Here is a 72,089-nt window from a genome sequence, read left to right on the forward strand (position 1 = left end):
AAAATTTGCGCTCAGTTGGAACAATGAACTGTGTCATGATTATCTGAATAATCTTGAGCTAGGAGACGAGGACATTTATCAGTTTGTTCGCTGGTTGCACAAAACGGGAAGACTTAACAATTCGGTCTTTATCTTTCTTAGCGATCACGGGTATCTAATGAATGAACTTCAAAATACGTTTGTCGGCCGGTTCGAGGCCCGTATGCCTCTGTTTGCTCTCTCAATCCCTCCTGGCATCAAAACAAGATACCCTCATTTACATAGGAATTTACTACGGAATTCTAAACGTCTTATCACGGTTTATGACATTCACGAAATGTTAACGGATATTCTACATGCAAATTTTTCACCGAAAAGAAATGAATTGTCAAATGTTCATCTTCGAGGAATAAGCTTATTCGATGAGATTCCTAAATCGAGATCCTGTAAAGATGCTGAAATTCCGGAACACTTCTGTCCTTGTTATTCGTCGGACACGGTGTCTCCGGAGGACGGCGAAGTTCAGAAGATTGCAACCCACGTCACTGCGAGATTAAACAAGAGGCTGCGTCATCTTCGATCGCGCTGCGCGGAATTAAAACTGCACAAAGTCAACAGTGCTTCCGTTGTTGACCCTAATCTAGTCCAAACACAGTCTAGATTCACTATACGCAATCTTATTCATCAATCCGATATCGGAAGTAGGCTTAAAAAAAGGTTCATTGTAACCATGACAACAATTCCGGGACATGCGCAGTTTGAATCGACTGTGGAGCTGGACAAGGTTGGTCAGATGACTATTTTAAATGACGTCATTGCGAGAACTAATAGGTACAAAAACCAATCAGCTTGTATATCAGAGAGATTATTGAAGCCCTTTTGTTTTTGTTCTCGGCAAAATGAATAAGGTCAAATCAAGTTTGTTTACTGCATACAGAACAAAAATAAGAGAGAGAGAGAGAGAGAGAGAGAGAGAGAGAGAGAGAGAGAGAGAGAGAGAGAGAGAGATTGGTGCATTATAATAATAATTCATCGAAAGGTGCTTTGTTACCATAATGTCAATACAAGGTTGTTGGTGCTGTTGTCGGGGGTGGGGGGGGGGGTCGTGTATGATTATGCAATTTTTTATTTTTGTTTCTAAATGACATGTTGATGCAGTTTTGTGGGGGGTTTTCTTTACTTTATTAGAATTATGTTCGATAAATGTTTATAAATATGCATGAGTGATGTCATGAGTTGGATGCACAAGCAATGCAAGTTTGTTTTCATTTGGTTTCAATCAATGCAGAGAACAATAAACAATGCAATTTTTTGTGTTTATATTTGATCTCATATACTAGCTCATGTAAGTTGGCATATACCCTTGTATTTATACTAAAATGTATTTAAACTATTGTGATAAAATCTTCATATATTTTTTTGAAAATGTGTCTTTAATACAATCATGTATGTAAATGTATAGTTATGGTATCTGTAAAGCGGGTCGATATTCTATGTCTTCATTAGGGAATCAATATGATTCGCGGTTTCTTATTTTCGTGGAGTTCCTGCCCGTCCGCCCTCTTTACAAACAAAAACACATCTTGAACAAATTACAATACAAAGTATGAATTCATCAGTGGCACAGGTTAATCCCCATAACAATGCTCTTTGGTGCCTGGGACAATCCACGAAAATTGGCGTTAGTGTACGAAATTATATAAAAGAAAAAATAATTTTGTTATCAAAGCACGCTTTTGGTAACACATGTAGATGCATGCATAAGCTATGCTGTGATTTGTGAGATTTTCCATCACAGAGTTTTGACTGGGCCAATAGGAATAAGGCATGAATTATTATTCATGAGAATGAGAAAGTTACAATTAGTCGTCCCATGATTAAGCATTGTTAGAAATCAATCTAATACGGAATTTTTGGTGTAGCTTACATTTAATAGCCGGATTTAGGATTTTTAAATTTTCATTTCCCTAAGAATTACTGGTATGTAGCATGACGACATATGCCTTACTTATTTTTAAAATGACCAGTTTATGAGTTAATAGCATGCTGTGTTTTTCCCCAGGGTTTTTAAGTAAATTAGAGCGCGAAACATTAACTGGTAAGATTGGAAACATACAGCTTACGTACATTTCACCTGTTTCAGTCAAAACATTTGAAATGGGCGGGGACAAATTGATACAGACGTCTGAGAAAGCGTAGGATTTGATACTTTTGTTATAGGAATTGTATTTTCATCCACTTAGCGTTTCTAACTTGCTATATTAAAGAGATCGAAAACCAATTGATTTGGTACCAGCAAAGCGATTGAATAACATTTTATTTCATCAATAAGTATATAATCAGCAAATATGAGAAGACCCCGGGAGAGATTACAAGCAAGGCAAAACTTTGTCCGATGACGTCAGAGAATCAATCGTCACAAGTCTGAAATCAAGTGGGGCCATTGTTGAAACGGGGTTTATTCCCAAAGGAGAATAATTCAAATTCTTAATTGATAAATTAGAATTATACCAAGATAAAAAATTTCTTTTGTTCGCTAAGTTTATGTTTACGAATAGATATGCGCGTTCATTGGTTATCTAGCTACACACTAACAAAAAAATCACTTATATCGACTTGTTGAAGATTTCTGAAGTATGTGAATATTTATAACAAATTCCATTACTGATATTAAAACCAAGGAACATTAGATACATTAATTTTGTAGTTTTTAAAGTTATTTTAACTCAACTTTAATAATAATAAATATACAAATGTATTCTAGTATAATAATAAGTGAAATATAATTATTCCCCAAGAACAGCTCTCAAGAAAATTATTGGTGTAGTACTATTACCTTTAGCTGGACGACCGAAAGTTTTAAGAAAATTCCTCAACATTGCACAACTATCTAATGTTTTCAAAAATTATATCGGAATTTCTATTACTTTCATGTATTCGGTTCTTTATTACAGTTTCAATCCAATGGGTTTTTTTTAATGATAATGACAATTTCTTTATTCTCTTAACTGCATAAATTACATTGTTGAGAGGGATCAAATGAACAATAATACATATATAATACATTGCATGCATTGGAGAGTGACAATGCAAAACTGTATAAAAAAAAAAAAAAAAAAAAAAAAAAAGTTAGTTAGCAGTTAACATAGAGAACTAACTCTCTCAAATATATGTCTTCAGTATAGTTGTTGAAAGTAAACATTTGGTTGTGTGTTGAAATATGGAGGTATGTATAACTCTCTTATCTTTAATATTCATATCTTTAAAATTATGAAATAAATAATGAAATTCATCTCATTACAGTTACATTTATTATACTTTCATGTTAAATACTGAAATCTGATTGGTTAATTTTAAAAGACACAGTTGATAATCCGTTCTATTATACCCTCAGCGTAAGCATCACACTTGGCAACGGGTAACACAACGAATTGTTACATGCGCGTAAATTATGGGCGTACGGATCGCCATAGAATTCAGTTATTCCGTAAAGTTTTCTTTAGAATTAAGACATTCAGTATAATAAAACAAATAGTGCCTGTTTGGGAGGTTAAGAGCTGAAATTGACATCCCTCGAAAACCATTGTCAACCTCCGTGTCGCGTCGGTTGACAATAGCTTTCTCAGGTGTCAATTTCAACTCTTACCGCCCCAAACAGGCTCTATTTATATAATGGTACATTATGTACTTATACGGTTTTCAGGAAGTATATAATACCATCTATCTCGTTTTATTGGCAATTTAGCAGTCAATTCAGACGCGTGAATTTGTCCCCCGCCCATTTCAAATGTTTTGACTGTGACAGGTGAAATACTGACGTAAGCTGTATATTTCCAATCTTGCCAGTTAATGTTCCGCAGTCTACCTGTATCTTGTAAAGTTTGCATCAAATCTTGGCCATAGAATTACAACTTAAGTTTATAAAAGAGATAAAATGCAATAACCTGCAATTCTTTTGATATCGAAAATTATAATTAACTTCTATAAAATGCGTGACCCTCCCCACCCCACCCCATCCCCTCCCTCAAACCCCTTTAATTTGTTTCCAAAGTACGTTAAAATTACAACTTAGGACGGCTCATTTAGGACGAAAATTAGCATAATGTAGATTACATGTAGTCATAAAAAAAACATTTTGCTTTTTACTCCATTAGCTTTGAATTTTATTGATTGCCAAGTTTTTCTTTTAACTGGAAAAACCAGAAAAAAATTCCCCGATCAAAAAATTAATAATAAACGAGTGTCTTTTATGCAATTCAGTATATCAATTATTTTTTCTATTAAAAAAGGGACAGGGAATTTAATAAATTGGTAGGGGCTGTCATACCTTATATGTTTACCGTGATTATGTAAGAGGAGCCTTAATACACCTGACATACTTAATCCAAGTATTTTCCCACGTTGGCGTATAATAAGACAGAGAGAGGCCATATTGTCTGGTTTGAAAGCCAGAGAGAGAGAGAGGGGGGGGGCGCAGGGGTCTATTTACTCCTGATATATAACATGCACCTGTTCTTTTCTATCCTACTATTCTAACAAGGCTATACATCTAAATAATTCGGTGATGTCTACTTGTGAAGAAGAAAATTATTACTAAAATTTATTCCACAGGCACGTAGCATCGTTTTTGAAAGTGTGTGTGTGTGGGGGGGGGGGGGGGGGGGAAGCAGACTCATCCAAAATATCTTGACATGGAAATAGAAAAAAAAAGCAACTTCCTAATTCATGAAAATCCTAATCCGGGGGGGTGGGGGGATGGGGAGGAGGGTGGCGTGTTCATTTTCTTGTCTTTACTTTTCAGTTTTTAACTTGGTTTCAAAAAAGTGGGGGGGGGGTGGCAACTCCTTGATAAATCACTTTTTTCTTTTTTATATGTGAATTCGAGAAATATCTTTGCTGCGATAAAAAGGGGGGAGGGGCAAGCCCCGTCTGCCCCCCCCCCTCCCCCTCCCGATGCTATGTGCCTGTTCCAAGAGGGGGTTCGAACACCATCCTATATAGATCGGCGCATGAATCTATTAATATCCCACTTACAGAGAAAACAAAAGAAAGGAGACCATGGCATTAGACTCCCTATGTAAGGAACAATATTCTATCGAGAATAAGGTACCACGAAGCGAAATCTGGTACCCATTTATACAGCAGTTTGACTGAAGTGCCTTGTCCAGTGAAACAACGTACAAACAGCTGGTGCCAACGGCAGAATTCAAATTTCAACCATGCAGCAACCATTTGCTTACACTGACCAAATGATGAGGTTTGTAACTGACGATAGATATAGGCTGATATACACAATCTCCAAAGATGTTATTGCCTTTGAACAGAAAGAACCATTTTAACAAGACCTTGGACTTTCGGTGGGATGTAACTATTTCTTGCATCAAAACAAGTGTAAAATGACGCTGGTTTCAAGTGAAATATACACAGATTGCATGTTCTTGGCGCAAAAGCCAGACAAATCGTGTTGATTTCAAAGAACCTTGGCTGAGTGGCCAGCAAAGAAATAGACAGTCCTACGTCACAATGCTATTTGACAAAACTACCCAAAGTCCAAGCTCTTGTTAAAATGGTTCTAATTATACACCAAGACTTGTATTTCACTAAATTTCTACAGCTCAATATACTTTTTTATAACTTCTCTGTTTGTTTAAATAAGTGATTTTGTCCACACCCCCGCCCCCCCCCCCCCCAAAAATGCAATAGAGCAAATGTTACGTCAAATATGACGTCAGATACTTTGCATCACTGTAAGATCCACGTATATACGTCACAAGTCCGTAAAGATAACCAGTATAAATTTTTAGAGGATTCGATGATCGTGGCTATATTTAGACTGTTTTGATTTTTTGATCTCCTGAAGTAAAAGATCTCTATACAAAAATAATGGAAAATACTCAAATTTATAAAGATAAAATGTATGGATTTTTTCTTTACTAAATGATAGCTTATAGCTAAATAAATCATATCTTTAAAAAACAAATGCGTACGTAGATCTGATGGTTAATTTGTTGACTATCAAGCCTCCTTAATTTGTGACTTATCGCACACATGCACACAATTTTCTTATTTCCATATTTCTCTGCGTGAGAGAGGTTGGTAAATTTACACCGGCGCATATAGCTGATCGCATTCCAGTTTTTTTTTTGTTATAGTAGTTACCGACCTGTAACAATTTTTTCTATGTACATGTATACCGTATCCAACAAGCCTGTCGAATCCGTAGAGTATTAAAAGGCAGGTATAAACATCCACTTGACAAAATGTTAAAAAAACAATGAAATTTTAGAATGATCTGGTCGGTGTTAAATGCATGAGTGAAGTTATATATACGACAGAGTTAATGGTTATCCCGTCATAAAGCTGATGACTATCAAAACGCAAGGTCGTCAGATTTTAACTTATAAAGAACTACAGCAGTGGATCGGATTTCATGTTTGAGTTTGCTGCAGTGAAAAGGAATGTGAATCATTTATATCAAGAGGGCTATAGCCGATTGTTGCCATTTGTATAAAAGAATATACATTTTTTTTAAAATCTTTTTTTTATGCGACTGACGAAAACTGCAGATTCCCCTGATTGAATGCAATGCCGTGTGTTGTTGGGTTTTCTTCTTAAAATAATACTGTATCATGAAATAAAAGGCAGGCCTCATTAATTAACTGTATCTCGATTTCTATTATATCATAGAGAGCACAACGTAATAAAAAAGGTACTAGTATTTTTTTATATCTGGCTATAAATCTAATAAGTAAGGCGCTATTTAAACGATGCTTAAAATGGTAGATGCGATATATTATAATATTTTTTACTTTCTGTTTATTAACTCGATTACATCATAGAATATTGTTGCCAATATTCGTTGATTTGTTTTGAATATTTTAAAATATGGGATATTATTTTTACGAGTTGGTATTAACAGGTCAGTTAAAAAGAAATCAGTATTACAAATGGATTTTTCTGGTGACGACAAAAACACTTTTAAGAAATCTTCCTAAATTTCACATTTTTTTTTTTCATACATTTTTTGATGATAATAGTTGGATTGATTTAAAGACAGGACATAGGGTTTGTTGTAGTAAAACCTCTAAAGATACTCTTCTTTTTAAATGACAATAAAAGGGACATTTCAGTACAAAATAATATTCATATTTATTTTTTTTGTATTCAAACTTTCATGTACAATTTATTCACATCTTCTTATATATTTAGTTTACAGTGCATACACATCACATATATATTCACTTCATTTGAGATTTAGAATATAAGTAAAATAGAGACGTCGACACAGTCACATACCGAAGATAAAAGCACATGTACAGACAAGTGTATACACCGACAGACAGACATATTTATGCACAAACAATCTCGAAAACTTGCTTTTATCACCCATGAAAGTTTGAGTATTTTTAGTTATGAGGTGGGGGAGGGGTGAAAGAGGGTGGAGAAAGAGAGGGGAACACTATCTATCAAAAACTCATACAAATGCAAGAGGATACATAAAAGTAGACTTATATTTTTTTGCCATTATTTGCTTACAATTTCCTTGCAGCTATTATAAACACATTTTATAACAAATCGCAAATAGTTTACCAATACTTTTCATACTCAGCAAATTTTCAATTCTTCAACAACAGTAGTTTCTCAATATGTATTCTATCAGTGACAGTTCGTTTTAACATGAGCGTTGAGAGGTTTGGGACATTCTTATATTGATAATATTCATCTTAATAGATTCCATAGGCATCAGAATCGGGGGGGGGGGGGGGGGGGTTATATCTCTGAAGAACATATTAGCGTCTTTCTATTAATGGAACATTTTTTTATCTACCAGTTTTATTTATATTGTAAGTTTTTTTTTTACTGTGTAGGAATTCTTTTCTTTGTTGAATAATTTCCTGTCACGGTCAATTTGATTAAATTTAAGATAACTGCATGTCAACTCATTCAGAAGGAAACATCCGGTGTCAAATGTACGAGTCACGAAAATATTGGAACATCGTTTATTTTGCCTTGACCTTTATCTTGTTCCACCATTTCTATCTCCTCGCAACAAAAGAGTATGAAGTTATTCTATGTGTTAACGTGGACGATTTTGTCCCATACGGCGTTTTCTTGGGACACGGATGACTTAGAGTTGTTTGATTTGGTAGAAGATGTGAACAAAAATTTCTACGATGTGTTAGGGGTACCATCGGTAAGTAATCTGCTTTCCATAACTGCCATATGTCAGAGAGATTATAATCACCATCATCCCTACAGTCAGTCCAAGGATCGTACATGTATATACGTCCCTGGTCTCTCCTTCCAATTTTCGGCCCACTCTGCTTCTACCATATTGGATTGAAATCCCTTAATGCTTTCTTTAAAAGAATTCATGATGTAAAAACAAGTTAAAACTTATTTTACTTGAACATCATTCTCTTTTGAGAAGTGGACAGGCATAGCATACGTGGATGTAGGCTATGCCTGTCCACTTCTCAAAAGAGAATACTTGAACATCCGCATGCTGACATCTTTAGATCAGCACTGCATAAACATGATTGAATGGTGGGTATTCGTCTATGAACGCTTTTCATTTCTGAGCATTTCTTCTTCAGACAGCTACATCCGCTGAAATTCGAAAAGCCTACCGTCGATTGTCCCTTGTGCTTCATCCGGACAAGAGCAAGGAAGAAGATGCAGAGGCCCAGTTTAGACAGGTACACGTTATACACATGCTGCTAAATTTTAAATTCAACATTTTCTTTTAAGAGAGCTGGATCCTCATGGCCATTTTTAAGCTATATTTGTCTTCTTAAAATGAAGAGCTCTGTATGAAAATATAGGAATTTCAAAATATTCAAATTTAAAGCTAAAATATTTGAATTTGTTTCTTTTACAACTAAATAATAGTTATGGCCTAAAATATCATATTTAAAAGTTTAAAGCCGATCTGATTGTTAAGTTGTTGACAATCCAGCCTCCTTAAAGCATTCAGGTATATAACATTCTTCTTTTAAATTGATTTTATTCTAGCTTTCTTAATTTGTAAAAAATTTTAAGAAAATAATATGGCATTACACTATATATTTGTATACTTACATTTAATTTAATTATTTAAAAATAATCATTTGTCAGATTATGTGTACAATAGTACATTTTGATTTTGCCTTTTATGATAAACATTGATTTATCTAACTTTAGCTGGTTGGAATATATGAAGTTCTTAAAGATGAGGAAAAGAGAAAAAGGTTTGTTCACATTAATCTCCATAACTAATAACAGTTACATAAAAATGTGGAGGGAAATACAAAATCAAATGAATGATGAACAAAAAGTTGACCATATTGTGTTGATGATTTTCAATTTCATTATTGTATGAAAGTTATGTGTAAAATTCTTTGCATTATAAAATTCCAGCTATTTTTGTGACTGTGTTACAGTTTGTGATGTCTCCTCACTCATTTTGAATTTTTTCACGTCTATTCATATTTTGTTTTTACTTGATCATATGGACCTTTCCGAACAGCAGAAATTAAATCACCATAATTATGGTGAATCTCCATTTGCCATTTCTTAATCACTAAAATTTTACTGTATTAAAAATATTTCTGTCTGCATGAAAACATATATGACCTGCATGTAATAGTAATGTACGCCCCGTTAGTAAAGATTGGCCTATGTCTTTTGCAGGTATCACTTAGTTTTAGAGAATGGACTGCCTGACTGGCGACAGCCTATTTATTACTACCGCCGTGTTCGTAAGATGGGACTTGCCGAGTTCTTCGCCGTGATATTTGTCATAACTACAATAGGACAGTACATTGTCATGTGGGCCGCCTTTGCAGAAAAGAAGTTTACACTGGTATAGAAATAATTATCTACAAGTTATTTAAGCTTTTAGTGTGACAAAACCGTATATCTGGTAATTTCCATGATAATTTAATTTTCTTTTTTTTGGCGATCTCTTTCATATTGCAAAATATTGCATACACAAAAATTATATCTTGTATAATTTTCTATGAGAAACATTTTAAATCACAAAAATTGACTGACGCAAACTAGAAATGCTACATATTATGATATTTTCCACTTTTTTCTAAAATTTTGTGAAACATGAAATAAAACAGATACACAGTTGTTTTTTTTTCTTTTGAAATTAATCATGTATAGTATCATTTATCTTGACACATCCTTGATGTATTAATTTTTCTTAATATAGAATTATTTTCTTTTGTACCAGTTTATGAATAACAATTTTTTTAGATATTGCAGAGAGCAGTCAATTTTTTTGAGAAGGGGAAATTCTGTTGTACACATAATTTTATTAAACATACATCTGGCTGTTTTCTTTAAAATATTTGTTATATAAAAATGCATGACTGTTATATTCTGTATGCAAAGTTAAAGGCCTTAAAAGTATTGATTTTTAACTGGGTTTTCCAATGAAAAAATCCGGTTATTAAAATGGTGAAAATGGTGGGCGGGTGGGTGGGCGGGCGGCTGCCAAAAGGGAACCCTTATTGTACGGATAACTCCTCCTACAGTTTTAAAGATAGGAAGTTGTTCTTTTGCAGATCAATTGTACATATATCAGAGGTGTGCATATTGCTAGGATTTTGATTTCTGATATTTTATGGGGAAAAAACCCAGCTTTTGAACTTAGTCATTTTTTTTTATCAAAAAATTGCATATAGGGTCCTCCATTTCACTGGATATGGTTTGTAGTGTTTATCAATTCAGGGTTGACATGGATTATGGATACAGTTCACATAAAAGAAAACCAGGTTTGCTGTCACATTGACAGCTTTTCACTTGTTATCATATGCTATTATGTTGCCTTGTTTGTTTTTATTTGATATCATCTTCTTTAAAAAAATGTGTTACTATCAGAAATAACCAAGAATGTAATGTAATAAAGGCCAGAAAAGTTTTATTTTTCTTGTGATGTAATGATCTCCTGCTTGGTATTACAGTCAGAAAACTTTGGCGAAATGAGAGAGAGGGCAAGAAGTAAAAATCGTAAAGCTCGGCAGCAGCTGGAGGAACAGATTGACACACTCTTAGAGGCAGAGATGGAGGCGGTACCTCGGCCCCGCCTCTCCAAGCTGTGGCCAATCCAATTGGTCATTTTCCTTGTGATGAGTGTCCTCAATGCTCCTCAGAATATAAGGAGGAGGATGGAAGAAAAGGAGGAGATGAGGAGACAGGAAGAGGAGGAACAGAAGAGGATGGAAGAGGAAGAGAGTAAAGATTTTTTATCTTATGATATGTGATCAATTTATTATTTTTATTTATTATTTCCACCAGAGACCTGAGCATAATGTCTTCTGTATTCAGTTATTACCAAATTATTATCAAATGCTCTGAAATCTAAATTCCTAGTACATTTCTCTGGGATCGTTTTTAATAGTTACATGTATAATAATTACTTATGAGAATATCAATTAACACACAAGATAGGGATCAGCATTGTTCAATTTTTGATTTTAGTCCAAGCAAAGGAAGAGAGGTCCAAACCTCGTTGTGATGTTGCCTTGAATCCCACAACCATCAAAATGGCCGAGGCTGAGGCAGTGGTGTATGCTAATTCAGTCAAACACTCAGGTGATGAGGAGTATAAACAGATCAAGGTTGGTGACAAGCTTTGTCATTGCTTAAGTTGTGATACGTGTACATGATTTTGTAGCTTAGTGGTTGAGTGATTCTGTAAACCTAGCTTTACTGGCATAATTTCTAGAATTATTCTTTTTTTTTTTTTGGGGGGGGGGGTGGGGGGTGTCACCAAATACATTCATGTACATCATTTAAACTGCAATCACCTACATATGCTGAAAATGTTGCTTTATGTTGATGATGGAAACCAAAAAAAAATTCATTTCTCAGTATTTTTGTTTATTAATTCCTTCAACCTTAGAGAATTGCAGTCTATTTTATTATTCATAAACTTTAAGATAAGATAAATAAATTGCAAAAGAATGAAAATATACATTACAAAAACACTTTTTTCCCTTTGAAATTCACACTATGCAGCATAAAACATCAAATACTATCATTACGTATCCTTTTTCTGCCCCTTAGAAAGGGGAATGGACTGATGAGGAAATAGCAAAATTGGCGAAGGCGGCCAACAAATTTCCCGGTGGAACCCCCAACAGGTGGCAAAAAATAGCCGACATGGTTGGCCGAACCACAGATGAAGTGAGTAAACTTTTAAAATTAAAGTTCAAATATTTCCATCTTCATCAAAATATCTGTTTGAAATCAAAACATTTATTAGTTATGAAAGGGGTCGAGCAAAATAATTTAAATTTTATGATATAAAGAAAAAGACATGTATAGTGAACAAAATGATATGTTACGTTGTTCTGATTTCTAAAAATAAAAAATATTAAGGCAAGCAGCAAACCTTATCTTAAGGTCAGATGACACGTTCCTCGAGCATTTTTTTTGTATCTCCTCGTAATAAAGAGTTCCAATAAAAAATATTAATTTTATAATTATTTTTAAAATGATTAAAATTTACTTGTGCACGGTTATATGCCTAAATGGCTGAGTGGTTAGAGTCGTTGCCGCTCACTGCCAGAAGTGTATAGGTTCTAGAGGTCATGAGTTCAAAGCCCTGCCCCGGCCAAGTATATATATAATATAGTGAATTTCGCTGTTCTGTATGTTTATTTTTATATTGATCAGCAATTCAAGTGTATTTTCAAGAAGATTATATACTAGGGAATTGTATACTCTTGTATTTTGTAAGGTACCATATTGTCAAAATAGTAGTCAATCATTAACAAATTCCTGGAAAAAAGTTATATAAAATTGAGGAACTTGTCGTATGACCTAAATAACTTTCAGATTGCTACCATGCTGCAGGCTTCTTGCTGTTCAATACTTTTCATTCTTTGATTTAAATTTAAGTTTAAAATATAAAAATTGAGTGATTTCCCTTTACAAACCTTGGTATAAAATTATAAAATGAACTACCTGTCTGCCATACATTACATTTTGAAATTTTTTTTTAGATTGAAAGGGTACTTAAGTTTATAAAAGTAAAAATAAATCACTTTATATAATTTTAAAAAAAAACATGTGCAAAAAATATGTTGGTTGTGTGCTGTATGCATGTGTACACATAGAATTTGTGGAGTGCTCTCTGTATTTTTCTAGACAAAGTCCTCCTTTTCTATTCTAAAGGACTACATTGCATGTGCAGAATTATGCATTTCTTGCCCCCTCCCCCCTTATTTTAAAGTTTTCTAAAGAGCTTTAAAAATATGATGGAATATAGTTGAAAGCGTATTGAAAACAAATGTGTAATCGGTTATCACCACAGTGACATTACAATGTAGAAATGACATCATGAAGATTGTCTTATTTTGAATAATTGATGTTTTGTATCAAAATATTGGGGTTTTCCTATGGTTTTGATCTATTTCATAAACTGCTGCACGGGTTTTAATACCAATTTTATGTAAGAATCAATGATTTATATAAGCTAGGGTCTGGCCATGCATAGTAACCAATTTTCTTTATATTTCATACAAGAACACACCTAGGTGTAAATCGCAAAAATACACTAAAAGTTGGTTGCATAGGGTAATCAGTGCCATGGTAACCAAGGCTAAAAATGGAAAAAAAAGCACAACTTACCGACGTTGAAGCCATATTAAAAGGTTTTGCCCACTAATGTAAACTATCAAAAACATAAAACAACCTTTCTCCTATATATATAAATGCCAATGCCAATTCTTATTTTGAAGAAGAGAATTGATGGGAAAAGAATACTTTTAAAATGTTACCAATTCAAACCATTAAAAATTTTTGAAATACCGGTAGTTTTTTTGGCCTTTTTTTTATCAAGCTGAAATGGGACACCTTACAAAGTCCATGCAATAAATATTTTATATATAAAAATCGACACCCGTTGCTATGGTAACAAGGCCAATAAATCGGAACAACTGAAAAATTGAAGATGATTTTGATCAGCTGTAATTCACGATTTTAGAAATTTTTAGCAATTGTTTTTGTTTGAATGTTTACAAAAATGCCTAAATTCTTTTTATATATCACAAAAGGCTTTGTTATTCAAAACAAAAGTACTGTACCACTGCAATGGACATACTTGTGGATATTTTCTCACCACTTGATATTATATATTTTAACTTAATATGTGAATTACAACCATTAAAAAATTACTCAAAATATTAGAATTTACATTTTTTTTCCCCTTGTTACCGTGGCAATGGCTCTCAATTTTTATTTTTAAATTTTTAATTGTACATTCATAATAGTGTGTATAAAAAAAAATCAAGATTTGCATTTATGATTCAAATTTAATGAAGAAATCATATTTTGAAATTTTTGTTTAGTTACCATGGTAACACTTTCAAAATATGCGTTTTTCCATTAATGTTTTTCTTTCATTTTAAAAATGACAATTTTTTCAATGATATATTCAACCCTGGGAATCATAAGTTGTGCACATTACTTACTGTAACAAATTGTTCTCAAATTATCATTGAAATGCCATTTTGACTTCTTTACTCTCTGTTACCATGGCAACGGAACCACCTAGCAACAAATAAATGGTGTTAGGCTTTTTCTTACTTATCAAAGTTTGTCAAATTGTAAAGTATGAAGAAAATCTGCATGGCCATAAAACTTTGATTCTTATGTAGAATTTATCTTAAAATGTAAACTCCCCCAAACCATTTTATGTTGTAAAAACTTATAAATATTTGAATTCATTCCTTAAATAAACCATTAACTAATGATTATTGGTCTGGATGAAAAATGACATCAGTTAACTTATGGTTTGGGGGGGGGGGAGCATAAAGAAATACTGGTTTAATGATTAACGTTTGAACCCCATTTATCTCTGCCAGGTGATAGCCCGGTGTCAGCAGATGAAGGATAGCCACACGATGACCCTGTCAGCATCTGTACAAGGTAATAGCAAGGGTATATTCCCTCCAGTATTAATGCATGCAATATTTTTTTTTTTCATGAAATTAATGTTTTGAATTTATGTAGTGCAGTTTCTCATTGGGACTAGGAGTCTGAATTTGATTTGCTTATTATACCCCCGCAAACGAAGTTTAGGGGGGTATATTGGTTTCACCCTGTCCGTCTGTCCGTCTGTCCGTCTGTCCGTCTGTCTGTAGACGCAACTTTGTCCCCCCTATAGAATTTTTTATTACTGCATGGAACAGTTTGAAAATTTGTACATATGTTGAACACCATCTGAAGATGTGCACCTGCAATTTTTTTTAAGATCAGACAAGATTTAATGATTTTATGACAGTATTCATTTTCCTTATTCTATATATTGTACACTAATGTTGAAAAGTAAGGGAGGTAATCCTTACAGATTTTATTAATTAATTAATAGAAAACACTCTAAAATATATTTATATAAATACATCCAGATGGAGTTTTTTGTCTTTATGTCTTAATTAATAAAAAAATAATTATTTTTTATAAGTATTCTATCAACTGACAATGCAAAGTTTTTGTTTGTCAATGATAAATTCTTAGGAGCTAATGAGAACATCAAAGACAAGTTTGGCTGAATTCATTTGTCCCAAGGGAGCCATTATCTGAGCCATGGCTCAGATGGAGCATGTGTTTAGGGGAAATTGATAATCTGTAAAATGGGTGATGGTTTTGGGGCTATTTTAAAACTGTTTCATGTAAACCAAAAGGTCTATCATTATAAGGAAATAAATAATATAATTATTAATAAAGAAGTTAAACTATTTTTAGAGGTTGTTTAAATTTATTTACAGTGAAATTCTGACAATTTTGATTTTAATTTTTCTTTGTTAACTATTTTTTTTTTTTTTACAATTCTAGAATTTTTTTTTTTGTATGTGTTCCAAACCTTAATTATTATTCAATTCAATTATTTGTCCCATTTGAAATTAGCCTAGCGGGGGTATTAGTCCCATTAGGACAGTTCTAGTTGTATTTGGTAATATTTCCATTCAAATTGATAATATTTCTTTCTAAACTCTTTCATTTCATCTTTGACTGTAAGTTAGTATCTATCACTTCTGCGTTTGTGACAAAAATTGTCTTTACTTAATATCATGTTGAACAAGATGCTGTTCATTATAATATTATTGATTTTTTGAGGGAAGGGATTTGAGGGTTGGGTTGAGAGAGTTGAACCTGCATTTTGTGTTCATTAATATAATTTCTGAATGACAGGTGAGAATCAAGAGGGGATGGGTCAAGGACCCCATTGAAAATTCAGACTTGAAAAGTTACCAAAAACCGGCTTCCGACACCTCCACTTACTGTCTTGGAAATTTTTTTTATTGATCTTACATTCTGTATGACATAAATAAACTTTATACAGGGTTAATTTTGCCCTGTGTTATTTTTGCCCTTCTTTCCTTGCAAATAGTTTTGCCTTGTCTTGAATTCGCCCAGACATGGGTGTGTTTAAAGAGATATAATTTAAGACATTGTAAATTGCCCAGTCTTAAATCTGCCCACTGGCAACGAATGCGAAAGGGGTGAAAATAAAAAGGGGGTGAATATCTCCCTGTATACAGTACCAATGTCATAATATGCATGTATTAGTATGAGTTGGAAGGGAAGGAAAATTTCACAAAAGTTTGATTAATTTTAATGATCATCCTTGTAGGTGGAATAGGAAAAGCAAAAAAGTCTCAGGTAATATCAGACGAAATCATATCTCAAAAGACTGTAGAAAATGGCATCAGCCAGTCTTCCGACAGTGATTCCCAGCTCAGGAAGAGGAACAGAAATGTGAAAAAGACTGCTGATCAAACACTAATGATCTCAGATGTACAAACGCTGAAGAGTTCTCCAAAGGGAGACAATCTCACCTCTGAAGAGGAGAGTGCCTGTAATAATGCTCAAGATGGTGTTAAGATAACGGACGACTCCGAGGACTGGAACAAGAACCAACAGACGATCCTAGAGTGGGCTCTCCGACAGTATCCCAAGGGAACCGAACAGAGGTGGGAGAAAATAGCAGAACATCTACCAGGAAAATCAAAGGTATTATATAGTCCTTTTATAACTTTGGTAAAATAGTGGTAAGTGCTATGTGAGAAGTATAGTTATACTGTTAAAATTCTGTACAATCTTGTATACCATGGATATATGTCAATTTAAAGTGATATGGCAGTCCCAACCCCTTATTCCTAATTATCATTTTTAACCTCGATATCTCAAATCCCAGGGTATCTCTAAAAAATTCTGGATCCAATATGAAGTAATGAGATTTATTAACACTGTATTTTTTTTTGTTAGAACCATTTTAACAAGACCTTGGACTGTAGGATGTAACTATCTTTTTCTTGCATCAAAAAAGTTAAATATGAGGCTGGTTTTAAGTAACATATACACAGAGTGCATAGTTTCAGCTCAAAAGCTTGACAAATCTTGTTGATTTCAAAGAGTCATGGCTGAGTGGCCAGCAATGAAATAGACAGGCCTAGGTTAAATTGATGTTTGACACAACTACCCAAAGTCCAAGCTCCTGTTAAAATGGTTCTATTTTATGTCATCTTTGCATAATTTGTCTATTTTCTCCTCTTCCCTTTTTTCCTATCTCATCCACCCACCCACATCCTTTTTCCTGAATAAAGACAGCTGTTTATTCTTGAAAACTAAGCTCTGCTTGAAAACATGTTTACTATTTACTAAAGGTTTCGGATATCTGTTAATATTTACATTTCAGGATATCATGAGTGATCTAATATTATCCCAAATTGTGTTTATCATGCATGTAATAAGAATTTCCTGGTTTAGCCATTAGGGTTAAGTGTGAGTGCCATTTGATACCAATTGTGAAAAGGTGTTTAAGAATGATTGTATTTACAGAAATGTGAATCATATTTCACTAGTAATATATACTCTCTCTCTCTCTCTCTCTCTCTCTCTCTCTCTCTCTCTCTTTCTCTCTCTCTGTTAGCAATGGTATTTATAGTGAATATACCAATGATTTTTCATTGTGTATTATTTACAGGAGGACTGTGTGGCCAGATATAAGTATCTAGTAGAACTGGTGAAGAAAAAGAAAGAACAAACCACCAAAAAGGATTAACAACGTCAATTTATATAGAAAAATTACTTATTCTGAAGATCAAATATTATCAGCAAAATGTTACAGATTCTATAAAAAAAAAATTTACACCTTTTTTAAAGACTATAATTATTTTTTAAAAGAATAAATTGCATTAACTGAGAAGTTAACAAATCACTAAAAAGATCAACAATGTCACTAGGAAAACTTCTACCTGTGACTGAAAGATCTAGAAACTACAAAGTAACTGAAACTGCAACAGTCCATCAAAGAAAAAAAAACCAAAGGACCAACGGACCAAAGGATTAACGATGACTCCTCATGTTAAAATCCTAGAAATAGTTCAAAATGTCTCACATTGCAGATACACCACAATTATTTATGCTTCTAATTTTTGAAAATTTATAGCTGGTGTTAAAGTTCGTTAAATGCTATTATTGCTTAAGTAAGGAGATATGGGACACCTTACTATAATTTTAACATTTGTTTTAAAATTTCATAAAAAAATCTGTTACAACTTTACACTTTCTCTCTTCCTTCGTACAGTGTATACCCTGATGCGTAGCTTAGCAAAGGGTATAACGGGTCAGTTACTGACCGGAAAGTCATGAGTTCAAATCCATCTGGGGCATTATCATTCTTACCTCTCTGGGAATTTTTAAAATGCGTTTTTTTTGTCTGGTGTTGGCCAATTAGAAAACTTTAAATATTGATTATATTTATTATGATGTACTGTCATATACATTGATGCACTTGTACATATGTATCTAAAGGTGTCCCATATCACCTTGAATCGATCTCTGTTTTCGTGGATTTACTATACATGTACTTTTTAAGTGTGTGGTTTTTTTGTCTTTAATAGTCATATCAGGTGCTGAATAAATTGCAAATAAATGTTGAAGAAGTTTGCAAAATGTTGTTTCTTATGAAGTATTTAAATCATTTTACAGCATCATTTTCTAAATTGTCACAAACCATCGGCCGATACATGTACGATACTCTCTGGAGATCGAGATAAGCCAATCTGATTAAAATCAGATCCTCGATCCGCTCCTTGTTTTTCTCTTTAGAAAAACAAGGAGCGGATGTAGGATCTTATTTTAATCAGATTGGAGATAAGCGGATTCGGACCTTGCTTGAGACGATACATATTCTTTGACATTACCGGGAAAAACGGACTAAAGTAAATTACCACGTTTAATTTTGATGTCTTATCACGATTTAAAAAAAGGGAAATTACTTTGTAATGGAGTTATGGACATCAAAACAACATGATTTCAGTACAAATTCAGCATCTATGGCTAACTGATATTCATCTGATCTTTTGTGTGACATAAATGGCTTGTTGTTTCTTGAAATTATACTTATATCTGCAATGAAGGATACAACAGAGGTTGTTGACTGAAATTGCATTTGGCAACATTTGTTTTCAAAGTTGTTTACTAGGTGGGTGAGTGGAGTGGGCGGGGCATAAGGCGGGTATCTTTTATTATACATTTTAGGTGGAATAACACATCTGGAAAAAGTCACTCAAATTAACTGAATTTTTTTTTAAAATTAAAGATTATAATTATAAATAAACTGTACAAATGTCAAATAATCGAAAAATTTGCAGTTTAGGGATAAAAAATGAATATCTAAAATAATTATTTCAGTAAGTAACAACAAAAACCCCTGCGGGATTCGAACTCGGGATATACGGATCACAAGTCCGACACTTTATCCACTCGATTGGCTATGGAGTAAGTTACATGTTTCAGTCCATAAAATCGTTTTAATAAAACGTTTCGATCAGCGGTCAGCCATTTTGTGATGATGTCTTATTCCACCTTAAACAATGAAATGCTTTCTCGTGATTCATGCGGGGTATAAAGGTGGCGACATTGCAGAAAAAATACGTAAAGTTTCTGTAAGAAATAGAGAGAATCATACTCTGTAGATGTAAATATACGTGTTTTTCCAAAGACACGAAGGTATCGGTATTTCATTTTTTTTTTAGAACAAAAGCATGAAATACGCAGACCTAGAGGTTAAGGGGTTGGGTGTTAATAAATTCAGACAAAGTTAAAATTAAGCTGACTACTATTTAGGCATAGTACATGCACAACACAACACTATTGTTATTATTATGCCGACTGTTGAATATACTGACGTGCTTTGCTATAATAGTAGCTGTGACGTTCGAGTGTTGACAAGTCCCTAAAAATAATCACCGGAAAAGCAAGCGTTTGTTTTTTTATTCAAATTAATCAGACAATTGATTTGATTGTTTATTCAATCAACAAGTTGTTGTACAATGAAAAGTTAACAAAGGTTTATGTTCTTTTCAAGAAATGAGAGACGTTTTACCTTACCGAGAAAACTCGAAATGTTTAGCAGACGAAATCTCATTGAATTTTTTTTCTTGTACATTCTTTATCAAGCGTCATTTAAAAAAGCGTTTTTGTGATTCTCATGTAGAATTTCTTTGTAAAATGTTCAATCAGTTTGTTCAAAAGTTGATAAGAAACTTTAACTTTAAAATTACCGTCAATAATGAAGTGTTTTTGGAAAAATGAATAAATTTAATTGCTTGATGTTAGTCGTACATATCTACGTTTTATATATATAAATATCGTTAATTTAAATATCGGATAACGTAACCTAGCGGTAACGCGTTGGGCTTCAAGCTGGTATGATTTTAGCGTCATGAGTACGAATCCCGCTGTCAGCGCTTGAAAGATTTTCGTTGGAAACATTTGCCGTGCTCTATTTCGGCATAGTTTGCTTACGCTATGTAAATCCTTTGATACTATGCGAAAATAGATGGATATTGAATATATAGAGACAAACTGACAGAAGGCATAACAATAGTTAATATTTCGTGTGATTGCAATTTTACAAAAATGTAGATTTCTCCTGATTGAATGTACTAAATGCAAAAGCAACATTTTTATACGAATGTAGATAAGGGTGTGGAATCTGAAAAAAAATTGCAATTACAAAAGTTCAGCAGCCAAGAAATCAAGACAGTGATGGCCACAATTTCAAATCCCATATCGAGGTCAACTGGTCAGCTTTGGACTATGGGATATTGTTTTTCAATTGATTTGGCCACGAGATGTGATGCAGATGTCACGTAAGGACGCAGGCTCTGGGTTTCATGTACTCTCGTCGACAGGCATTAATAACGATGTCACACTTTTAAAGGTGGATTATGATCCCCCAGGGGAAGAAACTGAGGTAGTTAGAAGGGGGAGGGGTAACCAAATCGTGTAACATGCTTACCCGAAAGTTGAACCCCGGTGATTTCTTAGTACAGTTTCTAAAAGTGATGTTTTCCCCGTTGCATACTGACTATCGAATTTGATTACATGTATCTGATTTTTTAAAGAATAGAGAAAAAATCGATAGAATATAGGATGAAGAATCAGCGATCGACATAATTTACACGAGCCGCATAGAATGCACAAATCATGCAATCTACAAACCATACAAAGTGAGTTTTTACATATACATGTATATATAAATGTACTTAAAATTGGCAAACAATGGATCATTTTGATTAATTACAACTCCAATGTGTGATCCAGAAATTTTCCCCTTTGAGGGAGAGTTTTGTTTTCCAGAGTTTTCCAGGGGGCGGGGTAAGGGGTGGGTGAGGATCCAGATCCGATCCGCGCACGACCTCCTCACGCCAAAATGTACTACTAGTATATTATTAAGAAAAGTATCGTTCAATGATAGTTAACGATAAAGGTGAGAAAAAAGGCTAGCTACCTATAGCAAACGAATTACCTGAGTTTTATTTTAAAACTATAGGAAAAACACCCCCCCCCCTCCAAAAAGGATTAAGTTATCAAAATAAACAAAGTTTGCTCAATTGAATTTCAGTTGCTAACAGTTTAACTGAATTTGAGAACACAAATTTTAACACTGGGCATATGTTCATGTATATGTATTATTAACATTTCAATGTGCATGCTCATTTAATCAATCATTTGAATTCGAAACCTTTATAATATTGAATGGTTAGTAAACCCAAAACTACATGTACTATTTCATATATCATACATGTAATTAAGTCACAAGTTTAATCGATGTCGAGGCATTAAACCATTTACATAACGATCCTCTCTCTCTCTCTCTCTCTCTCTCTCTCTCTCTCTCTCTCTCTCTCTCTCTCTCTCTCTCTCTGCTTTACAGAATTCTTTCGCTTTATCTCACATACGTATGCATGTAGAAACTCATCTTATACACCGTACAACTGAGTGGGTGCCTTTCATCCATCGTTAAGTGCTAGTTATCTTTGATGAAGATATAATCAATTTAATTAAAATTAATTGAAAAAAACCGCTTGAAATTATTACATATTCTTGCACCTTGAAATGAAACTTTTTTCGAGACGAGTAACACAGTTTTCTTAGAAATGGAATGCAAGGTTCTGGTATGCAACCGTCTATTAGATTTTCATCTATTTCATTATTTTGCAAGAAGTTATACATATAGGACTTGCACGCCTTTCTTTTTAACTTCAGCCAAGAAAAATAAATACCTAATTTTATTGTAATTATCTTAAATAAAAAGAAAGACGTGTACCAAATAAACCACTTAAAAATGGGTGTCTTGTCTTAAGAAATGTCAAATTGATATTGTTTATTTTCACGGAAATCCACACTTCCGAAATTATTTACATGATGAAGACATCTAGAATCTATAATTCTGCATGAGTTTATTTTACAGATATTTCATTCGAACACAGAGAGTAAATAGTTTTTTTTCGCAAAAGCAATTTATGTTTGTAGTATGAAAAAAAGGTGTACAGTCAAACTCGGTTATACTGAAGTCATATAGGGACCAGTAGATCTGATTCGCGATATCCGAAATTACGAATTCGTAATAACAAGTGTAACGAATTTGATACAGAATACTGCCGTGAGCCACACGAATGTTCGCTATATCCGTGGTTTCGCATTCAATATCTTTGTTCGTAATAAATGTTTTGCATGTACTATTGTTAATTATTAAGACTAGTTGTTGTAAAACTATCAGAAACTGGCAAATCTAAATCATAATGTGTCCTCTGTATATGTTATAAAATAATGTAACAAGTATCATTGCAGAGAACCTTTCAATGTGTTTTACTGTTATTCAAGTTTATGCGTATTTTACTTGAATCTTGATTTAAAAAAAAAACATGAGTTTTTGCTTATAAATATTTTTGGACATACTTAGTAAGTATATTTACACCCGGCCCCATTTATTTACCACTAGTCGGCCACACCCTCTACCCACACACACCCACCCACCCACTCCTCTACCTTGATAGAGGATATGCTACCTCATCTAATTCAACAGTGAATGTCTTCGATATAAATGTTGCTAATATAAGATTAAATGATAAAACATTTGTCGAGGAAATTAAACGTAAACAGCAGCTAGGACCCTCTGCATACAGGAGGCCTCTCTCTCTCACAGGCGATCAGCTGTTTTGCATTGATTTTGATTGACCGCGCGATTTCGTTTTTCCGTTAAACAGCTGTACCACTGTGAACAAATACGGCATCCACTAAACGCCGGGACAACTGCTTGAACGAACTTGACATCATTTTGCTGATCTTTCATTTACATTCTTTGTGAATTCTGAAGAGCTGTTGTTTCCTTTTTTAAAAAAAACATGAAACTTGGAGTTTTCTTTATCTTAGTTTGGATATGGAGTTTATTTTCTTTGCTGAAGGCAAATGGTAAGTTGATTTTGGTCTTTTATTTTTTTAATAGATTGTGCATATATGGTACTAGAGAAGTGCTTCATCATACTGCAATGAAAATGATAAGTATTGAAAATTTCAAAAAATCAACATAATGAATATTTCGATTCTGAATTCATTTTTTTATCGAGCAAAAATGCATTATAACTGATAATAGCTGAAATAAAATAAACTTGTAGTTATGTCGCAAAGTTAAATTTCTGTATATTCATTTAAATCGACACTTGACAGAAATTGTTAAAAAGATACGTATGCAAGAATTTGTGTCTGAGAGCTTTAAATCATAAAACTTTCAGTGTTAATTACTGCATTTAATTGTACATTGCACTTGACAAAATTTTACCATTGAAAAATCCAAAACTGATAGAAATTCAACTCTGCTTTGGTTATTTTGAAAGTTGATCTATAATGTCGTTCAATATCGCATTTAAAGACGCCAAAAAGTCGTACATCAAATATCAATATATTTTATACAGTAATCTTTTTTAAGTGCATGTACATTTATCTTAACAGAAAAGTACATAAACAAAACCTATAGTGACACGTTCACAATGCATTGTTTGTAACCGTATTACAGAAAATAAAATTGATAATCCTTTATTTTGATGATGAAAACCATTAGAACAGTAGACTGAATATAGCGATTTTAAAGTTTGAACAAGATGGAAAAAAAGAAAGTAAGTTCGTGTAAAGACCCCTGTTTTCGGCCGTGACTGAGTCTTGTGAAATTGCGATGCTTCGAAGAGAGGATGAAACTAATGTATCCGGTTTCTTTTGATTCGGTGTCAGTCGAACGACCATTAAAGTCAACTGTTCCAGAGATTTAAAAGCTTTTGCTGTTGGAATAGCACTTAAAACTGCAACATCGGATTGTTTTATAATTTTTGTTTTTAGCCACATAAGTCAACTTCCTATGCACACTAGGTCTTCGTTTAACGATTTCTGAATGTTCTAACAATAAAGAACATACTTATACATAAATCTCGCCTTAAACGCCTGTAATTTACTAATGGTAAACAATCGCCTTTCTTCTTTTATCTCTTGTTTGTTCACTTCTTTCGTTATTGTTAGCTCTCTTAAATTCCTTTCAGTTTTTATACGAGCGTCTGTCCATCTTTTTGTCTGTTCGTCTGTCCCTTTGTTTGTCTGTCCGGTTGTCGGTCCGTTTGTTTGTCCGTCCGTTTGTTAGTCCGTTTGTTTGTTTGTCCGTCCGTTTGTTCTTTTGTCTGTCCGTTTTGTTGTTCAAATACAAATACATTGTAGGAAAAATACGACAATACAGTTTATAGGTGAATGAGATAGAATATAGATATTTTGTATAAAAAGTTTATTACATTTAAAAAATATTAAGAGCAATATTTTCTTCCGAAGTAGTTTTATACTAGTGCATGTTTGTCTCGTCTGCGTAATTTATATATATATATTTTTTTTTTTTTGGGGGGGGGGGGGAGGAGGGTAGTGTTTTGGGGAGGTAATTGTCGAGGACAATATATTGGGGTTTTTTTTTAATAAAAAGAGAGATACTTTATAATACTTTATTAACTTTTAAATAATTATAGAAACCAATCGACACAATCATTTGAAATTCCAATAAGGTTAAACATTTCCTGATCCACTTTTTCGATCCACTACACTCCCCAGAAACCGAAAACCCCTTAACTAGCGAAGATGCAATATAGCAGCTTAATTAATCATGATGTTTGTACCATGTTAATGCATGAATCAAATCCAAGCGTTATTTCGTATAATAAAGTGTTAATTAATTACTTTTATTATCAATCAAGAAGTACTTCATTTGAGTCGCAATCGGCTTTGACGAAGATTTTCACGAAGTTACATACTCGAGCACGTGCGTGAAGCCTGACTTTCTCCGACCTAGGGAACACATAAATTCGAAAAATTTACTCCTAGTTTGCCGACCATTGAAGTCAAGTTGACACTATTTCCTGAGAGGGTGACATATTTGTAAGGCGATTGAAAACCTCCTCGAAGCGAATTGAAATAAATGTGGCATTAAATTCCCGTAACTTCATCATTATTGCGTAATTTTGGAGATTTTTTTTAAAACAGGAAGACAGGATTTCTGCTTGAATCTCTCGAGTGGCATTCACGCAATATCTCGGCATGTCATTTCCAACGACAATAAAAAAAAATAGCCATGGACAAGATTGAATCTAAAACGAATTATTTTACTTTAATTCAATTGAAATGTATACAAAGAATTCCCTTCACAATTTAAGGCCTGCTCTAGTTTCCTGCCTTGTATTAATATGTGGTTGTATAAACCACATTATAAAATTCATTTCCTAACTTTGTTTTAGGTGAATTCACTTTAAAAAAATAATGTATTCAGTGACACAAAAATTTGCGCCTAAAACGCTCAGATATAAAACTGATATAATTAGAAAAGCCAGCTTTTTTAGAATAATATCTAGTCGTTAAAACCACATGACTACCAATGAATTAATCATAGATGATTTCTATACTGAGCTTCTCAACGTGTACGTTCGATGTGTAAATGACGACTGGAAAATACCCATGGGAAAGATCAACAATTTACGCTATATTAATCGGGACATCATCTTTTTTATTTCTCTAAAGTTACACATTAACTGTGTCACATGTTCTCATCATGTATAAGGTCAATGATCACTTGTTATGAATGCATGCCTTTGCGTATTTAATGGCGCAGGTCGTTAAAATTCCATAGCTATAATTTTGCTGAAGCACCAATTCTCGGTATACTGTGTTTTTCATCTCATGCAAAATGCAGATCTGACTACTCGGGATGGTTTGGTTTGATTTGATAGGATAAAATGTCCCTAAATTAGCTGGTTATTGAATTCACTCCATCGCTGTACGGTCATCAATGATTCATCATAAAGAGTATCACTGCAGCTTGCTATTATGACGTCACTGACAGGGGATCACAAGGTCTTAGTGTAGAAACTCAGGACCACTGTTCAAAGCGCCGCTAAGTGCATGTTACTTTTATTACATGTATAATATTTTTGTGACTAAAAATTTGGATATTGTTTCAATCAATCTTCAGTTACGTTGTGTTTTGTTGTTTTGTGTCTACCATGTTGTAAATTTTGAATTTACTGGATGGGTGTAAATTTTGAATTTACTGGTTGAGTGTATATTTTGAATTTACTGGGTGATGTTACATTAAAAATTTAAACTTCATCAAGTTATATAGATAAGTTTAACTTGATAAAGTCTAAACTTTTAATAAATACAAAATTTACATCTTGTCATGTTGTAAATTTTTGTATAATTTACGCCCACGCAGTTAATTCAAAATTAACAACATGACGTTATAATGCCCGAATTCATTAATAGGACATTCAATGCTCAAGAATGAATGAAGGTTTGAGAAATTGTAATAATTCTTGATTTTCACCTTGTCAATCTTCGTGGGATGCCGCCAGATTTGTCAACAATTTCGTTTAGCAGTAATTTATCCGATGATTTTTTTTAAATGAATGAAAATTCAGCTTTAGAAATCATTAAGATGATATATCATTTGTGATAAGTTCCTACAAAATCGACGAAAACTAATCAAACACTCAAAATCTCGCGAAATCTCGCGTTGTTTCGGTAGAACTGGCGAGATCATGCAATATCATGCATATGCTACCTGTAACTCTCCTCGTTTTTTGTTTTTTGGGGGGTTTTTTTCATGTTTTTTTTTATTATTATTAAATATAGCCCATAAAATACTAGTACCTACCTGTTTAACTGACAAAAACATTTTTTTCTCAATTACATAGAATAACCGCAACATGGAACGTAAAATCAAATAAAAATCAGTTTCAAAAGTATATATTCATTCTCTGTATGTGGCGAAGACAGTTTGCTTTGGAGCATCGTTGGCAATTTGATTAACCATCTATTTTGATACAAACTGTTAGAATGTCTCGACAATCGGTCAATTGAGGAATCAATCTCACGCTGAGAGTCTGACCCACAATGTAGCAGGCAGCTATTCGGAGTGACCACGAGGAAATTCTATTGTGTTTTTTCTTAGATTTCTTATACTTTTCGCTAGCTGCGTTTGGAAGCTCTTTACATTAATGATTGCATGAATAAACGCATCTGACATTACTAAAAAATGACGGATGTAGTATTCTGTAATAATAAAAAAAAAACCCTGATGTAAGCACAAAGCGCAAGGGAGTTAATTCGGAATGCAACCATTATAAAACTTCATCGCATTCGATAAAAGTTGTGCTCAAAGATATCGCAGATCTAGAATTTTTTTTTAATCAAGCCCATGGGAAATTTATACACTGTACTTCTTAAATAGCTAAAATAGACAGGTAGTTCTTCAAAGTAAATGCATGTATGCCTGCATAACTGTCGCAGAGTCACATATACATGTACATGTAATTATTAACGGTAAAAATCGCAAACCACTGTATATATATATTTTTAATTTTTGTTTTACATTTTTCGATATTTTTTAACTATTTAAAATTCTGATGGAAGTCATTTCGTTAAAGGACTTCTTATCATCATGTTCAATGTTAAGGTACGAAACACTGATTTATAGGACTATGGTTTCAGTTGAGAATTTCACTTTTTGTGACCATTAATAATTGAAATTATTAATATATTATGCATGTGAACACTAAATATTTTAAGCATGAATAAATCGTATAATCATACTGTATGTATGCGGTTATTCCGAGGTGATCTTTTTTTTCCCTTAATAACGATCTTTTTCAAAACACAGATACGTGTACTCGTGTAATACAGTACATTAAGTATTTTTTACAACCATTAAGTAAAGTTAAAAATGTGTTAAAGATTAACACAGAATTATGACTGCTTGAATCTATCTATCGGGGGGGGGGGGGGGGGGGGGCTTGGAAAATTGAAATTTCTTAAATTTACAAAGTAAATTATCAAAAATATGCCTAGGATATCGCCTCCGGCAAATTTAAATAACCCTCGGATCCCCCGCCCAAGGGAAAAAATTACTAGATCCGCACATGATAATCATTATGGATTTTTGCATGATCCATTGTACCACTTCCAAAGTATTTAATTACTTCTTAGAGTCGGTTAGGCCTAAGTAAAACATACAATAAATATGCCTAGGACATCGCCTCCGGCAAATTTAAATAACCCTCGGATCCCCCGCCCAAGGGAAAAAATTACTAGATCCGCACATGATAATCATTATGGATTTTTGCATGATCCATTGTACCACTTCCAAAGTATTTAATTACTTCTTAGAGTCGGTTAGGCCTAAGTAAAACATACAATAAATATGCCTAGGACATCGCCTCCGGCAAATTTAAATAACCCTTGGATTCCCCGCCCGAGGGAAAAAATAACTGGATCCGCACATGATTATGGATTTTTTCATGATCTATTGTACCACTTCCAAAGTATTTAATTACTTCATAGAGTCGGTTAGGCCCAAGTAAAACGTACAATTAATTATCAATATTGCAACAGCCGTGAATCGTATGGGCTCAATAAAACACCCATTGATTGACAAATTGGCAAGTTGTCGCGTGCATTCTTGGGACAAATCGACAGATTATACAGATCAAATGAAATAATATCAAAGTACAGCCTTGGGTAGTCATCACAGCGATGGTGAGAGAGAGAGAGAGAGAGAGAGAGAGAGAGAGAGAGAGAGAGAGAGAGAGAGAGACGAACAGACAGAGAGGGACAGGGAGATAGTGGGCATGTATTTATGTGTGTTAGGTTATGGTGTGTCAAAAAATGATTTAAATACATGTATGATGTGTGTGTGTTTATAATGTTTTATATATACGTACATAAATTAATTTTAGAAAGCATGAAGTTAGATTTAATCTGCATGAACAGTGGCGTTGAGTTAGCATTTTGATACCTTTATACTGAACCTCGAATTTTTATCATACAGTATTTTTATGCTGTTGATACATGTATACATATCACTTAGATAAAAACGCATTAAATACCCCAAGAATGAATTGTATGAAAATTTGTACCTTATTTTTTTAAAAAAATGGAAATAAATATCATACCCAAATAGTAACAATAATTCAATGTAAAAAACGCATGACGTGATTTTTCTATTTCGTGATAAAGTTTGGAGAAACGATTGTGGTTGATGACTATATTAATCGATTGGGCTGCAATACATCCTGGAAATGAATGCCTCGCAGAGGAATCCATTGTTATATAATGCACGATGATGGGGGTTTTAAAAAATAAAACCGTAATACTTAATTACATGAGTTACACATCAGATAAAAATCAGCCATCTCTATTTAGCTAAGATGGGTGGGCTTTGGGATCTCTCAGCTATTGTGTTACGCAATATTCATGTTTAGAGCCTGAAGATTTTGGAATTTACAGAGAGAGAGAGAAAAAAAATTATGTTGGATCAGTTATTAATAATTATATTGCTTCACAAAAACAAATTGGAATCCCTGTTGCGTCCATGTGTTTTCCATCTTCGCAAAGTTCAATGTATATTTCTGGTGCACAGGCGGACGAATTTTGTACGGGGCTTCAAGTAAATTAGAATGTACGTTATTTCAATATTGTAATATAAACCATCTCGTGCCAACTCTCGTCGTTTTGTTTAAAAAAAAAATATAGATATTCATGAGAAAGAAGAAAAAATTGTCTCAAGCAACAGTGTTACATACAGTATATATGAATATAGTGACATCTCCGATAAATAGCGAAGGCTTAAAGACGCCATGACGACATCTTAAACAAATCCTAGACAGATTTAAGGTTTTAACGAGTTTACGGATATAGCTAACTGATTTTGAGGTGGACGTAGAGGTGAAAAATAAAGACATTCAAAACTTTTATAACAAAATTCTTTTTAGCTTCAAAAGTGAGCAATACCAATTGACATTATAAGGACGTTATAACCGAGTTTTACTTTATTTTATTCTTAACCAAATAGCACATGGTTATAACGATAGACTCCCTCTGTTTATATGTTGTGGCAAACGGTACTTTTTTTAATCAGAAATCATCTCTCTCTCTCTCTCTCTCTCTCTCTCTCTCTCTCTCTCTCTCTCTCTCTCTCTCTCTCTCTCTCTCTCTCTCTCTCTCATTTCAAATAAATGTACCCATAACTCTATTTCTTTATGGTTTTTTTAGCTTGCTAAAACGACAAAATTTTAAGACAAACAGACGAAAAAGACAAAAAAGAGGACACAACCATTCCTCTTTTTGACACCAGTTCTAGTTTTGTTTGTGTTTGTAATCATATTTGTTTTTAATGGGTTGATATTCGGGACGCATTATTCTGTAAATTGTAGTATGCCAAGTGAGAGGTCAATATATGGATGGTGTCAAAACAACAGGTTTTTTGGGGTGTAGCATCGAGATTACTTTACACATTTCTCTTGCACGAGGTGTTTTTTTCCAAATAGTTTATTAATATAAGACAAATCAAGTCGCAGATTAAAATACATAAGAATCTAATAATCAACTTTAGATGATGTACCTTTTTTTAAACGAATAATATTATTACTTTGCAAACACAATATACAAATAATTATGTTATGCACACCATCATCTGTGAAATTAATCCAATTGATGTAAATGTAAATGTATTAAATTTACAGGATTGAATTCGCTGCGGGATTGGAAAAATAAACTACAGTTATAATTATACATGTACCTGTACCTTTTCATCTACCTGAGCCATTCCAACTGCTATTATTGTTTTATATTTATACCGTATTTCTGCGATTAGATTAGAAATGTATAGGAACATTGACTTTTTACAATATTTTCATGGTGACTCAAATTTCGAATTGCGATAATATGAAAAAATGTTCTAGTAAATTTAATATAAAGTTCGAAATGTTTGTGTCTCATATGATGTCAATAGAACCATTTTAAAAAGAGCCTGGACTTTGGTTAGTTGTGTCAATCAGCAATGTGAGGTAGGCCTGTCTATGTCACTGCTGGCCACTCGGCCATAGCTCTTTTAAATCAACACGATTTGTCTGGCTTTTGAGCTAAGACTACGCAATCGGTGCATATTTCGCTCGAAAGAGCGTCAGTTTTAACTTGTTTTGACGCAAGAAATAGATAGCTACGTCCCACCGAAATTCCAAGGTCTTGCTAAAATGGTTCTATTATCAAGCCCAAGTCCTATTTCTTGTGTTTTTAATTTCAGGTATCCGCCGCGAAGAAACAAACGAACAGCGACTTGTCAAAGATCTTCTGAACGGATATGACAAGAGAGTTCGTCCCGTCATGCCAAGCAACACGTCACTTCCGCTCAACGTGACATTCGGTCTGGCTCTTTCGCAGATTATTGATGTAGTAAGTACATGTATAGACCAGTCCAAGAATCTCACCCCATAACGCATCCTGCTGACGATTCGTCTCTGTTGTTAGCGTTTAATGTGTTAAAATACTTTACACTCGGTAGACGGTGTAAGAAATTATAGGACGTAGACACTGTAAATCTGGAAACCATTTGAACGAGTCGAGACAATGACACTTTGGGGAATAGGTCTATACATATATATGCATAAAATCATATTGTCTGTTCGTTTATTTCATGTGTCGTGGGGACATAATCATGATGTAGAGATAATGAAAAAATGCTATCAAGGTAAAGTACGATGCTCAAAAACTTATCAATATTTTTAACAAAGAAGAGAAAGGTATTCCTCATTTTGGTGCGAACACAAGAACTATCAAATGATATTGGTTTGATTGCTTTTTTTTCAATTTTTAATTTTTTTTTTTCAGTTTTACTGTCATATTCTTTTTCATTTTTTTAGAAGATGGGTCTGTCCAACATAAAAAAAAATCATTCACTCTCAATTTTTTAGTGAACTTACACGTTTGCTTAAACTGATTTTTAAAAATTCAAAAGAATTTGATGGAAAGTCAACGTTTTATATTTCTCGAAAGCATTACACCAACATTCAAAAATTACCTTAAAAATAAAAGGAGTAAAAACCCTATTACTCATATCATTTCTCATATCTTGTGGAATCATAAGAATTCACGATTGTTCATTTTTCTTGGCATTCTTGGATAGCATTACTCCACAAATTTACGTCTTCGCCGAATTTTGAAAGAGTTATTTTATTTTACTGAAATAGAAAACGGACGCACCCAAGAAATAAAATCCCCATAAATAAGCTCAAAATATCTACAAAATTTGCCCCCACGAATTTAAATGATTCCATTGAACTTCATTATCATGACATTCCTTTTTCTAAATCCAAATGGGAATATGCCATAGAAATACATGAAAAGCGACCACGATATCGACAATGTTAAGAGCATTGTTATATGTAGTACGGAATTCTTTATATTTAAGTGACATTTAGCACATCAAAAGATTATTGACATTCAATTTACTTTACAGCAAAGAATATTTCGCCTTGAGCAATCATTATTGTTTCGTACCTTCGGGATTAAACATGATGAATGTTGCCCTCAATTTCAGACACCGTTTGTAAATATTCGGTAACATTGTGGATCGAGCTCAAAACAGACACAGACATCGGTAGCAAGGAGAAATGGATGCGGTGTGGCAACGCACTTTGAAAAAATTACGCACTTGAAATTTTTTGTCAAAGTGCGTTAAATTTTTTACCAAATTAACGCACCTTGAAAAAATTTTTCAAAGTGCGTTATTTTTCAAAGTGCGTTGTAACAATTCGGTCATGACCGGTTTTTTTTTTCACTACAATAACCTCCTTTAGAAGAAAAGCTGTGTAAATGGGCATTGAAAGCTATTCACATGTTAAAGTAAAAAATATTTGGAATTGAAATTAATTAATCATAATTTTTTTAGCTTAAATAATCATACCAAGAATTTTAAGGTAGATCTGAGGGTAATCTGTAGACCACCCTTCCTACTTATGGATGAACCATTAACAACGAATGGGGGGGGGGGGGGGGGGCGTAACATAGGAAAAAAATTCACAACCCCCCCCCCCCCCCAATCTTTTTATTACTAGTATTTGTAGAAAGTCACGGAAAATGGTTTAACCGATTGCTCCCATTTTTCTTATTCGATAGATCACGTCACCGCGTAAAATGAAAACATAATTAATTTGAATCATTTGTCAATGATGGTGCCACACTCGTTAATGCATTAGGGGGGAAAAATGTTGGAGCGATAAATTGCAAAGTTTCGTGTGACTGTCGAAACATTGAGGGAACAGGAGCTTTTACCCTCCCTCTCTTTGAATCAATACTACACGCTTCAAAAAAGTCAAAATGGTCACGCTTTAAGGATTTTATGGCATGTTAAATCATCTGTTTTCAGCCAAAAAATAAATGTTTAACATCTGTATTAAGCTATTGCCACACAGTAATTCGGAGGGAAATTAGAACATTATTCTGTATTCATTCAAACAAACAATTAATTGCAGGTTAGGAATCCAACTGCTTTTAATATATTTCGAGCTCTTGCTGGTCATCATTGTTATACCGTGCAATATCTAAAATCTAAAATAAAGCGCTTAATAAAAATATAGATTTTTTTAAATTGATAATTAGGGGATTTTCTTTAATTGATAAATAATTTATGTCCAAATAATATGTTTAAAAATAGGGTACAGCTGATTGCTAAATTGTTTACCATCCAGTCTCTTGAAAAAAAGTTGTATTTATTTTTGAAATGACCTATCCGAATTGGTAATCGTGCGTCTTTTCAAAGTTTATACATGTAAGTATGGTAATGAATATATGAAAATTGTCTTCAATTTTTTAAGAAAAGAAGTATGACATTTTAGCATTATTAGCATTTCTTTCTGTCTGTGTTGAATTAACGCTAAATACTAAAATTGTATACAGTATATAGTGTGAGGCCAGTTTGAGAAGAAAACTGTATAATTTCTGTTATACATGTACGAATCTTTTTTCGTGAGTACATTAAAAATTCACTCTTTACCCCATTCGGACCCCTTATCTCGTTGTCAAGCCGCTCTACAATTCGTCATCGTATTTTCATCGAAGTATAAAATTAAATTGATATTTAATGTTAAAGATATGACTTTTGTCCACAAACTTAAACGCATCCTTTAACCTGTGAATTATTTTACTTCATCAGCGAAAGTTGATGCCCTCCAATATTACTCAAATCACAGCATAAATGAATTTTTATAGCCCTTGTACTCTCTAAATGACCCCAAAACCACAGATGCCTCTTGAGCTTTTGGGTTTGAAATGCTGAGAATCTACATAAACATTTCACTGTAATGCTGAATATTTTCCAGGGTAACTGTCTTGTCTATTTATGTCCGACTGCACATCCGAAATAGCTGTATAATATTTACAAAGAATTTAACCTGATACATTTAAGGGGGATCTAGTCCATGAATCTCCTACGCAATGTCGATATCGTTTTTTCATAGCTCTACTTCTCCCAGACATAACTTGAATTGTGATACAATTATACGATGCAAAAACTGGTTCACATGAAGTCATCAGTTTAATAATCTGGACCATTTGCATTCTGAAAAGAAGAGTGATGTTAACCTTAAACGTCACCCATTTTTGCGAAACCATACATCACAGTGCATAACCAAATCATTTTATGAAATATGAAGTATACATCACCGCTTTATTGAAAGAAAACGGGGTCAACGCAATGAGTGCGAAGGCATAATGCCTGTTTAATGGTGAACTATATCTTAATTATAGACAAATGAATTGCCGCCTGACTTTTGTGAAATCAAGAAAAAATGGTAATGGGCCAAAGTTTGTTAAATAAAACACTTTATTGATGTGCTACAAGGTTAGTTGGGTTCTTTTTCCTTTGAGTGTTTTGGTTAAGTATGTGAGTGGGTTATTAATAAAACGCTTTTTAAGTGTGCTACTAGGTTGGCTGGATTCTTGTTCATTTGGGTGTATTGGTCGTTAAGTGTGCGCTAGGGCTACAAAAGTTGTGCCAAATCCCATTGTAATTATATAATGATTAAATAAGTTAAAACCATCTACAGTCTATAGTTCTAGGCTTAAAAGTATATTCAGTCGGATAAATGCGTCACCTTCGATTTGCAATATAGGCGAGGTCCTGAGTTTAAAGTCATTGTAATAAGTTACAAAGGATTGGATGGCTGTGACCATATATAGACTACATTTATCTCCTTGGAAAGAAGAATTCTGTATAAAGATAAATGAAGGCACTGTAAAACAACCATTATTCGTGAGGACTTTATTTCGCGATTTACCTGAAATGCAGTGCTTAATTTTCACGACAAGGATTATCAACATGCACCTGTTTTTTTAATACAACTATATGGCAAATACTGGTCCGCGAGGAAAAATATTCGCGACAATGAGGCTCTCGCGATCCTCACGAAAATTTCTATCACGAATCAAAGTTGGTTTACAGTTTACAAGATTAAATTCAAAATATTTGGATTTGTTCTTTACCTAAGATTAGTTTATGGTTAAAAACCTCAAACCTAAAATTCTAAATTTAAGGTAGATTTGATGGGTAATGCGTCGACTTTTCAGCATCCTTATGTCTAGTGCATTTCATAGAAATATCAACCCGAATTTTGTCGATATTAATTATGAAATAAATACATGTATGTAAGCAGGAAGTAATCACTAAGCAAAACATAAACGGCTTTGGGATGCAATTGTACATAAAAATAAAATGCTTAGTGATTCCTAATGCAATTGTTTTTCCCCGATGGTAATTGCAATCTGTCTCTGATAAACATATATATCCGCTGATTAATTGCATACTTAATTGCGTTGCCTAGTCTTTTATCATGAAAAAAAAAATCTTACCGTTTTGTATATCAATTACAGAATGAATTACTTGCAAATTGATATGTATAAACTTACATACAGTGAATTTATATTAAATTATATCATAAGAGATACAAGCTTTCTGCATTTAATCTTCTAGAATTGATGTACAAATAGGGGAATCTTCAGGGAGATTGGGTTTATAAATGTTTCTATATATATATTGCTAGCAAAGTAATTAAGACATGCAACAATTATGTAATAGATCTATTATGATGGACAGCTTAAAAAACTTAAACTGTCCAGACAACTAATCAAGATATTAATACAACTGACTCTATTGTACGAAATAGGGAGACTGTATTTCTACATTTTCGTGTTTTTTTGGATTTCATTTCAGCATTTGTCTACATGAATTTAGATTAAGAACTTTTTTCGTGTTTTCTTATTACAGTATTGGGGTCCTGTCCTGTGGGCGCCATATGCATTTAGTGATCAGTTTGTCTGTTCGTCTTTCCGAGATCACTTGTCCGGGCTTCAGGATCATGAAGCAATCTTAGACTTAAGTCAAAAACTGTACGCTGTCTTAACGCCTCTAGATTGAAAACACTGACAAAATTGAAATGCTACTAAAATTGTCTTGATATAGATTTGTTAATTACAAATTTTAATCGGTATTTTATGATGAACAATAATATTATGACTGCCTGAAATGTTGACTGAAGTCTGAAATTCCTTCATGATCCTGAGGCCTGGAGCATTTCTTTTCTCCCCATGACCAAATGTGGCTCATACTTTATCTACATGCAGCTAGGTGCCTTTGTGTAAAGGGCGTGTAGTGACATATATCTTTTCTTGTCCACATCACTTTTAGACTTAATTGATCAGGTATGCATGTTTAATATTAAAGTTTCATCTGAATGTATTATTAAAAAATTGATTTTTACCCTTTTTATTTCACTCCCAATTGACATGTTTAATGCTAAGCGAATTTTTATCCCGGGACGAATTAAAGAGTTTAAACAGGGTAAAATACCAAGCAATTATCGTGAATAAGTGGAAAAAGTTTCAAATATACAGTATTTTATAGATACAATAACATTTATGAAAAACCCTAAAGCTGGTCTCTGTTAATGTAAATACTTGTAATTAAATGTGACATCAATTGCTTTTTTTAAGGATGAGAAAAATCAGATCCTGACGACAAACTGTTGGTTGAATCAGGTGAGTGGCACTTTAAGGTACATTAACCATCTCTCAAGAGTAATACACGTGTAACTCTCACTAGAAAATTGGCAAATTGGCATCATAAAATATACTATAAACTGTATTCTGCTGTAGAGTAAATATTAAATAAAAACTAGATCTCGTTACGAGTAACGAGTAGGTCTTCCGTCCGATTTTGTTTTCATATGATACGATGAAATATCGATATTCTCTGCCAAATTTGCGATCTTGGTGAATCTAGGTTTTTTTGTCTCGAGACCGAAAACGGACGAACAAAAGAGGTTTATGAAAGTAAAAGCTAGGTTTTTTTTTAAACATTTGTTTAGTGTACACTACTGTTAATCATGGAAGATGAAACACCAAAGATAATCAGTTAAACTTGTGAAAAAAATGAATTGTTTGAACTCTTCTGGTGAGTACCGGAAGTGACGGTTGACAAAAGAAAACCCGTTAAATATATCTTCAATCGATTGTCTATCATTTATAAAAGTTTGTGTCTCAATCACTTACAGTGACTAAAATCTCGCTGGTATCAATTTTGTAAAAAGGCTAAGTACCAAAGATATTTGAAATCTTGATTGTTTTTAAGTTATCTGTAATATAGTTTACGAGTGTCTTGGCCCCTCATTTAAGGGGCCAGCCCCTTTTTCTTGAGTTCAATCGAAAGTTCTCACGAATACTAACATTTTTTGTTCTTACACCCATATAAAATTGTTGTTCATTTTTGAGATACAAATGATTGAATATTTTAGGGGACAGCCCTATAGATCCTTAATGGGGACAGACTTTAGAATTTTGATTAGTGGAATCGATTAGAATCATCAATGCAAACATTTTCTTTTCTACATTGCCTAACAAAATATGTCTCCTTCTCTAGATATATTGCATCAAAGTTTCAGTACTTTGGCCCCTTAAAATCCCTAGTTACGTCATAAATGGGTGTGAAAATGATTTTGCCTGATAAATATTGCTACAATCAACAACTTTGCTTCTATATTGCATTACAAAATTTTGATCGTTTTTAAGTCATTTGTAATAGAGTTTACGAGTGTCTTGGTCCCTAATTTAAGGGGCCAGCCCCTTTTTCTTGATTTGGTTGGAAAGAACGTTTAATTAAGGTCTTCCGTTTCCAACGGAAGACCTTATTGTTTTCGTACTGTTTATTATTATTTTTTTTTTCCAAATTTTGTGCACGCGATTTCTCGAAAACTACTCAACCGATCTGAACAATTTTATCACAGATTGTGGGAAATTATCTGAATTTTATATGTTTTTGAATTTTTTGTCGTCGTCACTTCCGGTCTGGATTTACGGTCGATTTTGTAATTTTTACGACCAATTTTGTGCAGAGTTGATCTCAGAAACTATAAGAGATATGACTTTGAAATTTTCAGGATAGGTAGAGCATGGTTTGAAGTTGTGCACTATTTAGTTGTTTTGCACCAGTGGCGCTATTCCTTGGAGCTCGCTTAGGCACAAAAATGGGTTACAGATTTCGAATCAAAATTTCAATATGTTTTGATCAGTATCTTTTTATCAGTTGATATTTTGACAAGACATATAGAACAAAAGTAGTAGAGAATCAAAAGTTCTATCCAATAAAATCAAGAAAAAGGGGCTGGCCCCTTTAATTAGGGACCAAGAGACTCGTAAATTCTATTACGAATAACTTGAAAACGATAAATATTTTGTTATGCATTATAAAAATCAAAGTTGTTGATCTCTACATTATCGGTTTGAAAGAGTCATCGTCAGGCCCATGTCTGACGTAATTAGGGTTTTTATTCTTTATCTTCAAATTTTTATTTTTTTTTTTGGGGGGGGGGGTAATTTTGAAATTGTATCGATATATCATGGTATCATTTTATCTAAAAAAAAAAATCGGACGGAAGACCTACTCGTTACTCGTAACGAGGTCGTATCTAGTTATCTACTACTTTTGTTATATATGTCTTAACAAAATATCAACTGATAAAAAGATACAGATGAAAAAGTATGAAAATTTTGAATGAAAATTCGTACCCAATTTTCGTGCCTAGGCGAGCTCCAAGAAATGGCGCCACTGGCGTAAAACAAAATAATAGTGCACAACTTCAGACGATAGACTACCTATCCTGAAAATTTCATAGTCATATCTCTGATAGTTTCTGAGATCAGCTCTGCACAAAATAGGTCGTAAAAATGTACAAAATGGCCAATAAATCGGTACCGGAAGTGCCGACAGGAAAAATCTCAAAAACGTATGAAGTTTACATCAAGACTCATCTTCTCTGAAAAAAATGGTTGAAATCGGTCGAATAGTTTTTGAGAAATCTCGTGCACAAAATTTGTGGAAAAAAATAATAATAATAATAACTAGATACGATCTCGTTACGAGTAACGAGTAGGTCTTCCGTTCAATTTTTTAAACGATTCGATTAAAATATCAATGAAATTTCAGAATTCCCTTCAACCACCTCCTTTTAGATAATGTATACGATTGTCAATATCCTTTAAAATGTTTAACAAAGAGTTTTGCTTTTTAACATACAGCACATTAAAGATTTAAGATTATAGTCCCCTAAAATCTCTAATTACGTCATCAATGGGTTTGGTAATGAGTTTTACAAACAGATATTGCTGCTATCAACAACTTTGCTTCTATAATGCATTACAACATCTTGATCATTTTTAAGGTATGAGTAATAGAGTTTAGGAGTCTATTGGCCCCTAATTTAAGGGGCCATCCCCTTTTTCTTGATATTTTTTATTCTTACATCCATCTAAAATTGTTGATCACTTTTGAGATATAAATGATTGAATATTTTAGGGGCCAGCCCTCTAGATCCTTAATGGGGACAGAAGTTCGTGTTTTGATAAGTGGAATCACTTTAAATCATTTATTCAAACATTTTCTCTTCTATGATGTCTAACAAAATTTGTATACTTCTCTAGTTATTTTTCGTCAAAGTTTAAGTACTTTGGCCCCTAAAAATCCCTAATTACGTAATAAATGGGCGTGGCAATAATTTTTTCTAATAGATATTGGTACGATCAACAACTTTGCTTCTATAATGCATTACAAAATCTTTATCGTTTTTAAGTTACTTGTAATAGAGTTTACGAGTGCCTTGGCCCCTAAATAAAGGGGCTAACCCCTTTTTCTTGATTTCTTTGAAAAGGTCTTAAGAATACAAATAGTTTTTGTTCTTACACCCATGTAAAATTGTTGATCATTTTTGAGATACAAATGATTGAATATTTAAGGGGCCAGCCCTCTAGATCCTTAAAGGGGACAGAAATTCGTGTTTTGATAAGTGGAATCACTTTAAATCATTTATTCAAACATTTTCTCTCCTATGATGTCTAACAAAATATGTATACTTCTCTAGTTATTTTTCGTCAAAGTTTAAGTACTTTGGCCCCTAAAAATCCCTAATTACGTAATAAATGGGCGTGGCAATAATTTTTTCTAATAGATATTGGTACGATCAACAACTTTGCTTCAATAATGCATTACAAAATCTTTATCGTTTTAAAGTTACTTGTAATAGAGTTTACGAGTGCCTTGGCCCCTAAATAAAGGGGCTAACCCCTTTTTCTTGATTTCTTTGAAAAGGTCTTAAGAATACAAATAGTTTTTGTTCTTACACCCATGTAAAATTGTTGATCATTTTTGAGATACAAATGATTGAATATTTAAGGGGCCAGCCCTCTAGATCCTTAATGGGGACAGAAGTTCGTGTTTTGATAAGTGGAATCACTTTAAATCATTTATTCAAACATTTTCTCTCCTATGATGTCTAACAAAATATGTATACTTCTCTAGTTATTTTTCGTCAAAGTTTAAGTACTTTGGCCCCTAAAAATCCCTAATTACGTAATAAATGGGCGTGGCAATAATTTTTTCTAATAGATATTGGTACGATCAACAACTTTGCTTCAATAATGCATTACAAAATCTTTATCGTTTTTAAGTTATTTGTAATAGAGTTTAAGAGTGCCTTGGCCCCTAAATAAAGGGGCCAGCCCCTTTTTCTTGATTTTGTTGGAAAGAACTTGTGATTCTCTACCACTTTTGTTATATATATCTTAACAAAATATCAACTGATAAAAAGATATAAATCAAAACGTGTGAAAATTTTGAATAGAAATTCCTACCCAATTTTCGTGCCCAGGCGAGCTCCAAGAAATAGCGCCACTGGCGTAAAACAACATAATAGTGCACAACTTCAAACTATAGACTACCTATCCTGAAAATTTCATAGTCATATCTCTGATAGTTTCTGAGATCAGCTCTGCACAAAATAGGTCGTAAAAATGTACAAAATGGCCGATAAATCGGTACCGGAAGTGACGACTGGAAAAATCTCAAAAATGTATGAAGTTTACATCAAGTCCCGTCTTCTGTGAAAAAATGGTTGAAATCGGTTGAATAGTTTTCGAGAAATCTCGTGCACAAAATTTGGAAAAAAAAAATAATAAGAAACAGTACGAAAACTATAAGGTCTTCCGTTGGAAACGGAAGACCTTAATAATAAGAAATCGTACGAAAACTATAAGGTCTTCCGTTGGAAACGGAAGACCTTAATAAATCGACTTTTGTCAATTTTTACTAAAACAAGGTTTGCTGAAATTGCGTATGTAAATTTCAATCAAAGTAAAGATTTGTTTTAAAAATTAATACAAACTACTACAGCAATGTCTAATATCTATGTAAGCAACGACTTTATTTCACGATCTATGTAAGCGTTCCGCGCTTTGAGCATTGCTAGAAATCAAAGTACTGAAAGTACTACTATACAGAATTGATGGTGTTGCGTTACGTGTGTACCAGCAAACGAATATTTCAAAAATAACATTAAAAAATTCAGATTGTTGAACTTTTTTTCAGAACTAAAAAATTATTTTCACGAAAAAACAAAACAAAACTACAAAAAAAAATTTATTTCTCATATTAAATTTGCAGTGTACGTGTCATTTTACTTATAACAAGTTAAGGTACATGGTATATCTATATGCCTTAAATTATTTAACCTTACAGATGTGGACTGATTATGGTTTGCGATGGGATCCGAAGGAATATGGAGATATTAAAGTAGTTAGGCTCCCTTATGACCAGATATGGAGACCTGACATATTTCTATATAATAAGTAACTGGTTTTTTTCATTATCGTGATATTTTTAAAATCATTATAAATGAATCTTTCATATTTATTCCGAGGTCTTTTAATCATTTGAGACTAAAATGATGGGGATTTTTTTTTGCAGTGCTGACGTGTCAACCTACTTTTCGTCCATAAGTTCCAACGTCATCGTGACGTCACAAGGCAACGTCACCTGGCTTTCCATGGTGATTTTTAAGAGTTCTTGCTCCATTAACGTACGCTATTTTCCGTTTGACGAGCAGAACTGTTCGATGACATTCGCCTCTTGGACGTATGACGGCTTCCACATTAATCTGATTCTCAACACCCTCGAAGGAGACATTTCAAACTACATTCCTAACAGTGAATGGCACTTACACAAACTCTACGTAGACCGGAAGGTGGTATATTACTCCTGCTGCGCAGAACCGTATCCGGATATTACGTTTTACATCCACATTTTGCGGCGACCTTTGTTCTACGTCTTTAACATGGTAATGCCGTGTATTATGATCACGTTGGTGGCCCTCCTCGGATTCTACATACCATCGGATTCGGGTAATGAGGCTTATACTTATTCTTTACGATTTTCAATTACTTACTGTGGTGTCATTAATTTTCAAGGGTATCAATTTTCGTGGATAAAGTGAAAATCACAGTTTCAAGGATACGTAAATTCGTGGCCAATGACCCTATCAATAGAAAATGTTAATAGAAATTACACTTCAATGAACATTAAATTTCGTGGATCAACTTTAACAACGAAATCCACGAAAATTGGTATTCAACGAATATTGATGAAACCACAGTACATGTTGTAATTTATTGTGATGGCGTGTATATTAAAGGCTCAGTACTGCCCACCTACTAGCACTAACAAGTGGATTAATCCTAAACTAGCTCAGTCGATAGAGCGTTTGTTTTTAAACTGAACGGTCCTGGGTTCAATTGATAATTTGGCAGCTTTATCAAAGTTATACACATTATCCTAAAAACTTCTCCGTTTGATCCAAATATGATAGGGTTTCAAGAGATAGTTTCTAACAGCTCTTTATATGATTTCAATCTTGGATTATCGATTAATTAGATATTAACGGAGTTAAGAACCATAAACCCGCTAAAAACAGAGAACATAAAATATCCTGATATACACATAAACAATGTTGTATTATGTTTATGGAAAAACGTTAAAGTCTGCTTTACAGAGACCGGTGATAAAATAAAGTAAGAAGAGGGAATAACACAAGAGATCGTAATTCAATTATAATGGCGTATATCGAATCTTAAGGCTATACGTAGATTTAGAAAGGGGGTATTAACTGAACTTAATGCACTGACGGTCGCTACGGTAATTATTGAATTAATGATCGTGTAAATACGGTTAGAGTTGTAGAGATTGACATAAAGATATGATAATAAACATCTTTTGTGGCCATCAGAACTAATTTTGTCCAAACACGATATATTATATGGTATCCTTAAGGTCGAAAAACGTTTTGATAAGGAATCTCTTGGAAAAAAGATAATCTATGAGAGCTAGACTATTCCTGTCTTGTTTTTATGTTTTTAATGTTATTAAAATGACCAGAGAAGCTTCTGGCGATAAACATTGGTGTAAATCTCGTCTTGGGAGGGAAGAAAAGATTTGGCGAGTCGAGATTATTATTTGCGATGTGTGCATGCAATACGCTGTTAAGAAGACTGCATGAGACTTTAGCACGGAAAGTCCTTCTCTGTACCCCTAATACAGCAAAAGTATTTAATAGAGCTTTCATACATATTTCAGTGACTTTCGTTCTGCTCTTTTAGCTTATTCAATAAGTTCAGATTAACCATTGCAAAAATTGGCTTCATAGCTTTTAAGAGAAACAGTTATGCATAGCTCTAAACTATCAAACAGATATAATTATCTGAATTGCAGTTCTTTTAAAAGGTCTTTAAATGCACATAAATATATATAGCAACTTTTGGATATAAAAGAGATTATTCCCCAAACCAACAGAGTTGCGGAAAAAACTGTTTACCAGAATATAATACTTTTGTGTATTCAAATGAAAATTTACGTATTTTTCCAGAGAGACAAAAATCGAAAAGCTGATGGATTTTCTAGACTATGGTTGTTCTAATGTTTCTCGCACGGTGGAATGAGAATTTCGAATTTCCGTAACATTTGGATGAAATGACGTCAGGCTATCAAATAACCGAACAGATTTCAGTTTGTCATAATTATAATGCGATGTAGCAGATTATTTCTTCCATGCGTACATAGGTCTGCAGTTTCCCTCCTTCCGATGCTCGGGATTGTCTTACCAATTATACCATTAACTACACCAAACCGCTTTGTTACCAAAAATTAATAGACCGTTATTAGATCAGGAGCCTCTATATCGTGCCGCGGGGCTTCCACTTCCGCTAGTGAAAGGTACTCACTAACGCGCATCGCCGATGTAGATAAGTCTGATGAAAACCAATCTGACGGCACGGAACAACATGGGATGATATTGAAGAAAACGCATTAGAGTATCTGGTGTTTTGCAATTTTTGCAATCACTGCAGTCGGCAAAACTACTTGATAGTGTAGCATGATGCATTAAAGGGGCCTTGACATGATTTGAGCTCAAAATTTTCAAAATTGTATTCTTTTCCATTTCCATTGTGTAGAATGATTAATATTGGTATTTTTAATGCTTCGTCAAAATTGGAAGGTAAAATATTAAGTTACAAGCAAGATACAGAGTTCAAAATTGCTTGTTTAGAATATTCGCGACGACAAGGCTCTTACGAACTTCGTGGAATTTTCTCGCACGCGAATAAAAGTATGTTAAAAGTATATGGTCATCAAGTTTCAAGCTTTGTCATTCCTTTTATTGATATACCCTACAAGTATATCACATATTTGTTATTCAGAGGGGCCAACTGATTTTTTTTTTCATGTTAACGCGGTCATTTTTTCTGTATTTCAGGAGAGAAGGTGACGATGGGTATCACCACCCTCCTCTCCATGACGGTGTTTATGATGCTGGTGGCCGAGAACATGCCCCCCACCTCCGATGTACTTCCTCTCATAGGTAATTACCACCAGTAATATTCTGTCCTATAGTCCAATAAATACTTACGTGTAAAAGTGGTTACTGCATACAGAGAAATATTCGCCCTCGTTTTATTTTTGCCCCCTTTGCCCTGGTTGTCAGCGAGCGAATTTTAAGACTGGGCGAATTTCAGTGTCTCAGTTTATCTCTCTTTAAAAACAAATTCAAAGGCGGGCAAAAATTTTTGCAGGTGTACAGCTGTAGAAGGGGAAAAGTAAACGGGGCGATAATAACCCTGCATATTACAATATTTACGCGCGGAATAAAATTCACTTTATAGTTTCACGGTAAACTAGAAATGCCCCCGCGCGTATGGTAAAAATTTCTAAATTTTAATGTAGTAAACCAAGCATCCGCGTATTTAATACTCACGCGCATTGTTTGGCCATAGAAAATGTGTACTCTACCACTAGCAAAGAACCACTTTTCTAGTAATAACGAGGCTTATTTTTCGTTTTGAGATTCAGTTGCCCTATATTGATGTTTGTACTTGTATATGACCTGACTTTCAAAGTCGTGTCGATGGACAGTTATAAACTTCAGTCAACAGGAATATACATGTACATGTATATAATTACATACCCAAACCAATGCTCGAAGAATTAATTCCGCATCAGACAAGGGAAGTGTTCGAGAATTGACTCGACTTACCTGTACTTACCTGTATGTTTGTAGGTATATACTACGGCCTGACCATCATCATCGTGTCCCTAGCCACAGGAATGACCGTCTTCACTCTCAACATCCACCACAAGGGCCAAAGGGGCCACCCCGTCTCGCCCATCATCCGGAAAATTTTCTTTGGTGTTTTCGCTAGAGTCATGTGCGTCAAAATGGACGGAGATTACAATAGAAACTCTTCTAAAGTAATGGTAAATTTCTCAAACTCGTATATTGTTTTTCTGTGAAGTTAAAATATGTGAAACAACTTTTATTCGCGTGTGAAAACAAATTCGCCAAAAACTTCACAGTCTTGAAAATATTTCTCGCTGTGAGAGTTCTATACCTATTTCTTTATAAATAAAGAATTTATAATTGCAAAAATTTGTCGGTGCGGAGGCAGTCAATCAGTATTTAATCGCGAAATGAAATCAACGCGAATATATGTTGGTTCACAGTAATTTGGTGTGATACAAACAAAATTTACACGTTTGCACTTGTGTTATGATGCTATAGTAATCTGTAAATTTATGAAGATTTGTGAATTTTACAGTACACCCCAGACTTTGCCAGCAACGTCACCAATAATTACACCTCGGTATCAAAAGGATCCGAAGTAGAAAGGACCAAGCTATTGGAGGTCAAGTATTTCTTTATCAAAAACTAAAAAGGTAGTTCAAAATTCATGACCCGTCACCAAACTACCCGCGGCCATGGAAGGGTTGCAGTTTTGCTAAAAAAAAAAATCAAAATGAATGTCATATATTTTGAGTGTTGAGTATGTTCATATGAGTAAATGCAATTGATATTCAGTCCCCCCCCCCCCTCCTCCATCAAAAAAAAAACAATATATGAAAAACTCTAAATATTGCCTAAATAGAATAAGCATTAATTTACTAGTCTAAGATGAATCATTTATTAATATTGGATTATTTGAAGCTTGTATTGTTCACATTCTTAATTAACTTTTGAGAAATACGTTCTAAACAGTGTTTTCTTCTTAATAGGACGGCGTTAGGTCTTGTTGCTGCAACCTTGACAGACAAGCCATGAACCACGCGTACGAAATGAAGCCGGAAAACAATGTCCGCAAAAACCATCTTCCGGAACAACATCAGAACAACCAGCCAATTTTCGCCGCCCCAAACAACGAGACAACGAGTACACTGGAACACAACTTCACCAAAGTTCTCTCCAAGGTCTGCCACACGATCGAAAACAACGAGTCTCGCCAACGAGAACAGGACATGCGAGAATCCGTGAGATTTGAGTGGCAGCAGTTGGCGCTTGTCGTTGACCGGATGTTGTTGACAGTTTTTGTGCTCATAACCTTGATCATGACCTCCGCCATCTTAATGCAAGGGCCACTTTCGCAAAGCGATAACCCCTGAAGCCATCAGACTGCGGTAGATTTGAAGGGGTTTGTGTGTCCTGCTGGTGTTGGAACACTTTCAGAAGATTTGGTTTTCTCCTGATGGCTGCCGTCGTAAGATGTCCTCATTAAACACAGCTACATTGAGGAGCTGAATGGATTGTTATAGAGTAGTGTGTACATACCCAGCACATAACAACATTCTTCAGCTGACTTGAAATGCATACAACAAAGACTGGAGGTTACTGTATGTGGAAGAAAGATGTACACATTTTGGAAGAGTGAGACATTTGATATACACATTCGTATCACATGCTTCTTGGAGATTTGAAAAGGATAAAATATTCTTGTACATTCGTGCAAAAATTGAATTTTGGAGAAGGAAAAATTAAATTTAGGTATCCATCTTGGAGATTGAAATATATAAATATATAAGAGAAACTTGTTCATTTTGAAGACGTGATAAACTTTACACTTGTCTTGGAGATGGAAACGTATGAAATTAACTTGTATATTTGTGAAAAAAACAGAATTTATTTATGTGTGTGAATTGTTAATGCATATGTAGATCGAAACAAAAAATAGATAGATAACATGTACCTTTTAAATCAAAGTAAGATCTTACTGTTTTTTATGGATATCATTACTTTATTTTCATTACTTATTAAATTTTATAAATTTAATTAATTTTATTTATATTTGTCAAGATAACAATATAAAGATAAACCTGTGATTGAGAAAAGAAAATAACTACAAGCAGAAAAACACAGAAAACCAAGAATTGTTCTCACGAAATGAAGCCTTTAGAAACTCTCTCTCTCTCGCTCTCTCTCTCTCTCTCTCTCTCTCTCTCTCTCTCTCTCTCTCTCTCTCTCTCTGCTGAATAGATCTATGATTAATACCAAATGATTGCAATTGCATGAATTGATATAGATTGTAAAGAAAGATATAGAAATATGTATCCTATATGACGGAGCTGAATGCTAAGGTTTATTTGTTCACAAATACATTACATTAATTGATAAAACAGGCGGGAACATTAATTTGTTAAATTACTTTTTCCCTGCTACATTTGTATATTGAATGTATGATAAATCTACTTGAGTGTACATAATTTTTCTGATGTTGAACTTTTCTGGAGGGTTTGTTATAGCTGCTGTTTGTGTTGATCAGTGGTTTTATCTTTTTAATTATCTGTTTTGGCTTTTCGTTTAGTTAGGATTGATATTGATATAACGTTACTTGCCACCCTGGCCAAAAATCTGAATTATTCCTAGCTGTATAGCTATTATTGTATTTACTGCTGGCAGACCCTTTTGACATTTCATACTCGTAAAATAAGGTAATAAAAAGACTTGCACACAAGTAAAGTAATGTTAGAGTTGCGCAATTTATTTAAAATACAATTGGGGCTAAATAATAACTTTATTTTGACTTATGGAAACAGCAATAGTCAAAATATCATATAATTATCTAAATTAAGACTAATTATTTTGCAGAAATTTCGAGAAGCGTTGTTCTCTTGAGAAATCGAACCTTCTACAAATGTACATGTATCAATATTTTAGTGAATCATACGTCGCCCATAAGATGCTGGCATTCTACCATTTTGGTCAACTCATTCGATTTTATTTTGTCCGTTGTCACGGCATCTTTATCCTTTGTAAATTAATAAGGTTCAATAGCATGCTACAGCTGCGGTAATTTCAATTAAAATATGTACTCTTATGTTTATATAATGAATAGGATGCAATCAGATATTCATTAAACGTCTGTATTAAGATCTCTTTTATTCATCGACAGATGGAAATGCAATAGGGCAAATAAATGCATGTAATTAATCGGAACAAAACTCGGCAAAAATATGTACCTTCATCAAACAAACTGCGATTGCCAAGAAATAATCTGGAAATCGTCTGCATATTGTGTTAAAAATATCTACAAATGTTCAAATATTTTGACTTATCCAATGCAAATTTGCGCTGTGTTTGTGTAACAGTAGGCTGGGCTGTCAACAAGTTTTACATATTAAGGTCTGCCTTAAATCTCTATCAAGTGAAGAAAAAATCAGACCTTTTCGGCTTCAACATTTGAATATTCTGACTTCTATATCTTAACAGTGCAGAGCTCTTCCTTTTCAGGAGGACATTTTGGTCTAAAAGGGACCACTAACATATTCATCCCACTTAATTTGTCAAAACATTGTCATTTATTAAAGTTTTAGGCGCAACAATCATACATATTAAGAGCTGGATGGCCCATAAACAGCTGGCTTGATGGAAAGGTTGTATCTGTAATCAGAGAAAAGAAGCCTCCAAGCTGTTAAAAAAACTAACGACATCGGTTTCAAGATAATATTTATGCACAAAGTAGAATATATGTAGATTTTGTTGATAACCTAAATAATAAAACTAGTTTTATATTCTTTGATTTTATGATAGATTATTTGTAGCATATGTTGGTTCACATCTGTATTTTAAAAAAAATATATGGTATAACTCCAATATGAAAATCCATTAAAAATTAGTAAACATGATAACTCCTAATATTAAATTCTGCTTTAAAAAAACTTAATTTCATGTTTAATATTTCAAAGCGATGGTCTTAACACTCCATTTAATGTTTTTAAGATTCTAAGAAAACTAGAGAATGCCTGAGAATTTTTTTCTTTTTCCTCCATAAACAAACAGACTAATGTGATCAATAGAAATAAGATAAATAATCTTGACCCTGGGTCCTTACAATTTACGACCCCTAACACGAATTATATCGTGCAATCAATCGACGTTATACTGTGCTATATCGAGATACTCCATAGCTAGCAGAGCGAGTCTACTATTTTTCTGGAAATTAATTAGAGGCTCGTTGAAAAAAAGGAGAAGAAGAAGAAAAGGTCAAGCGGGGCTTTGGAGAGGCAATTAATCACAGAATTTAAGGTACATACACTCCTTTGCGTGTAGGTGTACGAGCAAAATAGAGAAAACCAATAAAGCAGTTGGATGGAGATGTTAGACAATGGTGTGGCGATTTACCAAGGAGGAAACGACTTAGGTGGCCTGGGTTTTGAAGCGAATATTGTAAATTTAATGCTTTTAAATCAGCGTTCTGCTAAATAAATTTTAATTTGTTCATATCTTACAGCATTTCTACAAGTTAATTAAAAAAATTAAATAAAACCTACATCGATCTGGAGTTTTTATTTAAGAAGTTGTCATTGATAAAATGGTAAAATAAAATGTCTCAAAATGGTTCAGACATGAAAAGTAGTCATTGAGCTAGCTTGGGGTCAATTCAATTCATTCAACACGGTCCAGAATATCGTTCAATACAAGAGGACTCCTGTGAATCCCGAGTACATGTCATAGTACATTTTACCGCTGTGTCCATCATTTTCAACTTTGACATGGTCCCCTGCTTTCAGCTTCACAATGACTGTCTTGCTAACTTGGATTAAAGGATTATCTTTATGGTCCACAGACACGTACATTTTACCAACTGTGTTCTTGTTGACTTTCAAATATAACCAGGTCCCGGGTTGTGACATAGAATCGACAACAAACATGTAGGTTCCCGCCACAGGACACGTGAACACTCCCGTTCTGACGTCATATCCGTTTCCGTCATTTGTCAGGATTTTGTTATATTTCACTATTTGTCCATTTTTGAGTTTGATAATTTGGTTTGAATTAACGGTGACAGAAAAACTGACCCGTCGCAGAGGAATGGACGAACCTGTATAAATATTTAATGTTATGAATTAAGTAAAATTACACACAATCGACACGTGTAAAAAAAATAGAATAATTATAAAGTGTACATGATTTTTTGTACCGATTGAAATTTGTGATAATAAGCTCTATTTAATATACCAATTTTAAATTTTATCAAATATACCAATTTAAAATTCTTTTATGTAATATATACATGTATAGAACAGTATAGTTTTTTAAAAGAACAAAATATAATTCGGAAATATTTACCTGAAGACAAATGAATCAGTTGTTTTAGAGCTGAGGAATCCAGGGTAACCGTGGCCTTAGTGTTGTCGTAGATTAACGATTTTATCAAATCAACCTTTGTCCGTTTGTTTGCCTGTATAGTGTTCCCGCCATACGTCACACCGGGTACACTGAGGGATGTCCAAAACAGCAGAGTCAGCAACATTTTTTTTTTTTGTTGAAATTTTAAATATTCAATGGAAAAGCCTTGCTTTGTTAGTTTATATAAGTATTAATGCAACACCTGTCGCACCTTTTTATCGTGCTAATACCACATTATTATCATATTACCAAATACTAGGAATTGAATTAAAAAAAAGAAAAAAATTAGTTAATAATTATATGCTTTTACAAGAATTTGTTAAATTTATTTGCACGTTTTTGTTTTGTTGTTTTTTTTCATTTTGGTTTTTATTTTTTTTTAATAAAGTAATACATATTACTAGTGTCTTTTACTAATTAACAATTTTTAATTGTCAATGAGTCCATCAGCGCACATGTGTTCATACGAAGCGTGCATGATGATGGCTAATTGATTACGTAACAATTTGACAACACATTAGAGGTGATAGAAACTCGGACTATACTTAATCCGAACACAAAGGATAGCTAGCTTTGAGCAATCTAATAAAATCCTTGTTTATTAACTTTTTCACCTACACAATTTACCTAACAGATCATTTACTTACAAGAGCAATAGATGACAAAACATAAAAGACATAGATTTTAGCAACCCTGACAGAAGGTAAATAATATATGTAATGTTACATAACACTTACTCCGAAAAGTAAATTGAAAAATGCCATCGGATTAAAAGAAGAATTTGTTAAATCAATATATTCAAAAATATAATTTTAGTTAATTTGAAAACAAGTTTTCCTCACGACACTAGTTTTCATAAATGAATGTACAGCGTTCGAATTTTTTTCCTCTGAACAATTCAAAATAAGTAAGAGCCATTTTTATTCAGGAAACTTGAGAAAGCCCCATCAGATCTACATTTTTGGAAGTTAAATGTTTTTGTTTTAAGATGAAATCATATTAGCTGCCTCTTTTGATTTACAAGTACATATCCAACTGTATTGTCACATCAATGACTTTAAATTTCCTTAGATCGCCGTAAAGGACTTTGTAGACAAGATGTCGATAGTTTATCCTATCAATGGCCATTTTTATTTCTTGTTGACGTTTTTCCTCCCTCCAAAAATGGTATAAATAATGAATTGACCAGACCGATAAGAAGGTAGGTATTTAGTGCTATTTAACATTGTCAGGGGCCATAGATTGGCTTCTGTAATATACATGTAGTACACTTTATAACTGAGGGACTTGCTCACATTATTAAGTGTGGTCTTTTATGATGGTGGTTAGCCAATAGAAAACTATGTAAATTGTTGATTGCCCACAACAACCAAAATTTTAACAAGATATATAAGGTATATAAGTATATAACTTTAGTACAGTGCTTATTAAGTTATCACATATATACTGAGAGAGAGAGAGAGAGAGAGAGAGAGAGAGAGAGAGAGATCTTACCAGTTTACAGCAATTTGATCACGTTTAACTTATATAAAATGTAAGTTTCCTTAAAGATATGATTTTACTCAACGTACGGTTAATTCCAGGATCAATGAATGTCATTTAAACTTTATGAACAATAATTAACATTCATACATGTAAGTCTTATTTCTCTCCGATGTTTCATTAAAAATCTCAGACTGTTACGTTTTTAATTATTTTGTTTGACGGTTTTGTTTTATTTTGTCTATGTGTTTTGGGATTATTTTTACCTTTATCATTTATTATTATTTTTTTTTGGGGGGGGGGGGGGGGGGGGGGTAATGTTTTTCTTTGCAATACATGTACAATCAACCTGAAATTATTTATTTATGGCTGCTTATCCAATCATTTATCCCCGTTCATGACATATCTGGCACTTTGTTCATATCTCAGATCACTTGGATTCTGTCAGTTTATTTTTGTCATTCACAAGTTTCCTCTAAATGCCATTGCTTTCTTCTGATCATCGGTCAAACTTGAACTAATTGGTTTCTATTTCGAGATCGTCAAAAACCGATTTTATCCGTTTTTTATAAATCTGGCAAAGAATTGCTAGATTTCTCTTATTGATAAAGAAAATTGTCGCCACTGAATTTGCACTATATAACTCTCTCTCTCTCTCTCTCTCTCTCTCTCTCTCTCTCTCTCTCTCTCTCTCTCTCTCTCTCTCTCTCTGCGCTACTGCATTGATAGATGCAGATACAAATGAACTTAAATGTATGACAATTGAATTTTAATAGTTATTTCTCTCAATTCTTACTGTTATAAACTTACACAGGTGCATGTATATAAGAGTATCACGTTAAAGGGGGATCCAGAACCCCCCCCCCCCCCCCCCCCCCCCCCCCACACACACACACACACACCGGTGCAAAATTCAAATTTATCTTAATCACATTATAAAATTACCACAAATATGCTTCGGACCCTCATGGCAAACTAAAATAACCGTCGGATCCCCACCCACATCCCCCCTCCATGGAAAAACATTCTTGATCCGCGCACATTAAATATCATACTCTAGTTTGTACTGATTTGAGAATGTATCCCAAAAGGCGTGAATGCGGAAATCCCCCTTCATATACCTGCCTTTTTCTTTTTTTTTAAAATAATGTTATTTTCAGAGGAAAGTGCAGAAAAACAATGCGCAGAATGTGTTTGTTACCGACATTGTATGTATTGATGGTTGCCAGGGTCAAGAATACATTAGGGTTGTCAACCAACCGGATAGTTTTCCCGTCAGAATTCCATAGATTTGGCAACTATTTGTGATAAGTTATTTTGTCTCATCATGATAAAAAGTGGTTCTTTTGTCGAATCTGGTGAGACAACGTCCGTGATTTGACAAGATATGCTCGTATTTTGCACACTTAATGTTTGTTTATACAATCGATATAAAACAATACTACAATGTATAGGTATCATTATAATGATATAGATCAGACCACATGCCCTTAAATTTCCTTAGCGACAAGATTGTATTTGTCCTTTTCTAAATTCTAAAGAATTTAGCATTTTGGAGATTTTTTGTGATAGTCGGAGTACATTTGCAAGAATTAAAATGTTGGTTTTTTTGTACCAGACTAGACCAGAATTGAAACATGGTTGATAGAAATAAGATACAATAGCATTCTAGGATCATAACTTTGCATCTATCTTAAAAGTAGTATTTTTCTTTTTCGTTTAGTCTCTTTTTCTCTCTCCGAAGAGTTTTCATGATTTTCAATTTTATCTCAATTTGAAGTATATATTGTAATTTTGTTTTCAAAAAAGTACCTGATAATAGGCATTTATAAAAATGCTGATATTGAATATTGTTATTTTTAAATAACAGCTGAAATAATGCTCTTCTTTGATGTCTTTTACGTCAACCAATTTTGGATTTTAAAAGAAATAATAACGTAAGCCGACTTTTACTATATCAAATGCCATATAATGAAATATATTTCAATCTTGGCCACGATCAATATTATGGAATAAATAGCGCATACAAGTTGAGAAAGAAAACAGGGTTGTACCGATGGCTTGTACCCCTTTACCTCTACCGACAGTAGGTCTCCGCGGAATCACTAACCCAAGCAGTTCGTTGAATGGATTTGCGTAATATTAACACTTCAAGACCAATTACATTTATCTATTTTGAAGGCAGATTTATGGTATGAAAAAACAAATTCCGGATAATTTAGAGTTATCAAATATTGCTGAGGGTCGGAGATCGTTAATAATGGGAAAAGCTCGACGTGTTTGTCTCACCCCGTGTATCTATTTTTCTCTTTCATTACTTATTTGGCATTTGAATTTATATTTTTATACGTGTATTAATAACACGCACAATTTATTTATCATAGGGGCTATAAGACTCCTTTAACACTGTTATTTACCAATCCGTCACCAGTTTTAAATAGTTCTTTGGTGAAAATGAACTTTATATATAACTTCCTTAGTAAAAATAGCATTTATAGACTTGTAAAAATAGATGACATTGAAATTTCAGAACAATTCATCAATTAATAAACTTGAAATTAATATTGATTTTCACACATATATAAGTGTACCGAATTCATTCAATTGAATGTTTATTTTTGGATGTCGTCGGTCCTATAACACAGCAAGCTGTCCAGACAAATTGAATACCTCGCAACGATACCCCAAAATATACATTAAATGCTTTTATTCATATTGAGTGTTGCACGATATCTGTGCAGCGTCGTTTGAAAGCCATCATAAACGGATATACATGTATACGAAATATTTGATAAAACAGAAAAAAACAAACACGGTGTTCTGTACTTTCAGTATACTCTTTTACATGTACTCAAACATGTTAAACAAAGTACACTTGTACAACAATTACTTGTCTAGTACTGTAGTAAATGAAGACCCGTTACTTTTACCTTTTAACACGTGCTGCAAATTAACAAAGGCGTTGTACTTAAGTTTGCGTGCGTTTGTACTGAATGTACGGTCGCTGCACTTTTGTACTCAGTAAAACAAAGTACACTTGTACGCTATATTCTTTTCTCTGACAACATAGGTATAACGTTAAGTGACATTTGAGTACATTTTTTAAAATCTTAAAATCGACATTGTTTACCAGACAAGAAAATTAAGTTTTAAGATGCAAAGATGTTTTGTACTAGACAAGACCATCGTTGATCATGGTACATTGTATTTTGATCTGCAATTTTTGATCATGAAGGACTTATTATACTATAGAAGTATGTAAAATTTTATAAATAAACATCTAATGCTCCAACAGACTAGTTGTGCAAATTGATGTTTATTTATGATAAGTTATGCTTAAATGTAAAAATTACTATGCATACAAAATTCTACCATCTGGTTTTTTGTTTTGTTTTGTTTTTAATTTTCTCAAAAATTCAAATAGCCGTTCAATTTCTAAGCGTAAACTTTTTTTTTAAGTTTAGAACCTGAATTAATGAAATAATCAATTTACTGAAAAGATAATATCGTAGATTTATGCAGGATATTGGGGGAAAATATATCTGCGTTCATTTTAAAGATATTTGAAATTTCCAAATCAAATATTGAAAAAATATTTTTCCGTTCTACTTTAAAATATTTAAAACATACACTAGTTGCCATGTTTGTGACCCCGTAAGGGAAGGTATAAACATGCAATGACAACGTCATACTATCTTTGATTATTATGCCTTCTGTCAGTTTGTCACTATATATTCAATACTCATCTATTTTCGCATAGTATCAAAGGATTTATATAGCGTAAGCATACTATGCCGAAATAGAGCACGGCAAATGTTTTCAATGAAAATCTTTCAAGCGCCTACAGCGGGATACGAACTCACGACGCTAAAATCATACCAGCTTGAAACCCAACGCGTTTCCGCTACGCTAAATTAGCCGTTACTTACACTAACGGTATTTATATATATATAACGTAGATATATAAGACTGACATCAAGCAATTAAAATTATTCATTTTTCCAAAAACACTTCATTATTGAGAATAATTTTAATGTTAAAGGTTCTTATAAACTTTTGAACAAATTGATTGAACATTTTACAAAGAAATTCTACATGAGAATCACAAAAACGCTATTTTAAATGACGCTTGATAAAGAATGTACAAGAAAAATAATTCAATGAGATTTCGTCTGCTAAACATTTCGAATTTTCTCGGTAAGGTCAAATGTCTCTCAATTCTTGAAAAGAACAGAAAACTTTGTTGACTTTTTATTGTACTGTAACAACATCTTTTTGATTAAATAAACAATCAAATCAATTGATTTATTTGAAGAAAAAAACCCCCAAACAAACGCTTGCTTTTCCGGTGATTGCCACAATCGAACGTCACAGCTACTAGCAAAGCACGTCTGTATATTTAACAGTCGGCATAATAATACCAATAGTGTTGTGTTTTGCATGTACTATGCCTAAATAGTAGTCAGGGTTTGATACATAGTGCACTCGCCTCCGGCTCGTGCACTATGTATCAAACCCTGACTACTATTTAGGCATAGTACTTGCACAACACAACACTATTATATAAAAAGAATGTCAGGGGGGATATAAATTTAAACCTGTTATCTTTAATTCAAATGATTAAATGTAAGAATATGGGAAACAGTATGGAAAACGAAAGTAACTGTGCATTAAAAACACAAGTCGACCACTTATCGTACAAACGTAAACAATTCATTTTGATGTATATTCCATTTGTGTTGAAAATTCCTGATAATGAATTAAAATTTATTGCATTTGAATCCCCAAAAATATCTTCTTTATCTCCTGCTGTGTTTCTTTCTTCGCTCTTTGAAATAAAAAAAATATGGAAAGACAAACATTTATTTTATAATGAGAAAAGTATCTATTCTTTTGTGTGTTGTGTCGATTTCAAATATCCAGATGCCGAACCCTTGACAAAAAATTAAACTAAAACGATACGTTCTGATATTCTGTTAATGTTCCTGGTAGTGGAGACGCACTCCTAGTCTCCTAGACAACGTAAATTGCACATCAACAAATAAATAATACTACTGTAGTATACTGAACGACCCTTCTATATATGATAGAACCATGCGACATGGCGAGGGTGTCTTTCCGTTGATATTCTTTTTGTTGAAAATTACTAATGGACTTCGATATCTAGAAGACCGGTATATCGGATACCAAGATATTTCGGATCGATATCATCATAATTAAGATGTAAGATACCATAAATACATAATTATATATATGTCAAAATGAGCTAGAAGTCCCCAAAACATAGTTTTTTATGTAATTTAAGCTCTAGTTTTTTAACAAAGGGGGTGTTCAAAACGTATTATGATCCTACCGAGTTATACTTCCGTGTGGGATACAGTACATAGTGAATCTGCCGATTTCATATTATGCTACATATGAAGCGAAACCTTATCTCTATGACGTATTTAGTTAATACAATAAACTGACATGGAGGTTAACAGATGTTGGTTTATTATCGACAAAAATGCAGTTTGTATATGAATGGGCAATTGGAAATTAGGAATTTATATGCCTAAAATAGGCTTTGTAAAGTGCGAGCTCTAGAATTTGGAATAATAAATGACAACTTATAAAATACTGAAAAGAAAACGTTGACGAATTCATGTCAAAAATTAAATCCTGTCGAGACAAATAGACCGAAAAGAATAAACAAATTATTCATCTTATTTCAGATGGCGAACTCATTTTTACTGGGTCCAAAAAAGTCTTTAACCTTATTGATACTTATCTCCTTAATGTAAGAGTGCTCGTGACGAAGTATTGCAGATGAGGGGCAGATAACTCGGGCTAGGTCTTTATTTATGATGTTATCTTAGTAATTGTCGTAAAGAAATAAAAAGCGGAGTGTGTAATTATCTAGTTTATAGGGAAACAATACCAAAAAGTCCGTTAACCGGGATTTTTCCTTGGTGCAAATCAAAGAATGAATGGTTAAACTGACTTATATTGCCATACCATTATATTATGCCTAGCAATGTAAATACGTGCATATTAACTTAGATTTTGGCTAAACAAATGGAATTGTATAAACTTTCTTTTCCTTCTAAGCCTGAAATGGAAAACATAAAAAAATACAATGATTGAATCTGAGAGTTACCCCCACCCTTAGGATTCCTGTGGGATCTTCAGTCATATCAAGCCGTTCAATTCAAAATATTTAATATTATAAAATTTAATATAAACTATTCTCACTTATTATAAAATGATAATCATGATATTATCATCTACACACTAATCCTCCTCTACAAAATAACTCATTGTACAGGCTAAGTAGATTAATTGTATCAAAAACAATTTAATACAAAGACACCTCTAAATACACATAGACTTCATGCTCACATTAATACAAATAATCATTAAAAAAAACTTAATCGAATTTTTGTTCAGTTTTTTAAAAGAGAGAAAAAATGATTTTTTTTTTTCATGGTATATAGCTATTTTGTTGAAGAATTATTTTCTTTTAGTATCTATCTATCTATCCACACACACACACACACACACACACACACACACACCCACACTTTAGAAGCATTTAGTACATGTATATCGATAACACAAACTTACATTCCGTGTGAAAAGGACTCAATTTTAACGAGAAGTGCATATGATCGTTGAGATTCTATGTATTTTTAAAGTGTAATATATAGCAATTACTTCTTTAATCATAAGAAAAACATCAAAGTTATTCCTTCAAACAAAAATGACAAAAAAGAAAATCACGCCTTTTTGGATTATGATAGAAGGATTACAGCTTTTTGTTTGGATTATAGAATATTTGGGTTTCCTGGGAGAGGGATTAATTGTTGGGAGTCTTGAGTGGGGGATTAAAGTAAAAACATAATGCGATATATTTCCTTTATCTTGTTCAAGCAGAGTACATGTTGAAGATGAGCAAGAGAATCAATTGTCTAAATGAAATATTAATATGAAGTATTAAATTCGTACATTGACACAAACGATTTATGATCATTGCAAAGAGGTAAAGTATGATAAATGTATCAGTTGAAAACAGTAGCAGGATTAAAGTTAGATTGGCGCTTTTCTTTAGTTTTTTTTTAATGTAGACACAACATGTTCACGTTAGTGCAGACAGAAGGTAAATAAACCAAAACACGGTGAAACCAATGTAATGTATCTACAATTAATTAATAAGGTAATCTTAGATCTTTAATGATTTATTTGATCAAAATCATATATGAAAAGACAATGTACATGTAAGAGTTATATTATTTTTTCACATATATTCGCTCATTTGATGAGAAACTTTAAGGTCATTTTTTTTTCTGTTTTCTGCAGGCATGTTCACGAAGCTATCTTAGGACTATGGTGCGTCCTAAGTACATCTTAGGATACGTCTTAGTCTTAAGTCTGTTTCTCGAAGCTCTCCTAAATTTAGGAACCGCTACAACTTTGTCCTTACTTTAGGACATCACTTACCTTGTCCTAAGACCATCTCAAGGCTGTAAAATCACGTTTTTGGGGATATTGGGACTGTTGTGAAGCTTTAAGCTTTAAGACCTGTAAAATAAAGCGATATTTTCTTCAGTTCCAGCATTTCCAGCAAACCTCAAATTTCTAATCCGGGAGAAGGGGGGGTGGGGGGGGGCATAGTCATTTATTCTATTATGTACGTTCTTTTTAACAAAATTATGTGGAGAGGGACCCCGAACTCTTCCTAACCCCTCTTCCTTGAAGACTATCAAATGTTAATTTACACTCAAAGAATGGAAACCGTTGTTTAAATAATTTTTTGCTGGTAAGCCAATTTTGTTTTGATACATATTTCCTCAAAAAATGCAGTTATTTTGATTTCGGGGGGGGGGGGGGGGAGGGGTATCCTTTCTGTCTGTTTTTCCTTTTCTTTTCTTTTCTTTTTTTTTCAGTTAGGTTTTGTGTTGTGTTGTGTTGTGTTGTTTTGTTTGTTTTTTAAGACGTTCCTATGTTACCGTCGAGCTACATCTTAAGACGTGCCCTAAGTTGGTCTTAGGATGTTCCAAACTTTTTCCCTAAGTCATATCTTAGGAACACACTTAGGCCATATCTTAGGAAAGTTTCGTGAACATGCCTGCTGGTTCCTAAAAATTAACTGAGCTGCAAAATCAATCCAAAGGCTCATTGACTTTATTGATTTGATTATTTTTTTTATTAATTTCAGAAATGAAACTTAATGTAATTGAAACCGTTTTAAGCCTACTAGGGTCTTAAAAATTCATACAGCATTCTTAAATTCTCAACTTGTATGTGTTGTGAAGGTAATTGATGTTGTTAATCAATTCAAAGTCTAACATCAAACTAGATGCATTCTATTGAGGTTACACATATACATAGTCGTTATTACAGCAAAGAGATAAGACCCAAAGGACAACCACAAAACAGGCCGCACGTTATCTTGACATCAGCTGATCATTAATAATGCACTATAACACGTGTTTTCTTCTTTGAGACCACTAGCTCTGAAATAAATTCTGATCACAATTCTTTTGGGAAATATAGTTGAAGATTTTGAAACAAAATAAAATTTAATAAAACTTTCTCTCACGTGGTCTGACAATTATCATACACGAACATACATGTATCTACCTAGATTTATTTCAGATCAATTTTCAGAACCAACGAGGCTGGCAACATGCAGTTTAAATATTTCGAGATAGAGAAAATAATTCTTTGTACTCTTGCTTGTATCCAAATCTCAAGCACTCAAAAACCTCGATGTTCAACTTTCGCGATGAATTTCTTAGGGTCACTTCACGAAGATCGAGCGAAGCCCCTCTGGGAAATTGAGAAGGAATCTATTGGTATGGTCATGCACACATGTTTTCCTAGATGTGAGAGGGACCAGCAATGCGTCGGGGTCGAGATTTGCACGATGCGACCAGACTTATCACGGTGCAGGGGATGTTGTGAATGGTACGTGATTGACAAAGATGGAGGTCTCCCCAGAAATGCTACCGATGGCTGCAAATATTTTGAACTGGTATGTGATCTTAATTATATTTTTAATGGCTTTAGCTCTGAAAAAAATATCCGACATGATTTTTATTGTAACGTAAATTAGATTTCGAAAAAAGGCGTCAAAACCGGTATTCCTATAAAAATCAAAGCTTCATTTGAAATTAATAATATGATCCCCAGACCGTTTTTTAATTTATTGCAGTATGTGTATTTATTTTCAAAACTATTTAATTTCCCGTTTTTGGCGACCACTTTCAAATCGTCATTGACATATCACGCAGAAATTATGTTCAGTAATGTTTTCTATTAGAAATGACTGACGGAAATAAAATAGCAACATTTTATTACTCTTTGCAAATTTTATGACAGGCCCCTTAAAACCTGGATAAGTATTCATTATTTAAGGAATAAGGAATCATTCCTTGAGTATTATGAGGTGATAATTTCGGTCGGGGCGTGGTCAAATCCAATAAAGCCCGAAGGGCTTTACGATAGATTTGACCACGCTCCGACCGAAATTATCACTTCATAATATTCAAAGAATGATTCCTTATTACTTATATTTATATTATTTCCAATTTGTACACTTTAAAACAACATCATTTTAAAACCACCAATTTTTATATAGCACATGCTATGTATTACTATGCGGCGCAGCCAATACCGTTTTTCGGTTATGCTTTAAGACACGCCCATTTTATGTCACTCATGTTTTATGAAGTTATTGGGTTTTAGGGTTCAAAATTGATTCGTAATGTTATCACAGACAAAGACAGTTGAAAATGTAAATATTATTAAAAAAAACCCACTAAAAATGATAAAAAATTGAGGTATTAATATGGTATAGGTAGCCCGGACGACAAATGGTCATACACTGTATATACACATGCAGTACTTTATCATCATTTTATCAGTTTACATTGATTGGAAAAGATTATGGATGCAAACTATATGATCGATTAAATAAACTATAAATCATATCAATTTTTGTACCAAACAGTTAATCAGATTTTAGAAAATAAAAATTCAATGATTATATCTTTAAGAATTAACATTATTTGATATGATGTTTTAAATTATATCATTTTCATGTATTTAGGAAGCCACATACATTTTACTACTGTCCTTTGCTTTAAGTCATATATCAGAGAATATAAATCCAGTACAGAATTCCGGTATTATCAACATTCTCATAAAAAAAAAAAAAAAAAAAATATATATATATATATATATATATATATATATATATATATATATATATATATATATATATATATATATATCTCTATCAAACGTTTGCGTTTATTCATAGAGCAAAGATAGCGTGGAATCAAGAGGAACCAGATGTAAGTATAAGATAACAGACAAATTTCACCTTGACTTCAAGATGGAATTAAATTCTTTCTTTGTCGGTTTTTGTGGATTATTACCATACAGTTACCTGTACTTTTCTTTTGCTGTTTCTAAAAAAAAAATCTGACTACTGTTCATATTTACCAAAACAAACAATGATTAATTTATGTAGAATCTAAGGGTTGCATGCGTTGCATTAAAAACACAAGAATATCGTTATTAGATTATGTGTTTTTGGCAACAATTTTAAGCGTTATTACTGTATGAACTACCAAAGTACACATTGTATACTATGACGTTATACAGATGAAGTGTATTGAAAACCGTGACACGTATGTAATACTTGTATAAAATCGAAAGTGTCAGTAGACATTTAATCCCTGGTAATCATTAAACATGACAAGTAGTTTTAAATCTTATCCCACTTTTTATGATCTATTCCGTATGACAGTATACATCCTTTTGTGGATGTCTTGCTTGATAACTATAGAGAAACTGCGAAAATAATAAAAAAATAACTAAAATAAATGTCATGAGAGTTAATTCAATAGCTACACAATGTAAACGAGTATGCCTGGGGTAGGACAGTGTAAGTTTCATTAACCGCAAAACAGAGAATTGTCACAACGTAGTTTATACTATTACTTATTACCTAGCTACGCAATTTATTTTTTATTTATTAATTTCTTTAATATCTTCAAATATCGTTACATTAAACGCGGTTAGAATATTTATGCATGTATTTTGTCAATAAGCCAATGAAATAGCGTGTTTCGAACATAATTGTTATTTGATGCAGTTTTTTAATTTAAAAAAACAAACTTTATGTTAATTGCATGTAACACAGCATTTTACAATAAACTTATAAAAATTATCATTTAATTATAATATACAGTGTCTGCAAACTCAAACTTGTCAGCAGTAGCAAGTTCCACATTAGAGCTGACCAATAACAATTTAGTTTCCAATGTTCTTGATGGGATTCCCGACTGCAATATAAGTAATGTATACAGTTCAAATTTTGAACCAAATCCATGGCTAGAAGTAACACTGCCCGGGACAATAACGATTTGGAGAATAATTATCTACAATGGTGTATATGGTATTGGTAAGTATTGCTAAATATGGATCCATAGAAAACCGATAACTTTTTTTTTTTAAATTTCTGAAAAATCAAAATTGAAAAAAAAATATTGAATTTCTCACGTAAGCAAAAATAACTGATATTCATCATAAAAGACTGTGTGTCGCGGCAGGTCTAACGATAGAAATTGGAAATTAATTGGTGGTAGTCAAAAATGAATTCGAAATAATGCATACAGTCTTCATGCATTCATGACAGCTTGGACATTGTATTCTAAATTTTGTCTTGAAAAGGAATCATTTACAGTCCTTGCAAGTTAATCAAAGATATAAAAAGCACTAAAGATAATTATTTTATCATTATTATTTTTATGTCTTTTTGAAAAGAACTTTTGCAACGCAGCCAAATATATTGCACTTTGGTTTATGTATTTACATGTATTACATCAAATAAGTTCTAAGAAATAATCAACAACATAAATTTTCATTACCACAATGCAATTTAATCCATAATTATGTACGTACAGACAGATAATAACACATCTTTATCCTTTCACTTTTGCAGGTGTCGGTTTGGTCAACTTAAACGTCACGTACAGTAACAACGGTGTCACCGACATCTGCGGCTTTTATCCGGGTCTTTTGTCACATGAAGGTGATCTAGTTTCGTTCTACTGCCCACCGAAAGCTCATGCTACTACAGTTAAAATGCAAATCCAGTCCAAGCCGGGGCAACTTAATTTTCTATTTTCGTGTGAGGTTGAAATTTACCGGAAAGGTTAAATTCAATCCAATTCCATTCGATCCAATCCTATTTATTGTTCCTTAAATTGAGCATCTGTAAGGTCTTACTGTTATCATACTCTTTCTTTTTGTTGACTTTTTAGCTCACCTGAGCTGAAAGCTCAAGTGAGCTTTTCTGATCAAAATTTGTCCGTTGTCTGACGTCGTTGGCGTTGGCGTTGTTGTTGTCGTTGTAAACTTTTCACATTTTCATCTTCTTCTCCAGAACCACTGGGCAGATTTCAACCAAGCTTGGCACAAAGCATCACTGGGTGAAGAGTATTCATGTTTGTTCAAATGAAGGGCCACATCCTCTTTAAAGGGGAGATAATTTAGAATTTTTCAAAAATCTTCTTCTCAAAAACTATTAGGCAAGAAAACCTGTAACTTGTATGGAAGCATCCCCAGGTAGTGCAGATTCAAGTTTGTTCAAATCATGGTCTCCGGGGGAAGGGTGGGGCCACAATGGGGGGGTGAATTTTTACATAGGAATATATATAGAGAAAATCTTTAAAATCTTCTTCTCAAAAACTATTAGGCCGGAAAAGCTCAATTTGGACTTGAAGCATCCTCAGATTGTGTTAATTTAAATTTGTTCAAATCATGATCCCCGGGGGTAAGGTGGGCCCATAATGGAGGGATGAATTTTTACATAGGAATATATAGAGAAAATCTTTAAAAATCTTCTTCTCAAAAACTATTAGGCCAGGAAAGCTCAAATTGGAGTGGAAGCATCCTCAGATAGTGTAGATTCAATTTTCTTTAAATCATGGTCCCCGGGGATAGGGTGGGGCCACAAGGGGGGATGAATTTTTACATAGGAATATATAGAGAAAATCTTTAAAAATCTTCTTCTTAAAAACTATTAGGCCAGGAAAGTTTAAATTGGAGTGGAAGCATCCTCAGATAGCGTAGATTCTTGTTTGTTAAAATCATGGTCCCCAGGGGTAGGGTGGGACCACAATTGGGGGATACATTTTTACATAGGAATATATAGAGAAAATCTTTAAAAATCTTCTTCTCAAAAACTATTAGACCAGAAAAGCTCAAATTGGAGTGGAAGCATCCTCAGATAATGTAGATTCAATTTTGTTTAAATCATGGTCCCCGCGGGAAGGATGGGGCCACAATGGGGGGATGAATTTTTACATAGGAATATATTGAGAAAATCTTTAAAAATATTCTGGGAAAGTTTTCAGTCCAAAAAGCACTAACTTGTGTGAAAGCACGGGTTGTGCAGATTAAAGTTTGATCAAACCATGATTCCCTAGAGAAAAGTGGGGCCACAAAGTGGGGAGGAGGGTTATATAGGAATAGAGAAAAATCTTCTTACAGGTACAACAACAAAAGGAGCTTGGTATTTACCATAAAAATATGTGGATTAAAATCAGCAGACATTTTAAATTTTTTGAGCAAGATCTACTGTACTTAGTTGTCAAGATATTTTGAATTTGATACTGTAATAGTAATTTGATCAGTGTTAAGGCTATTGTTGCTCAGGTGAGCGATGTGGCCCCTGGGCCTCTTGTTTTCGTTATTGTCTAGATGTGTGTTTTTATTGGTGGTTCAAAAGATATACACGACTCCTTAAGGAATGATAAAGAATGAAATTGTCCCAATACTACTATTAGATAGTTGTGCACATTTTCCTGTTTTTCTTGCCAGAAGTTTCCTAAAGGACATCAAAAATATAAAGATTGGATCTTTCAGGGAAAATAGATGTATTGGAAAAAGTGGGCAACACAAATTTCTTTCGTCATATATGGTTGTTCGCTGGAAGCGAAACAAAATTTTAACTCTTTCAAGTTTTGCAGATTTTGAGTGTATTTTAAAGTCTGAATATAAACCAACCGTATATGCTCCAACTTTAGAAAAAAACGTAGTAAATTTTTTTTTTCAAAATGTTTACTTAGGAAAGAAAGTTCACAAGTTGTATATTTGTAATCATGGGAATTTTTTTTGTATGTAACTTTTGGTGGTCATGGAAAGTAAAACGTAGAGGAAGATTGCACGTCATTCTCCAGCAATTTATTCAATAGCGCTTTCGTCCACTTTGCTTTCAGAGAATGTCAAACTTAACTCGTATGTATAGAGTAGTTGTACCCATTGTAGAACTATCCCCCCCCCCCCCTGGTTATGTATAAATGACGAAATTATGACCTTTTCTTTTTTCATGTAGATTTATAATGACTTTTTGAATTACGTATTTTCGACTTGCCAATACATCGTACACTTGTTTGTTTGTCCATTAAGATATCTTTCAAACTTTTAAAAAATAAATGTTCTATTCTACTCTCATCCACGTGTTCCTGAGTACCTATTATGAACTAGCCTCGCTCAAACAGACATTTTGTCTGTGCATCGCTGTGAAACTTTGCTCAGGAATATACATGTATATTGTACTGGATTGAACGAGACTAAATATAAATGTGTTGTTAGAAAATAATAAAAATATTTAGAAGTAAAATATATGTTACCAATGCTTCTCATTAATTTCAAACTTATTTAAAAAAAACAACAAATTATAAATAATAGTTGAACAAATAAGGAAAATCATATCATTAGGTATTTCATTCGATATGATCATTTTGGTACCAGGTATCATCTTGCTTTAGACATAGCATGAATTTTAAACTCATGTTTGCATTTTTTGTTTTGTTATTTTCAATGTACTCCAATTGTTAATAAATATTCAATATAGTTTTTTTTCTTGTTTATCATCTCAAATTCCTATTCTACTCAGCCTGAGAGTTACGTTGGTGATAAAGGCTGCATACCAGTAAGGTAAATGTCATGCAAATGATCTACTAGTACTTAAAATACATAAATAAAATGTTTAATCCATACTGGTGTATTTTACTGACTTTCCCCTATGCACTGATAAGATAATTTTCATCTTAGTGCAACTAATCGCTATGACGTCATGGTGAGGTGTAACGAATTCGACATTAGGTAACACGAAAGAGTAAGATTAATAATAAAATCACTTCCAAAATCCTAAACAAATAATTTATTTGATCAGAAATAAGACAAACATACATCGTCCTCTGTATTTTCGCCACATTTCTTGTCAAAAGTTACGAATAACCCAAGAGCCGACATTTGTGCACCTATATCATCAATGTTTGAAATTTATGCCTCGTACTAATCCACAACTCTTTTAAATAAAGTCGGGTATGCCCTTGCCCAGAACATTATAATATGATGTCATTATCTTTAACAACTCGGATAAGTTAATGACATCAGAAAAACAGCTCTGGGCAATGGCATACTTAAAGCTGCTTGGTCCGATATTTTTGTACTTACAGTATCAAAATGTTTTCCATACAAATCATTTATCTTAGAAAGTCATGGACTTTCTCCTATTTACACCAGCAGAATCAGTCTCCTTTCAAAGTTAGAACTATTCAAAGTAAATAAAAATAATTTTTCTTTGGGCAAACGAAGAAGCAAACCAAAATGAATCACGGGAATGTTTAGAAAAGGAAACCGCTTGGTTTCGTCCCCCGAATGATTGGGGTTATTCAACCCGCAAGCTATGCATCGATTGTAAAGAAAGCAGACTTTGGAAATATTAGAGAACAAAAGGTACACATGTTTATTTGTAATTTGTTTGATCATTTCGACCTTTATTTAAAGCGATGTCAAAGTCGTAATACAACCATACCCGTCTCGTCTTCAGGGGTGAAATTTAACATGAGGCGAAATTACGCGGTACCTTTTAATGTCGTTTGTTTTGTTAGCAAATTTTGTACGTATTTTTCTTCATTGAAATTTGGCATAATTGAAGGGTAAAACTACTGCAATGTCTATTATTATACATATACTAAGCATAGCCATCGTTTAAAAGCGTGCATAAAATTTGATATAAAATCGGACCAAGCAGCTTTAATAAATAAACAGCCATTTAAAAAGTTCACCGGGATATGAAGTTGGTTGGTCACGTGATCAAATCCTGTGAAGCCTGAAGGGCTTCTCAGTAGATTTGATCACGTACCAACCAACTTCATATCCCGGTGATCTTTTTAACATTGCTGTTGATTACTTATATTTACGATTGAGAAAGAGAAATCGTTCCAGAACTGTTAAATTTACTGAGATTTTATGTTTACAATAATCCAAGCGACAGGCGATAAGCGCCTGCTGTGATCATTGTGACGTCATGAAAAAGTTGAATTGAACGTTTTCGCTATTCTGTAGGTTCATATTAGGAAACATATTTGCAAATGAAAATATCCTACTTTATTTAAAAGAGTTGTGGATTTATATGAGGCATACAATTTCAAACATTGATGATATAAGTGTACAAATGTCGACTCGGTGATTTTATCATTAATCGTACTCTTTCGTGTTATCTAACGTCGAAGTTGTTTGAAACTTTTAATCGCATGCCCTTGCACCAAGCCGATTCCTGACACCTTATCCTTTCATTGAATACCCTGTTCTTGCGACGTCACCAGGTGGTGTTTATGAACGAACGTTTGTTCATGTAAAATTCTTGAGGCGCGCTGTGGGCCGTAAGATAAAATCGAAAGTTAGGTATGCCGTGTATTCCCAAGGTCCACCAAAATGCAATTCCAGAGAAATAGAACCAGGTGATGAAGGATTCCGTATTTATTATCGAGTTTAAAAGATGAACAATAACAGACGGAAGTAGCCGGTGTAATGAAGAATAATGACCCCAGTAGAATAATGACCGGGGGTCATTTTTCTACGTAGAATAATGACCCCCCGGTCATTATTCTACGCAAAAAAAAAATGACCCCCGGTCATTATTCTACGTAGAAAAATGACCCCTTTGCCTGAAGAATAAGTGTCATTTTCATAAAAATGAGCACACTCCACATGAAGAAAAGTGACTCCTGTAGAATAATGACCCCCTTGTAGATTAAAGTTTTTTAGTATATTTTTTTATTATTTGTGAAATAGTCTTTACACTATTGTAATTTTTACTGCTGCAGTTTAATTACAGACAGTAACAGAAATTATAATTCATATTCAAATGAACTTAAAGTGAAAGAAGGGGTATATCTTAGAAAATAAAAATCCTTCCGTTATAACAAGATATTGACGTAGTGCATCGGGGTATGGTTGTCATCTTAACAATTACATTTACATATATCTATGGTATTCCGATAGGGCCACTTCGACCTAAGTTGAAAAGGCGATAGTGCGAAGGCGAAGGAGCAAAAGTGCAAAGATGCGATGACGAAGCGCGAAGATGTGATGCCTAAAGTGCGAAGGTGCGAAGGCGAAGGCGAAGGAGCGATACTACTATCACTCCTTTCCAAATTTGCACTCTGGCCTTCGCATCTTCGCATTCGCCTTTTTTGATTGCATTCAGCAAGTCTCGGTCGATTACATAGAATTAATACAGGCACCGTACTCGCCAAGGTTTTCCGATTAATCCAAGCTATTATTGGTACGAATGCGCTAGGCCATCGCGCTTACTATGAATGTTTATAAATGTTTTAATGTGTACATAATGGCTATGCCTAATCATTATCTACTCCCCTTAAAATTTAATGTCCGCCATAATGTGTACATATGCACTTCTAAACTTCTGTCACTTACCAGCCGTCTGTTTACCGTGGACCAAACACAGTAACATTCTAATTTCATTATGCAACACGCCTTGCTCAAACATGGATCTAGAGGGGGTCCGCCCCCCGGAAAATTCAGTATTAATAATTTTACGCAGTAAATCGAGAGAGGGTGTCCGGACCCTATCCCCCTGGATCATTTAATTTTATTGATTTTATAAAAAAAATTTTTCCAAAATATGCCTCGGAACCCTTTAAACGATGGAGAGCTCTGCAATTATAAAACATAGGTATTTACAGACTACAAAGCTCACCGAGACGAGGCATCACCTTTATAAGGCATCACCTTTATGAGACCAGCTTTATCATATTATATGAAAACCCTTTTTTATGATCTTGGATATTCATGGATTCTGTTTTGACACAATATCGTATATCATCTGTCAAAAAATTGTATGATAATCATATGTTCATATGATAATCAATACAATAATATATAATTAAAATTGCATCCTATCATACTTACAATATATATCATATACTACCATAAAATACTGTAAAATATTGTGAAATATGATATTATAACGATATTATAACGTATGATATGACATTGTATTGTGTTGTACATTATAATTGTATTTGATCAAATAATAGATTATCATAAAACATAATACAATATAGTATTATATGAAACAATATTATATGGCAATAATACATCATAACATTGAAACATATGATATTATATTATATAATAAAGCATTCGTTTATTATTTTTTAAAAGATGTGGTCTCATAACTGCAACGGTGTGCATACAAATTGTATAACGCGCGCTAGCGCGTTATAA

The 72,089-nt window shown here is 33.4% G+C and overlaps 4 protein-coding genes across 9 annotated transcripts in view; all 4 read left to right on the forward strand.

The window, feature by feature from the left end:
- The window catches only part of LOC105337292 (uncharacterized), an 11,081-nt gene extending 9,790 nt beyond the window's left edge, over window positions 1-1,291 (forward strand). For all 5 annotated transcript variants that reach the window (XM_034461743.2, XM_011441967.4, XM_011441959.4 and 2 more), the window contains one exon: window positions 1-1,291. This exon is cut by the window's left edge and continues 1,117 nt beyond it. In XM_034461743.2, coding sequence (XP_034317634.2) covers window positions 1-886 — 886 coding nt within the window. In that variant the 3' untranslated portion in view covers window positions 887-1,291.
- Window positions 1,292-7,993: 6,702 nt separating this feature from the next.
- Window positions 7,994-18,517, forward strand: LOC105337306 (dnaJ homolog subfamily C member 1). Its single transcript, XM_011441980.4, has 10 exons — window positions 7,994-8,173; window positions 8,577-8,678; window positions 9,163-9,209; window positions 9,652-9,823; window positions 10,935-11,205; window positions 11,452-11,591; window positions 12,040-12,159; window positions 14,844-14,907; window positions 16,613-16,992; window positions 17,966-18,517. Exons 1-10 carry the CDS (start codon window positions 8,039-8,041, stop codon window positions 18,041-18,043), a joined length of 1,509 nt encoding a protein of 502 aa, XP_011440282.4. The 5' UTR covers window positions 7,994-8,038; the 3' UTR covers window positions 18,044-18,517.
- A 4,910-nt stretch (window positions 18,518-23,427) lies between these two features.
- LOC105337312 (neuronal acetylcholine receptor subunit alpha-10) lies at window positions 23,428-48,704 on the forward strand. Of its 2 annotated transcripts, none has more exons than XM_066073681.1 (9): window positions 23,428-23,745; window positions 31,931-32,079; window positions 37,672-37,716; window positions 42,743-42,852; window positions 42,971-43,404; window positions 45,810-45,914; window positions 46,611-46,801; window positions 47,149-47,235; window positions 47,603-48,704. In XM_066073681.1, exons 1-9 carry the CDS (start codon window positions 23,679-23,681, stop codon window positions 47,984-47,986), a joined length of 1,572 nt encoding a protein of 523 aa, XP_065929753.1. In that variant the 5' UTR covers window positions 23,428-23,678; the 3' UTR covers window positions 47,987-48,704. The 2 variants fall into 2 exon arrangements, with proteins under 2 accessions (XP_065929753.1, XP_065929752.1); XM_066073680.1 differs by having other exon boundaries at window positions 23,429-23,745; window positions 46,611-46,807.
- A 13,147-nt stretch (window positions 48,705-61,851) lies between these two features.
- Window positions 61,852-67,795, forward strand: LOC105337380 (uncharacterized). The gene is made up of 5 exons (XM_066074036.1): window positions 61,852-62,505; window positions 63,796-63,829; window positions 64,732-64,944; window positions 65,485-65,574; window positions 67,368-67,795. Exons 1-5 carry the CDS (start codon window positions 62,158-62,160, stop codon window positions 67,376-67,378), a joined length of 696 nt encoding a protein of 231 aa, XP_065930108.1. The 5' UTR covers window positions 61,852-62,157; the 3' UTR covers window positions 67,379-67,795.
- The last annotated feature ends 4,294 nt before the right edge of the window (window positions 67,796-72,089 follow it).

The sequence above is a fragment of the Magallana gigas genome, chromosome 10 (assembly GCF_963853765.1).
Source record: "Magallana gigas chromosome 10, xbMagGiga1.1, whole genome shotgun sequence".
Lineage (NCBI taxonomy): Eukaryota > Metazoa > Mollusca > Bivalvia > Ostreida > Ostreidae > Magallana > Magallana gigas.

Excerpts from the sequence above, each read along its gene's own strand:
- LOC105337380 (XM_066074036.1), top strand. The coding sequence starts at position 62,158 with ATGCAGTTTAAATATTTCGAGATAGAGAAAATAATTCTTTGTACTCTT. Across the intron at positions 63,830-64,731 it reads GGAATCAAGAGGAACCAGAT|TGTCTGCAAACTCAAACTTG; the intron begins GTAAGTATAAGA and ends TATAATATACAG. Across the intron at positions 64,945-65,484 it reads CAATGGTGTATATGGTATTG|GTGTCGGTTTGGTCAACTTA; the intron begins GTAAGTATTGCT and ends TCACTTTTGCAG.
- LOC105337306 (XM_011441980.4), top strand. The coding sequence starts at position 8,039 with ATGAAGTTATTCTATGTGTTAACGTGGACGATTTTGTCCCATACGGCG. Across the intron at positions 9,210-9,651 it reads GATGAGGAAAAGAGAAAAAG|GTATCACTTAGTTTTAGAGA; the intron begins GTTTGTTCACAT and ends TGTCTTTTGCAG. Across the intron at positions 14,908-16,612 it reads CCTGTCAGCATCTGTACAAG|GTGGAATAGGAAAAGCAAAA; the intron begins GTAATAGCAAGG and ends TCATCCTTGTAG.
- LOC105337312 (XM_066073680.1), top strand. The coding sequence starts at position 23,679 with ATGAAACTTGGAGTTTTCTTTATCTTAGTTTGGATATGGAGTTTATTT. Across the intron at positions 42,853-42,970 it reads GACATATTTCTATATAATAA|TGCTGACGTGTCAACCTACT; the intron begins GTAACTGGTTTT and ends TTTTTTTTGCAG. Across the intron at positions 47,236-47,602 it reads AAAGGACCAAGCTATTGGAG|GACGGCGTTAGGTCTTGTTG; the intron begins GTCAAGTATTTC and ends TCTTCTTAATAG.